This window comes from Danio aesculapii, chromosome 18 (genome assembly GCF_903798145.1).
Source record: "Danio aesculapii chromosome 18, fDanAes4.1, whole genome shotgun sequence".
NCBI lineage: Eukaryota > Metazoa > Chordata > Actinopteri > Cypriniformes > Danionidae > Danio > Danio aesculapii.
In genome coordinates this window covers 46,317,682-46,379,162 of record NC_079452.1, presented here as the reverse complement: position 1 = coordinate 46,379,162, position 61,481 = coordinate 46,317,682, and the positions used below count along the sequence as shown (strand labels likewise).

Sequence of the window (61,481 nt, the reverse complement as noted above, 5' to 3'; positions counted from 1 at the left end):
TCCAGTAACTGCCTGACAGCTGGTTGTCAAAGAAATAAATAAATTAAGATCAATAAAAATAAAATAAAATCAAAACAAATGAAGATCTGAACAAAAAATTGATTGTAACAAAAAAATTAAGATCAAAAAAAATAATTTTTAGGTGAATTATCCATTATAGTTTCTACCAGTGCATCAAAGTGTGGTCAGATTTGCCAAAATACCAATGAGTCAATGAAATCAAGTTTGAGAAACAAAATTAAAATTAATAAAAAACTTAGAAACATACATGACACCTCAGTGAAGTCAGAGTAGAGCAACATATACTGTAAAAAATACTGGGTTTCACAAAATCAATTTGTGTATGTACAACATGAAAGAATTAAGTTAACTTATTAACTTAATTCCTTAAATTTTACAAATTTAAGTGAACTGAACATAAAACAATTGAGTCCCCCTCCCCCTCAAAAAACCCAAACAAACAAACAAACAAAAGAAAAACATTATTTGTGTTGTTTCAGCTCATTCGAAATAAGGAGTTTGAACAAACAGCAAACTTCATTTATTTGTTGTGTACAGTATGATAATAAATGTGTTTACTTAGATTGAAAGCCAAATGGACTTTGGTGATGGATTACGCAGAGCAAGTTGAGTCTGAGCCAGTGTTTAGTTTATAGAAACAAAGGTGCTTTTAAAATAATATATTAGACATACTAACTATACATCAACTAAACCTGATGAGACGTCTGAACTGTCTAAGCTAAACCGAGTGTATTAAAGATGTTAAAGCCTGGATGACTAACAGTTTTCTTCTCTTAAACTCAGACAAAAAAATTATTACTTATTGGGCCTAAATCCTGTACACAGCAGATCTCACAACTTGACCTACAATTAGAGGGATACAAAGTTAGCGTTAGCTCTACTATAAAAGATCTGGGTGTCACATTAGACAGGAACTTAACTTTTGAACATCATATATCCCATGTCACAAAAACTGCTTTCTTTTATCTGAGAAATATCGCTAAGTTACGTAGTATGCTATCCATCTCAGATGCAGAAAAGCCAGTCCATGCTTTTATGACTTCAAGGCTGGATTACTGTAATGCTCTGTTTGCTGGCTGCCCAGCATCCTCTATTAACAAACTTCAATTAGTACAAAATGCAGCTGCCAGAGTTCTTACCAGGTCTAGAAAATTTGATCACATCACCCCAATTTTATCCTCCTTACACTGGCTGTCAGTTAAGTTTCGTATTGAATTTAAAATATTGCTTCTTACCTATAAAGCTTTAAATAATCTAGCTCCTGTTTATCTAACCAATCTTCTGTCTCGCTACAATCCAACTTGCTCTTTAAGGTCTCAAAACTTAGGGCTTCTGGTAGTACCTAGAATAGCAAAGTCGAATAAAGGAGGTCGAGCCTTCTTATTTATGGTTCATAAACTCTGGAATAGCCTTCCTGATAATGTCCGAGGCTCAGACACACTCTCCCAATTCAAAACTAGATTAAAAACCTATCTGTTTAGTAAAGCCTACACTCAGTGCATCGCTTAGCAGTATGATACATGAATGTGCCCCACGCAGGTTTTTGCATCTCGTTTATATACACTATGAACAGCAGCTACGCTAATCATTCTGTTTATTCACTATTTCCACCTGGGGATACTCTTCCCGAAGCCCTCAGACCACGCAGCGCCGCTGATTTGATCCAAGACCAGCGACGAGCTCATTCCAAGGTTTCCATATCCTGGACCGGGCCGTATCCTGAGCAGCTGCGTTGGTGGTCATGGAGGAGTGGAGAGCATAAGACTTATTCCTGTGACAATCCAGGGACATACGAGTCTTCGCTGAGGTCCAGCTTCCAGCCTCCGGCACCTTGACTGCAGCTCTGCACAAGACATTTGGCCAGAGGAGAAATGGTCATACCCAACTCAGCCTGGTTTCTCTCGATGTCTTTAATTCTTCACTTTCGCCAATTGGTGAAGTTTTTTCCTCGCCACTGGCTTGCATGGTTCGGGATCTGTAGAGCTGCGCATCAATGGATTGCTCTTTAGTGTTTGGACTCTCAGTAGTGATTATTAAACCACACTGAACTGAGCTAAATTGAACTGAACTTTAACTCTGAAAATTTAACTGACACTGTTTCAATTTACTATGATCCTCTATCTGCTTTGACAATCTACATTGTAAAAGCGCTAAACAAATAAAGGTGAATTTGATTGAATTGAATTGAACATACAGAGGGACATTCTACCAGAAACGTACATTATCTATCCCTGAAATAAAATCATAAATACAGTGAATAAAAAGTATTTTATCCCCCCAAAAAATCTAAAATGGACTGATGGTTGATTTCTGTGAGTTGTTCTGTAAAGGAATATGTCATTCATTTGGTTCTCAGATTTTTTTTCTTTATTAAAACCACTACAAATGTACAAACCCTGTTATTGTTCTTGTCCTCAGCCCAACTGTCAACTGAACCTACAGCTTTAATAGTTTTGTTATGCTAAAAACTGTTATTTAGAACAATCATTCACATCAATTGATTAAAAACATGAAATTATAAATAAATTCCACAAATAAATACTACAAATATATAATACAAATAAATTTACTATTGTCTTCATGTTTCTGTCAGTCCTGCCACATTTGCATTACATTTAACATGAAATGTGTGCACTACACCTTTAAGGCTTTGACTCGGAAGTGAAATCATTTGATGGAGAAGAGACTGACAGTGATCAATGATGCGTTCTGTCATTGAATTGTATGATTTTATGCTTGTTTTTGTGTGATTTTTTTAAAGGTCAGGCCCTGTCACATTTTTATAAGTGAAAATGTATGTTTCTGGTAGAATGTTCCTAAAATGATATGCATGTCAGCAGTGCACACATTTTTAAGATTCAATGACACCATCTGCACCAAATGAAGAGGCACAAAAATTCTTGTCTATAAACTTAACTGGTCACACTTTATTTTGATGGTCTGTTTGTTGAATTTAAGTTACATTGCATCTACATGCCAACTAATTCTCATTAGATTATAAGTAGACTGTTAGGTTGGGGTTAGAGTTAGTGTTAGTTGACATGTACTTGCGAAGTTTCAACAGATATTAAGCAGACAGTCTACTAAAACTTAAATGGACCATCAAAATGAAGTAGTACCACTTAATTTTGTAAAATAAAAATTTGTAATATAAACTTGTAACTAAACAGTGGTTGGTTTGTTCAAAATGTGTCTTCTAGAATAAACCAGACTTTGTGCTGCAAGCAAAAGATGTCAGTTCAGTTTTCAGTTCATAATATGTGACAAAAACAAATCAATTTAATTTTAGATTAGCAGTAATTATCCTTTATGCAACAAAGGAGTAGACTCAAGAAGGGAGAGCATCCTGAACTCTGCGGCCTATGGAATTCATTGAGGGTTTGGCAAGAACTATGTCATAATCATAAAACGTCCAAACTATCATGCTTAAAAAAAGTAGGCAGATGCAAACTCAGGATACTCAGGACCATGTACAAACACTCAAAATCAATTTTGCAACTTTGGAATTACATTATGTGAGTATGGAATAATGTTGGAAAATCTGGTTGTCAGATTCCTTGTTAGATTGAAATTAAAAGTTTTTGTGGCTGTTAGTCCATGTGTTTTATATAGTACACTCCAAACCCATGACAAAGTTAGCTGTTAGCTTGTCTATTCAACAGTTAGTTTTTGCTGTGGAAAACTAGGTAGGATATTACTTCATATTGTGTTAAACTTTTTTTCTCTAATCACATTAAGAACCCAAGAACATTTTATAATACCAGCAATCCATTAAATTCTTTGGTTCCAAATAGAGATTTTCAAAGTGAAGTCAGTTATTCAAAGAACCTTTCATGTGTGTGTGTGTGTGTGTGTGAGAGAGAAAAAGTGAATGAGTCCTAGTGAAAAACAATGCGAAAAGCTGTGTGGATTGTGTGCGCTCAGACACACATAAAGTAGACCTATCACTTAGTTACAATTACAATCGCTCTCATTTGTTGGTGGTCATGGTTTCGTGCTCAGTGTGCATCAAAAAAAAATAATGGCATAGTTCATTCATTCATTAATTTTCTTGTCGGCTTAGTCCCATTATTAATCTGGGGTCGCCACAGCGGAATGAACCGCCAACTTATCCAGCATTTGTTTTACGCAGCGGATGCCCTTCCAGCCACAACCCATCTCTGGGAAACATCCACATACACTCATTCACACTCATACACTACGGACAATTTAGCCTACCCAATTCACCTGTACCGCATGTCTTTGGACTGTGGGGGAAACCGGAGCACCCGGAGGAAACCCACGCGAACGCAGGGAGAACATGCAAACTCCACACAGAAACACCAACTGACCCAGCCGAGGCTCGAACCAGCGACCTTCTTGCTGTGAGGCGACAGCACTACCTACTGCGATAATGTCATAGTGGCCTACATAAATAATACTAGTATTTTCAAAATGCCAAAGAAGCAGTCAAGCATATATACACACACACAATATATATATATATATATATATATATATATATAATGTGTGTGTGTATATATGCTTGACTGCTTCTTTGGCATTTTGAAAATACTAGTATTAGTAATACTAGTACTAGTAATACTAGAAAATACTAGTTGATCAAAAGAGATCTTAAGAAGATGAAACTTCGGCCCTGGATCAGGATAGTGGTAGACATCTCAGCCAGAAAACATGATGGAAGTGCCATGAAATATAGGAAAGTCCGTTCAGAAATTCGCTACAACCGCTTAGTAGCGTCATGTTCCGGGAAAACTGAAATTGTGTGGAGGACGTCAGTCACGATAACTTTTATTTCCTGGTTTTGTTATGGAAATGATTCATTTAGTTTTGTTTTAGACTTGTTTTTGTCGTACTATGGATGCCAATGGCTGCTTTTCCCAACATTCTTCAGAATATCTAGTAGAAAAAAATAAATCACATAAGTTTAGAACCACTTGAGTGAGGGGAAATGTTTATTTTTTGGGATGTACTATCCCTTTACTAAAAGTGAACTCAAACGCAAACTCATAAGGGGGAAAAAAGAGATTCTTAAGAGTTTTTTGCAATGCACTCGGTCACTAAACAGTCCATTTACGGAACAAACAAAATGGCGTGCTTGCTGGCCCTCACCAGCTCATTGCAGCTTAAGACATCTTTGGCAGCAAGAGCGCTCTGAAACCCTGTTAATCAATACCATCCCTGAGGTAGCGGCACACTCGCAAAGCTGCTTACATGGCTTTTCCGTTTCCCCTCCTCTTTTCTCTTTTGCCCCCATCCGTCCCTCTCTTACTCACTCCAGCCTGGAGCTGCTGAGGAGCAGAGCTCGTTCCCAGGCCTGGTATATTCTCTCTCTCTCTCGCCATTTCTCTGGACCTCACCCAGGCCTGGTCTAATTAGGCCCCCTTTTGTACCCGCTGAGGTGCCTTGTGTAATCTGTGTACTATGTGTCTCAGGCTCTAGCCCTGCCCAGTATAACAGTCTGCCAGTTCCTCCCCGAGTGGTGATCCGGGCCCTCTTCCCATAAAGCAGACACAAAGGAGCAGGATAATGGCCCCCAGTTGCAGCTAGAGGAGCCACTCCTCTGGGCTGTTTGAACTCGGCACGGGGCTGGCGGCAGACAGCGCACGGGGAGAAAGAGCTTTACTCTCTGTGTGAGGTGGCAAAGCTGCTTTTTGCAATACCTCCACTGTTGCACATTTTAGTTTACGCCACTGCGAAACTTACAAGTTCACTGTCACACTGTTTGCCCCCATGGACTAGATATACCCCCAGTCAAGACTCCAATACACAGTTGAAGTCAGAATTATTAGCCCACCTGAATTATTAGTCCCCCTGTATATTTTTCCCCCAATTTCTGTGTAACGGAAAGATTTTTTCAACACATTTCTAAACATGATAGTTTCAATAACTACTTTATAATAACAGATTTTTTTAACTTTGCCAAGATGACAGTACATAATATTGTACTACATATTTTTCAAGATACTAGTATTCAGCATGAAGTGCTATTTAAAGACATGACTAGGTAATGTACGGCAAGTTAGGGTAATTAGTCAATAATGATGGTTTGTTCTGTAGACAATCAAAAAAAAAAAAAGATATAGCTTAAGGATGTTAATAATATTGACCTTAAAATGCTTTTTGAAAAATGTAAAACTGCTTTTATTCTAGCCGAAATAAAAAAATAAAATTTTCTCCCAGAAGAAAAAATATTGTATGAAATACTGTGAAAAATTTCCTGCTCTGTTATTCGCAACCCAGGCTCATTCTGAAAATGTACCTTTATATACATTTCTGGAGACCGTCAAATACGTCCCAGGTGCTGTTTTAAATTTTTTTTTGCAGTTTTTGATTTCGCAAATCCACCAGAGGGCGCTGTGGATGCTTTTTGAAATCTCAAATTTCTCTCGCAAGTGCCATTCGTGCCTGCTGTTCTCGCATAAACCCACCAGAGGCTGCTGTTTACTTACTTTTTGACTGACTGACTGACTGACCAATCGACTGACCCACCCTCCCCCTTCCCTAAACCCAACCAATAGTATTTTCAAAAGCACAGACTGACCCGCCCACCCACTTCCCACTTCCCTAAACCCAACCACAATTTTAAAAAGCAATCCAGAACAAGAAAAGGACTTGCCTGATTTTTACCACATTCTCACCCTGTTATTTACTTGTTCATTTTATTTTTTGGCTTCTGTTTTTGTCTTACCTGCTTTCTGGAACCACGTCTCTGCATCACAAGTCCACCAACGTACATACAGAGGTAAGCGGTCAGCTGGTAAGTGTGAAAAGGAACGATGTCATATATCGCCCCGTAGTGCTCATTTTAAAAATGAAATGCAGCTATACGTACTTCTGGCTACATAATTCTCAATCTCCAGAAATGTATATAGGGCTACGTTTTTAGAATGAGCCTATGCTGGTTAATCATCATTTGGGAGATATTTGAAAAAGACTAGAAAAATCACAGGATGGCTAATAATTTTGTCTTTGGCTGTATTTAGGGTGGGAATCGTTATGAACTGATTACAGGGACTATATACACACACATTTAGGCTGAGTCTTTTTAAACTGTTCTGTGAACTGTTTCCTTTTGTCTTGTCTTGCTGTATTTGGTCCTTGCTTTGTGTTATTGTTTATTCCTGTCTGCTGCCTTCCTTTTGACCTCTGTATGTCCCTGTTTGACCCTGTTGACTGTTGCTTGCCTGACCATTCTTGTTAATAAACCTGGATTTAGATCTGCACCTCCGTTGTCAGCGTCCTATCACATTACATTGTGACCTACAAAATGTGTTCGTCTACCAACAGGATGACAAGATTTCTCAAAAGGTAATACAGGATAAATAGCCCTTCAAGTTAATAATAGACAGGTACATTGTAAGAAGTTTTTTTTTTTCTTAGATTTTTTTGTCTTGTTTCTAATCCAATAATCTAAAAATATCTTCACACAAGAAGCATTTTTTAGACAAGCAAAAATATTGTCTTGTTTATAGAAATAATGTGTCCAAATTAAGTGAGTTTTTGCTTAAAACAAGCTAAATAAACTTACGCCAAAATGAAAAACAAGATTTTTTGCTTATTATTATATTATTATTATTATAGTTAATATTTTAACTGTTTTAAGGAAAAACTCACTTAATTTTGACTTATTATTTCTGTAAACAAGACAATGTATTTAGCTTATCTAGAAAATGCTTCTTAATTAAAAATTTTTTAGATATTTGGACTAGAAACAATACAAAAACCCTAAAGTAACAAAAGCAGGCTCGGACCTTCTTTGACATAAATCAACTTTTATCCCCTCTGTTCAATCCAACACACTGGAAATCTACTTCATGACAGAAATCGAACTGTAATTCTAACCGAAAGCCACACCAACGCAGTTTTTCCAGTGTGAAGCTGTTGATTTAAAGCAATCTAGAGTGCCACATAAATAAACATGGTGTGAATTGGAGTGACAAATTGCAGAGCTCATGCAAACATACCCACATTGCAATGATTAGATGCTTTAAGCGGTCATTTTTTCGTTGTGCGATTATTTGTTTTATCAAGTTGAAACCAGGGGGGTCAGTGGGAGTTTTAATAGCAGCAAACCACTTTTCAGGCGTTTGTACCCCTAAACGATGAACATAAAAGAGCTTGAACATATCGGGGACTTCAGTCCATTGCCCCCTCCTCTTCTCTCCCAGCTACATTGACAACCAACACCCACAATTAGAAAATTAGAAAGGACGCCAGCCCTACCACATCCACCTTGGATGCAGTTTACTGGCCTGCACATAGTTTCTTTTAAAGGTCTTGGTTTTGCCATGTGCATTCATGGAGATATATCAATGCACTTGGACGGGAGCCACCACCTCCTCTCCCTGCAGAAGAAAGAAGCGCAGCTGGGCCCATAAACCACTGACCACGGCCACTGCGGAGGCTAGTCGGAGAGGAGCTACAGGGACGGAGCTGAGAGGAAGTTATGCTTGAGGATACATCATCTTCTCTTCATGAAAAAAAAAAAACCCAAAAAACTTCTCTCTTTAACATCAGCCAGCAAGGCTCTCAAGGACCTCAAGGAACCCTGGCTGTAACTTCCTTCCCAACCAACATGTAGATGTGAGCTTGGCTATGAAAATGGAGAACGATGCCTGAAATAACTTTACACCACCAAAATGGCCTCCCTCGGTTTTAAAATGTTAATACCAGAGGTTTGAACAATTTTTCAGAATGGCAGCCAATGCCCAAAGCCCCGGTTTGAAAATTCATGCATTTCTTTTCACCTCCAGGTTTGTTTCAGCAGCAGGTTGCGCACAACGCCATGTCCAGACCAGATGGAATGGAACAGGTTTACAGCAAGTAGTAAATGAAACCAGCATGACAAAAATCACAGTCAATCAGGACATTTTTGAAGTTAAATTTCATGGCGAATTTCAGATTTCATGCTGTTTGGGGCTTCCTAGAATTATTCATTTGGTTAGGTCATAGTGAAAATTTGCAACTGAAGATGTTATAAAGCATTAAACCTAATATTAGATTAAGGTAATTATATATAATCTAATCCACACACACACACAACTTTAGTATTGGTGGGTTATGAGGACTTTACATAAGCGTAATGTATTCTATACTGTAAAAACTGCTTATTCTACTCCACCCCTACTTCTAACCCCAACTCACAGAAAACCTGTGGCAAATTTGCAATGTCATAACACACTATTAAGTATGTTTTTTAAACATTTTGAATTAGAAGGACACAAGGCATGTCCTCATAAACCACCTTTGTTGTAATACTTTGGACAGTCATACCTACATTGTAAAAAAAATCCGAAAGTTTATGATTTATTTCCGGCAGCTGGGGTGTCGGAAAATAAACACAAAATAATGGCCATTAAATTACAGTAAATTTCTGTCATTTAACAGCCGTTATTTTTCCGCAACCGTAAAATTGCGGATTTTTTTACAGTGTATGTCATTACAAAATTATCTTTGTAAACCACCAAAACCAGTGCACACACATACACACACTGTAAAAAATTACATTAATTTCAATGGGTAAAAATCCATAACCTGTTTAACCAGCCTGATCTCACGAGAAAACGCAACTATTTTACATTTTGTCAGTTTAGTGTCTAATTCGTACGAATATGTGTGACTTCAGTGGTATGAAAATGTTAAATTTTGGCACCCAACCCCGCCCCTAAATCCAGCCGTCGTGGGGGATGAGCAAATCAAACTAAATTATATGAATGATATCGAATAAACTCATATGAATTAGCCACGAAATCAAAATGTTTCGAATTGCTGTGAGATTGTGTTGGTTTAACAGTAAGTTTCCTTAATACATACTTATTAACCATAAATGTACTTTCCCAGAATTCCCTGTGTGATACAAAATTTTTGATGCCGTTTTGTCGACATTCCAATGGTACTTTTTAGTTTTTGTACTTGAGCTATGCACTTTTTTATGTTACATCTTTTATGTTATGCACAGTTTTGTTACATCTCATTTTGATAAATAATGCTTATTGCAATAATTTTATTATGTGTTACCATACTGGTGTTTAGTAGTAGAATGACACTGAGCGTCTTCTATATATTAGTATGTCTCTCTGCTTGTGGGAAATGTTTGTGATGAGATTAGTTCATTATATGACTTTCTCATCACCACCTGCTTACGGTTGTGTTTTTGTCTGTGTAGCAAAGGTATGATGTGTAGCGTTAGTACTTCAAATTCCTGATGTATAACACTATAAATCAATAAAATACTGTAAAATAAAGAAAATTTGTTAATAATGACGTATTTATGGCAACCACAGCTGCCGTATTTTTGCCGTAAATTTTACAGATTTTTTTTACAGTGCGCACACAGTCATCCACATACACAGAATCTTCTTTGAAAAGTCCACTGAAATGGCATGCCTATGAAAACCTTACACAATATTTTTATATATATTACACCCAAAAAGGAAACCCTGTAAAAAAATAAAGTCGCTATTATTTACCGTTATCATCTTTTGTGTTCACTTTTAAGTATTTATACTCCATCATTCATTTTCCTTCGGCTTAAGGCTGATTTGTACTTCTGCATCAAGCGTACACGTATGGTCCGACGCAGCCTCCGTGCAGTCGCATAGCCGTCGCCATGGCTAACGCTGATGCGCACCTACGAACTTGTAACTGCACGTTGCAACATCGCATATTGCAAGCTCTGTGATTGGTCGGCTTGGTAGCTGTGATGAGTATGGGGTAGTGCTGAGAGCCGTGAGCCATATGGAGCATGTGTTCACAAGTGTCGAGTCCTGTGAAGGGGCTCTGGATGGAAACTTTTGTTTTGTGTTTACCTTATGATTAAAATTGCACGTCCTCCGGTTCCTGCCTCTGAATGAGCAAGTTTTAGTTATTTGTACATTAAAGTAGTGTTCATAAAAACACCCACGAAGAAACTCAAAACAGAGGAACACAACAAAACCTACCGCCAGCTAGCGTTTCGAAAGTGTTATTGCAGAGCAACACAAATAGCACGCAATAGTCTAAATGCACGGCGAGGCGCAAGGCATGCAAGACAGTCCTCGCTGTCCAGCTTGATGATGTACTGGACCAGCTCAACTACATAATAGATGATCGCCTACACCTCCCTCTCCCCTAAACTCAACTATCACAGTGAGCAGTACAAGGTCCACTACGTAGTGGACCTTGTCCAGTATGCCATAGTGGTTACAGACTGCAGCGAGGACATCTAGAGGCATGCGCCATAGGTCACGCCGATCACTCAACACAGAAGTATTAACCAGCCTTTAGTCTCTATTTATAGAGGATCACCACAGAGAAATGAACCGCCAACTATTCCAACATATGTTTTACGCAGCAGATGCCCTTCCAGCCGCAACCCAGTATTGGAAAACACCCATACACACATCGAACTGTGCTGCTCACCATTCTCCATCATCTAAAATGTAAAGGAATCATTAGGATCAACCATTATTATAAATGAGTAAAGTAAGCGAGGGACAAAAAGGCAAAGCAGTATTATGCGAATACTTTATTATCAATGTGTGAATGGTGTTAGCTTTTCATCTGGATATTAATAGTATATGAAAACTATACACCAAAACCAGGCTCTTCCTATTTTTGCTGTATAATTTTTCAAATTGGTATTGAAAGATTCTTTATCTTTATAGATATTTATATATATAATATATAAGCCAAAGTGCATTTCCCGTTTTTTTTCCTCTTGTCCATGTACACATTGCACCATACATAAATAATTACATCGTAAAAATGACTCCAGTATTTACAAGTATAATATATATTTCTTATAATATATAAAACTTTATATTAAATCTAAGTAGATGATATTTGGGATAGTTTGTGGAGTCTCTCGGCATGAGCGAGTCCATGTGTGTATCCATGTGTTATCTGTGGTTGTTGAGGAGAATCTCTAGCCAGCAGGGGCACGAAGTGATGAACTGGCGGGAGTAACAAGGGCCCCAGCCCTTCGCGAAACTGATGCGCACACTGTTCGGGTCATAGGGTCCGTCTAGCAGCTCCGACTCGGCTCCTTGCCTGAGCATGGACGAGCGTTCGTAGTCAAACACTTTAATGGAGTATCCAGGCATCACCTTGCGCACCACGAGGCTACGGCTCCCTGGGACGTCCAGGGTCGGCGAGTTGACGAAGATGGGGTGCTGGCTGCGGTTGTAAGCCCAGACTCCATCCGGCTCTTTGCTGAGGAGCAAGCCGTAGCCGATCTTGCCGCGCGTCCGCTGCACGGTGCTGCTGCGCTGGTCCAGGCTCAGCTGGCCGAGGCAGAAGCCCGTACCTTGAGGTAGGTCATAGAAAATGCTGACGGCAGGCTGGTACACCGTATAGAGGCGGCCCACCCGTGTCCGATGCTCCCAGTACGCCACGTTACACCAGTGACTCTGCTTGGGGGCGTCAGGTGACAGACTGGCATCTGAAACAGGAAGAGAGAGAACACAGCTGTCACTCATTTGTCCCATAACACTGAAATAGACAGAGAGATGGTTTGTTATGTGGAGTTGAAGGCTGCACTGTTATGTGCGGCCTCAAGAGGGCACTACTTCAAAACGTAGTTCATTCAATTATTTACTAACACACTGAAATGCTGAGAAATGGATAGAATGAGCGCAAGAAATATTATGACCTTGAAAAAAACTGTTCAAATCAAGTGTATATGCTCCAGAAATGAAGCAAAACAACCAAAAACTAAATCAAAATGATCGTTTTTACTTTCATGTCTCATACATGAGCTTCCAAAGACCCTGACTGTGTCTCAGGCACACACACACACACACACTTAAAGAGACAGCTCACCCAAAAACGACAATGTAGTCACTATTTACTCTCCCTCAAGTGGTTGCAAACCTTTATAGGCTTCTTTATTTTGCTGAAAACAAAAGAAGATATTTTGCAGAAAGTTGAAAACAAATACTATGGATGTCAATGGTTACAGGTTTCCAACATTCTTCAAAACATCTTATTTTGTGTTCAGCAAAATAAAGAAACTTATAAAGGTTTTGAACCACTTGTGGGTGAGTAAATAATGACAGAATATATTTCTTGGGTGAATTATCCCTTTAAATCACTACTTTTTCTAGTGCCACGTATTGCGTTCATGTCTTGATCCGGGGAGAAAGTATTTGTGGAAGGGGGGGATATGTAAAAGCCATGAGCTCATATCCGGCGACAGCTCCCTCCCCCGTCTCCATTCTCCTCCACATTCCTGTGGGTGGGTGATGGTGGCGATGGTTTGGGTGGAGAGGGAGCGTCTCCTCCTGCTGTGGGCCTGGGGACAGCTTTCAGCTCCCTGACAACTTAGTGCAAGCCTTTGACCTCCTGACCCCCCAGGCTTCACGCTATCAGCTCAGATTAACGTGCACGCTGACTGATGCCATTAATTTGCTCCTGAGAGGCTATTGGCAGGGAGATTGCAAGAGCCAGGGTCTATGGCTCCTTCACGTTTGCTTGTGACTCTCAGGGTCGAAGAAAGTCCCGGGTCATTCAGGAAATAGCTAACCACAAAATTAGCCTTCTGTCATCATTTACTCAACGTCATGCCAAACCAAACCTGCATGCCATTAGATTTATGATGGAACACGATAAGATAATTTTAAGAAACTTTATCCATTGCTTCTCTACAGTATATAACAACAGTTTACAATGAGCAAGACAGTGAAGCTCCAAAAACACCACAGAAATGCACCATAACAATCACAGATGTAATGCTTTATATTAGTTAGCACTTAATAATATGAATAATAAAATAAATATATGAATAAGAAGTAATATGACAGTAGCAAGGAATTCTGTCACTGAATTCCAACAGTATCTGAGGTTTTCGCTAAAATTACTACGTACAAGCGTGAAAACGAAGGATCGAAGCAGTGTACTGATGCTGTGACACGTTACCTGATAGATTCAAAAGACCGAAGAGTCGTTAGATAGAGACAAGATTAATTAAATATCACGTTTAACAACTATAGTGAGACGCGATCCAGCGATACATCCTTGATAAACTGTCCGATGTGCACTGCTCTCAGGGGTTTTGGTGCTCAAAGCACCCACTGACTGCTGGAGCTTCAGTAAACGCAGCAGTCCATGACATTGGACGATGGCATCGTTTATCGACCCAACCCTAATAACAGACAAAATATTGTGTAATTTGGTTCCAGGTAACTAATTAAAATGAATATATTTTGTCGTTGTATAAAGAACAGGTGTATAAATTCCTCAAACCTCACATCCAAATAACAATAAACAATTTTGAAACTACAAAAATTTTATAGAAACCTAAAAAAACTAAGACAATCAATGCAACCACACAAAGAAAAGCCAACAAAATACATCGAAATTCAATATATGAAATCTGCTGTCCATTTAAAGAATGCTGTTTGTACATGTGGTGGAATCAGGACCAACTTTAAACACTTCTCCACTGAAATGGTCCCTCACACTGGGCCCCTGCATGTTAACATTACCAAATTCCTTACATCCTCTTTAAGCTTGCAAGGTGTTTTTTTCTGCAAGCAAGTCTAATAAAACCAATGCACTTACATCCAAAAACACCTCCTTTTTTCCATCAAGTATCCACGCTATGTAGTCATTAGCTCCATGTTAAGTCAACAGAAACAATACAGGAGGACTTGCTTCCAGCTATGCAGCCTAATGAGCGCTGAATTTGAACTTCTACCTAAATCAATGAGATGCAGAACAGAAACAATGCAGCAGGAAGGTTCACATTGCTGTATACTTCTACATATGCCGCGGTTTGATTAATGCCCCCCATTTTTAACATGAGCGAGAGGGGAAAGAGACACAGAACAGGGGTGGTTGAGTCTGCGCTGGCTGTTCTGTGGGTTTAAACAGAGGTGCAAAGATTAAAGGTTAATAATCTATTTAATGTTTAGCTTGGGAGCGAACAATGCTCAGCCCAGAGACCGGCCGTTTTCCTGAGGGTGTTGTGCGTGTGTGTTCATGTGTTTTAAGTGTATTAGAGCTGAAGAGAACATCAGCCAATGTTTGTGTTTGAGAGAGGAGTGTGTGTTTTGGCTGTTCTCGTCTCAGCGATGCCGTGTGAGTGTGTGTTAGTGGGAAAGGAGACGGGGAAGGAAGAGAACAGATCGGGCAAACTCATTAAATTCTCAGAACGCAAAACCAATCAGTGCCATCTCTTTGTTTGTTAGATTTACTCTTCCGTTTTAATCCTGGCTAGAAAGCTCTGCTTAAGATAGTTTTGGAACATGGTTGTTTGTAGGGTTGGGCGATTTTCATGCGCATGTTGTCAGTAAAGCCGGTTCTAGTAAACCTCCAGCACATGTGTTTAGATGGACAGAGTTTACTATATAGAGACGTTGTTCCATGATAAGCTACACAAGAATTGGTTTTTAAAATCAAATCTGATTTAATCGGTCGATAATGACATTAAGACAGCTTTTTTTTTAATCATGAAAGCATTCTTTTCAGGTAAAGTGTCTAAACCTGGTAGGTATCTTAAACCAATAAAAATATACTTTTTAAATTTAAATAAACAACAAACAAATAAAATATTTTAAGCTAAAACTAAACTTTTTTTTAAATTTTGAATATTTTATAACTGAACTGGTAGGGTTAGCATGCATCATTTAAAGCAGTGGTCCTCAACCACCGGGCAGCGGACTGGTACCACGTATCAATTATTACTGGGCTGCACAAGAAATCATGAAATATTTCCGTTTTATTTATTATCTGAGTCTGAATGATCTTTTTATTGAAAAATCTTTTATTTTGAAAAATGACTATTCTCTCGGTTACATCTCTGTCACTTAAGGCCCAAAATTTAACCCACAAGCTAGCAAAATGAGTAAGAAACAGACATCTTTGGGAAGTTTCTTTGTGATGGGGAAAAGGCCCAGTGAAGGACCGACGAACTGCCAAGGAATAGATCCGCATCCCATTTGTCAACAAATCAGGTGAATCCACCATGTCTGTGCAAGAAGATCAACTGGAGATTTCAAATGAGGGTGGGCTTTAAGTGGTGTACGCATGTTGTGTCTTGTCTAGAGTTCGCGCAAGTTGATTGTTTCCAATGGAGCTGTGTGGCTTGCGCGCACAAGCAGCGTGACGCGCTCTTGCCTTCCAGACACACCTAGTTGAATGAATTAAGGATGAACAACTATATTTTCATTAACTAACATTAACAAACATGAATAATTACTGTAATAAATGTACTGTGCAATGTTTGCTAATGTTACTAAATATATAATCTAACATTAACTATACAAATTTACAATATATTTTCACATTATATTGTATTTTTACTTAAAACATGCATATATATATATATATATATATATATATATATATATATATATATATATATATATATATATATATATATATATATATATATATATATATATATATATATATTATGCTTTTTTCTTGAAAAATATCCATATCTCTATACACTACATTTCTAAATTTCTACAAATATACAAAGCTTTTCATTGTACAAACATTTTCTTTATACACAAGTATATACAAATGCAGATTTATGTGTCTAAAGTAGTCGTTTAAGTTTTTAAAAACAGGTTTGATAATTAATAATACATTTTCTATCATATTTATCCAATACACTAACAGTAAACAACATAAACTAAAAAGAAATACTGATGCACTGCAGCTTATACAGGCTAAAAAACATCTTTCTAAAAAAATTCTACAGTAAATACTCATAATTTACAACATCTATCATCCTCCTCCCCTTCGACAGGTCATTCACCTGTGTGCTTCATTTTCTGAATCAAATCCAGCATTTTCACATGAAATGAGCACAGCGTTTGCAGCGTGTTTGTGTGTGTGCGTGCTTGTGCTCAGGTAGAAGCTGGAAAATGCACATCAGCAAGCGCCACAACAAGCAGGATACAGAGTTCCTGTCTCCCCTTCCCTGGAGGCCTCAGTCATGAGTCAGTGAAGAGCCTCTGACAAGCCGCCAGAGCTGCAAATACAGCCTTACTAAGACCGAAGACAGACAGACGGACGGCAGCGCGGCTATAATCCCAGCCAATGACGCTACTTTAGCATAATAAACCTCATTTAGGCTATCAACTGCAGTGAGTAGGTGTTAGTTCAAAGGCGGTGGACATCTAAACTCATGTACCTTAATGACTCAGCAACGGTTTAGTTAACAACACTTAAGCGCTTTGGGCCCATCACTTGGAGGAGAGATAATAATGCCAGACTAAGTGCTAACTGTGTTCTCCCTACAGTGTTTTTTTGGTGCGGACGGGGTGGAAGACAAAAGCTGGGAGCAATTACGCCGCTCTGCGTTCATTTAACCCCAGCACCTTTCAACAGCTCCGTTTACCCATTAGATAGGTAGTGTGTGTTATTATTGTTATTATATTCTCAAAACCGTCTCCACCAGTGTCAATCTCTTTGGAGACACACGCTGTCAGCGGCTTCGGGTTGACGTCTGACCAGTTTCTAGACTAAAGATGATACACTGTAAAAAATGCCACACCATTTTTCATGTTTCCCAACACAAATCGATTTAGCTAATTTCATAGTTTTAACACATTTAAGTGGATTGAACATAAAATAATTAAGTTGTCCCTTAAAAAACTTTTAAATCAAGTAATTTATTTTAGAATAATTTAATAATTAGTTTGAACAAACAGCTAAATGTGTATGAGCAAAAAAATTCACAAACAATCTGCATTGATGCCCATGTGTTGGGTAAAAGTTGGTTTGTACTTAAAACAAAACCCGCTAATTATTAGAGGTAATTAGATGGGGGGTGCGAATTTTATAATAGGCAAAATACGATTTTTTTTACATTATTGCGTGTTTTAATCACTTTGCAACAAACAAACAAAACACTTCTTGATCTACCAAAAGTATTCAGTGTGATGAATCCTGATAGAATGCGCTTGATATGATTTAGATCTGAAATACTACACAAGCAAGACAAATGTTTTTAATATCAGCATGCAAACGGATTCACGAATGGAACAGTTCAATGATTCATTCATTAAGACGATCACTTCCTTTTTTTCATAAATAAATACGCTATTTTGAATGAATCATTTAAATGAATTATACAGTGAATCCCTCATTAAGACTGAGACTTGCCACATCCTACTCATCAATGATTCATACACAAAGAAAGTCATTTGCATTGTTTCTATATGAATCAGCCATTTTGCACAAATCATTTAAATTAATTGTTCAGTTAATCACCCTTTAAGACAGGGACTTGCCACCACCTACTAGTCAATGAATCAGTTATTCATTAGCTATGTTTCCATACTCAAATGTGAATTAAATTTATGCGCCAAACTGAAATATCACATAAAAGACATGCAAATAAAGCAGCTTTCCATCAAATGAGTCAAAGAGAACAAAGTCCTCACTTCCTGATAAACTGACACCAAATATCAACAGTAAAAACAGAATTTGCTGCAGTAGGAGAAGCTGCGTCAATCTTTTCTTTATTTAATAAATGACTTACTTCTCAGAAGCCGATGCCAACACGCAATGAGCGCATTGTAGTGTTTGATGGCATGAGACGCAGAGCGCAGACGCTCTTGACAGTAATTACTGAAGACAATTAATAATATAGTAACACTAATACTGAAACGGTTAAGGCGTTTTAGAATGACCAAAACAACATCTCAGATGTTTTACAGTGTGCTCAGCCCACTGGATTGTCCATTCACATAGATTTTTATCATCACACGATCTCTTATAACAAAGTCACATGACTTTTTTTAATGTGCATACTGGAATTTATTCGGTAAAAGTGTTTCCATCGCAGTTTATGCACATCTTTTCTTATCGAATGAAAAATTTATCCTACTCAGTTATGTGCATTTTCAAAATGTATGCGCATATTGGTGTTTCCATTAACCGATTTTTTATGCACATGTCCAAAATGCGCATAAAAATAGCTAGTGCTAGAAACATAGCTAGAGATTCACTCATTAAGAGAGTCACTTGCTTTATTTATAAACAAATCAGCCATTTCATACAAGCTGGTTAAGTGAATAATACAATGATTCATTCATTAAAACAGGGGCTTCAGCCATCAACCAGTGGTTATTTTAAATCCACGATAGGCTTAAACCATCAAAAGTGCCAACTCAGAAACACACTCCGCAAAAATGATTTAATGCTTCAGATAGAAAAAATGTATGTTTACATTTTTGTCAATATTCAGGGTTTATACAGGTTTCATCAAGTCAAATTTAAGACTTTTTAAGACCATTATGAATGAAATTTCAGACTTAAACAGGGCTAAATGCTATAGATTTTTTCTAATGACCTGGTTGGGCCAGCGGAAACATATTTTACTTGCCCTAACAAAAAAGAAGATATTTCTTAGCCACATTTCAAATAACTTGTCAAAACAAGCATTTTTCAACACATATTTTCTTTAAAAGAAGTTTTAAAAATTATAATAAAAGAAATATAAATAAATGTACATGGACATGATACAATTAACACCCATTTAAAATGATTTAAGACCTCTAAGACATTCTTTCAGTGAATTTAAAATGTTTTAAGGCCTAAAATACAGCCTGAATATTGTACACCACTACTATAATAATGCTCCTTAAGTAGATTCAAACTATCAACTTCAAAATACAATGTTTAATCAATTGTATTTACTTGTAAAAATTCAATTCATTGTATTACTCTGTGAAATTTACACAATTTTCCTACACCAAATTTTTGTTCAATTTACAGAAGAGCAATTCATTCTGCATGCTGCTCACAGGTGCAAAAAAAGGTCTGAAAACGCAACAGTTGCTCAAGGAAAAGATTATATTAGAGTAGTAAATTGCTCAAGGGAAAGCAAACATGGGCAGCTGAGATCAAACAACAGCAAGGGCCTTGTTGACTTACAAAGCCAGAGCTTAAGGAGGCCGTGAGACTAAAGGTTACTTTGTCAGAAGGCTAAAGTCTTTTATTTAGTCTCCATTTGCTCTCAGACAAATACCAGCCACTTTTACAAAGCTGGAAATGAACAAAACGCACACGCACGCACAGCTAGACAGCCTCAAAGGTATTTCCTTTGAAACTCAGAGCTTGTACATAATGCTCTGGTGGACGTGCTACTCAATCAGTAAGGTAAACATGCAATTCTCAGGCCATTCCCAAGCCAGACAGCCATATTCACATCAAAGGAGAAAACAGTGCGCTGGACAGGCCGGTATTGCGCTGTATACAATGTGTGGCTATCAGTGGGCAGGACTGTTTTATGTTATTTACACGTGCAATGAGAAAACGTGGAGTAATGTGAAAACGCAGAGTGGGATGTGTTTCAGACAAGTCAAGACGAGAAACAGCTTATTATTAAGGGGTGTTATTAGGCACAAAGTTAGGCGGAGTTTGGATGCTTACGGTTGTCAAGCAACGACACGCCAGTTCAAGTGATGCGCAGTTACAGTGATGTGCATATTAAATATTTTACATTGGGTCGAAATGTATTTTCTTTTTTCAACACATTTCTAAACATAATAGTTTTAATAACTTATTTCTAATAACTGATTCATTTTATCTTTGTTCTGATGACAGTAGATGATATTTGACTAGATATTTTTCAAGACACTTCTATACTGCTTAAAGTGACATTTAAAGGCTTAACTTGGTTAATAAGGTTAACTAGGCAGGTTAGGGTAATTAGGCAAGTTATTGTATAGCAATGGTTTGTTCTGTAGATGGTTTGTTCTATATTTTAAATCAATATGATTTAGATCTAAAATATTACACAAGCAAGAAAATTATTAAACAAGCAGTTTTTTTATTCACGAATGTAACGATTCAATGATTCATTCCTAAAGACGGTTACTTTATTAAAAATAAATCTGCTATGTTGAATGAATTTTGAATGATAATGTTCAGATTAGATTCATTTTTAAAAGATCATGTGACTAGTATTATTTTAAAACTATGCATTTTAAGATTGCAATCAAATTTCAAAATATTATTGCTTTTAAATTTAATATAAAAAAATAATACATATATATCTATATATTAGGGATGGGCAATTTGGCCTAAAATCAAAATCTCAATTAATTGAACATTTTTAACTAAATTACCATTAATGAATGATTATTTCATTTATTTATTTATTTATTTTTGTGTCAAGTTTCTTCACAGGTTTTTTTTCTGAATGGTGCTTTAATGTACAAGAAGCTAAAACTAGCTCATTTAGAGGCGGGAACTGGCGAATGTGCAACAACTTTAATTGTGCAACGACTTTAAAACAACGGGACTCGATGCTGTAAAAACATGCTCTAACGGGCTCGAGGCTCCCAGTACCGCCCCCGCTTGTCATCGCTACCAAACCGACCAATCACAGAGCTTGCGCTAAACGTCGTCGTGACGTGTAGTTACATTTTTTGAGAGGTGCCACGGTATGCTGCCACGCGAAGGCTGCGCAGGACAATACGCGTGTGTTTAATGCAGAAGTGTAAATTAGCCTTTACAGAGCAGGATTATGTGACTCCACATGAAGTAATCGAAAAAATTGACCTGGAAAAATTTGATCGATTATAGGTTCTGAATATTTTGATTACTTTCCGAAAAATTGCCTAGCCCTACTATATATCTATATAAATATCTATATAAATATTAAATATAATCAAGTTTAACACTTAATAATAGTGAAAAACAAAATGTGCTAAATGATAACTTACTAAATGATGAATTACAGCATGCTGCAGTCCTTTTTCTGTTTTTCGCTGTATTTAGACCTTAGGCTTAGGAATGGTGGAATATGAATTATGCATGAACAAATGTGGACCATACATTGATCATATTATATTTCAAACAATCTCTCGGATTACCTTTTCACAGTTGCACATGAACAAACCGAAGAAAAACTAAGAAAGGCCTGAAAAAGAGATTGGGAGAATCAGCACACACACATGCACAAGCACACTCCACCCTCCACACCACACCAAAAAAATTCATTTAGGGTGAGTTGGAGGTAATTAACTCTTAAGTACACAAAAGGGGGGGTTGATTTCAATGGCAATACTATGTGATTATCCACTAATGCTTTTAAAAGCGCCACGCAGGGAGGAGAAAAAGGCAAGAAAAAGAACCGCCTCGGGCTGAACACACGTCCATAGAGCTTCAGAGCAAAGAGGAAAAACAGCAGCTTGTCATCTCTTCCCACCAAAACTACAGGCCCACATCCCTGTCTTTTTCATCCCCTCTAATCCAGGGAATTCTGAAAAGATGAACTCATTCCTCTGCAGAAGCTCCTGCCAGACCCTTTAACCAGAGAGGGAAAGAGACGGGAGAGAGAGAGAGAGAGAGAGAGAGAGAGAGAGAGAGAGAGAGAGAGAGAGAGAGAGAAATAGAGAGAGAGAGACACTGTTGCTTTGGAAATAATGTGATCCTAACATTCATGGCAGCGAAGCTTTCTTGAATTGAACTGAACTGCGAGAGGGAATGAAGGGGGAGTCTGAGTCTCTTATCCTGTGCCAAGGATTAGATTCCCTCCAGCTATTAGACTGTACCATTGCGCTGACAGGCGGAGGGGGTAAAGACAGAGAGTGTTTATGCGAGCAGAAGAAACAGAACAAAGTTTTATGGTGGACAGAATTCATCTTTTGACGCCACTCTTGACAGGCCTGGGCATTTTTCTTTTTCGCCGGGGTCAGAGAAGGGAAGAAGCTGGAATTACGGACCGAGAGAAGGGAGGGGGGGCGATGAAAGTGAAACATAACAAACAACTGCCGCCATGCTTCCCCTCCCTCTTTGGTACGGCTCTGATTTTTTAGACGACTATCACTACAGGGCGACTTACAACACACTAACGGGCCACATTTAGGCTGGCGTCTGCGCTATCTCTGCCATCAAAGACTGCTTTATCAGCCAGACGCACTAACTGGGGCAGCGCTCTCACACAGATGGGTTTCTTTCTCTTTGACCCGTTCTCCTTTTCTTTCCCTTCACTTCATTAATTTTTAGAGTTTTGAGTATTTTCTCAGGCTGCTGCTTTCTATTGCTGGGCTGTGCAGCGGTAAAATGTTTGTGTGTGCATGTTCGCCTTTTAAAGTATATAATCATAGTTTGCATAAACACAGATGCTCAAAACATGGACTTAAGAAAGACTCGGCCTTCACTCAAAAAACAACATTTACTGTTTGTTCAAACTTTTTAAATGAGCTGAAACAACACAATTCTTGAGTTTTTTGAGGACAAAGTAATTGTTTTATGTTCAATCCACTTAAATTTGTAAAATCTAATAAGTTAACTTAATTCCTTCATGTTGTCCCAACACAAATCGATTGTGTGGAACCCAGCATTTATTTTTTACAGAGATGTCAACACAGGCTCATTGTAAATATGTACCCCGTATGCATTTCTGGAGAGCACAAATTATGTAGCCAGAGATAAGTATGGCTGCATGTCGTCTTTCCAACGAACACTGCAAGGTGGCATGACGAGGCTTTTGTTTCTTTTTGCGCTACCAGCTGACCGCTAACTGCCATACGGACAGCTTTTCCGCTGTTCCCAGTTTGCCTAGTGGCTCGCTGTGTACATTAGCAGACTTGAGATTCAGATCGGGGTTGATCGTGACGATAGGGTTTAAGTGACAAAACGAACGGTTCCAGGTATGACAAAAACAAAAGGCAAAAAAATAAAAATAAACAAGTAAATAACAGGTTGAGGACGAGGAAAGATCTGAAAACATGGTAAAAATCAGGGGGCTTTTCTTTTTCTGGGTTGTTTTTGAAAACACTATCGGTTGGGTTTAGGGAAGAAGGTAGTTGGTGGGATCGGTTAGCCAGTCAGTAAGTTGACAGCAGCCTCTAGTGGATTTATGTGAGAAAAGCAAGCACAAATGGCACTCATGAGAGAAATTTGACATATCAAAAAGCATGCACAGTGGCATCTGATGGATTTGCGATATCAAAAACTGCAAAAAACGTACTTCATGGAACATATTTCGCACTCTCCAGAAATGTATACAGGGGTATGTATCCATAATGAGCCTGGCTTGAGTGGTGTTCAGTGTCTGCGCTTAGTCCATGAATTTTAGAAATCTAATTGTTCTCATTTAGTAGAGCTGCAGTTATGTGCTGTTGTTAAATGCACAATATGTAAGATATATATATATATATATATATATATATATATATATATAGGCTGATAATTATAAATATTTCAAAATGTTATATTTTTATACAGCAAACTTCATAAAAGATTGAACTGCTCTCATGAACTGAATTGTCTATACTCAAAGCAAAAAAGCTATCATTTCAAAATTGCAAGGTGATTATATAGACGATGATTTCACATAAATCAACATACCAGAAATAAATTACTTCCTTTTCTTCATAGCAAATTAACATGCAATTTAAATGGTGCATAAAAATAATAGGTTAAATAACAAAAAGGGATTTAATCAACAAGCAAGTTAAATATATTTTAAATAAGATGTAAATGAAAGAGGTTAATTTAATGTACATATGTACAAATATGTAATGTCCGAAAAAGCCTTTTTTAGAGGTGTCTTGACAGTTCAGAGCCACATGTACACATGTAATATTTTTTCCTGAGGTGATTAAAACCAAAATACACAATGACACTCAATCAAACACTTCTACAATGATAAGGAATGTGGTTACTTACTGAGTTAGTAATGCACAGCAATACCACATGAAGAAAGGACGGACTTTGAAGAAATAAACAATGTGAGCAGAGATCCATTATAGTGCACTGGACAAGTCTGAACAAGTTCTGCCCACGCATGTGCGAGGCAGGCAGTTCTGTACAATTACGTAATTTATCGGCTTAAAGATATCGGTCTAATTTAGACATCGGATCGATAAGATAATCTTTAAAAAAAAGCATTTATAGGCCGATAACGATATGGCTAAATTTAATATTTAATATTCTTGTGATATTCAAGGTTTGTGAAGTCATACAGCTCCGGATAACTTAAAACAGCAACCACAAGTCTCTCCTCCATCTTCAAAACTCGCTGTAGTCTCCTTGACAACACAAACACTACTGTCACCTTAACGGAAACTCTGCTTCTGCTTTCATTTGATTGGAGAATAAAAAAGTTTTTTTCAACTGTGAGCGCACAGCGTGCAATGGCAAAAACATGAGGCGCAGCAGGCGTTTAAAACATAATGTGAGCAGGGCGCATTAGCAGCACGCAAAATGCTCGCAGCCGTTAGTAAATCATTCAAAAAAGATGCTTATCATTGCAAAAACCAAGTTCGATGTGATCAGCTCCTTACTTTGCTTACTACTTCCAAGAGATCATAGATAGGTCTTTAATACTTCAGTTCAATCGTGAACATGATTTCTTGAATCCCATCAGATATAATGAAGACGACAACTCCCATGATTCCACATCACAACATCATCAAACTACACCTTTGCTTGTTGTGAATATATACCCTCTAGCTGCAAAATAACTTGTTGTATGAGCATGTAATAAACTATATTTACTTAAACTTTTTTATTTCTCATTTGCATATTCATTGTGTACATCAAAATAGCTTATTAACGTAATACTCCTGTATAAAAACATGTTGCAAATACACAACCATGTAACAACAGAACTACACCTTAATATTTTTCATGACTTGTGCATTTCAGCAACCCTTATTATTAATATAATTAAAAAATATATATATAAATTTTTATATATTCAAGTCAACAACTGACAATGAATCTTCTCAGCCTCTTCTGCATCTATTCAAGTACAGAGAAACAGCATTTTACTGCGCTGCAGATGGCGAGCGGATATTTTAATCCCTTTGCTATGGCTCAATAGTGTTAATGACGACTTGGTTAAATGTGCGTAAGATTCACACCTCAGAGCAATATAAAGCACAGCTTAGTTAGTCAGATTCACTGCCGGCCACTGCCTCTCTGGATTCCTTAACACTCACTAGTGTTGACATTTCAACACATGGGCCATCTGAGCCCAGAGCAACAAATGAAGGAGTATATGCGGTCGACCCAGGTCAGATCTCTGGGTCTCAGCACCGATTTCCACAGCCGGGTCCAGCGGTGTGAAGACCCACAGATCTGTGTACTGATCTCCACGGGTGAGCCCCCGCCAGAAGGACTGGGGGATAAAAATCGAATTCCTTTACTATGAGAACAGACGGGGCAGTGTCCATAACCTTCCATAAATACAGAACATCTACAGCCCGTTCACAACTATATTATTCATTTGCACTATAATATAAACATTTTCACCACGATAAAAATTTGTCTTCAGTAGCACGTCTAATAGTTTAACAAATGTATGAGCCTGTTTACAAAGAGATTTACAGACAAACATTTACTCTATATACACTTCATAACATCAGTGTATGAAATTAATCTTTTAGTGTCCAAATGTGGTTTCATAACACAGAAAGAGTAAGAAATCATACTATTTCTATTCAGTGATAAAGATTTTTCAGTTATTAATATACATTGCTTATATAAAATACCAAGGATGGCTTGAAGGACACTTATATTGCTACAATCATGTGGTTTAACCATTTGTATCTTTATTTTAGATCTTTTAGATTACAGCATAGCTTTTACATTACATGAGTGTTGATACGCTACTTTTGTTAGTTGATACAAATGAATTATTGTCAATTTTATCTTTATTGCAAAAAATAACAGACAATATATTGTGATATTTATTTTTAATTTCAAATTACTACTACTACTACTACTGCTTCCATAGGGCTACAGGTGATTGAGTAATGGTTTGTCTTTCGATGACAATGTTTACCAAATGCCAAATTCGGCAGTAATTCAGATTAAATGTGATTCGGCATGGTATCTAAGAAGCCATGAAAATATCCATTACTTGAACCATAAAGATGCGATTAACTATGAAATCTTTCACTTATTACTTTTATCTGAAGGAAATACGTGCGCATTCTAGTTGGCAGAACTTTTAGCCACTAACCATCCGCCAAACACCATGGATTGCCTAATATTTTCTGTAGATCAAAACAAAAAAATACAATACAATAAAACAATTCTTACGTAGCTGATACAATTTTTTTGTTTAATGTACTGCTATTATTATAGTGTGTAACATCTATATTTTACATATAGTTTCATAGTAAAAATTATTGTGAAATAACTCTTCGTATAGTGTAACGGAGGCCAGCTAGTGAAGTGCTATGCAGGTAAATCTCACTCCTCTGACCTCATTGTGCTTTAGCGACAGACATTAGAGGACATAATCTTTAGCCTTCTAGTTAGAGCAACTGACTACCATGCAAAAAAAAATCACCAGTTCGATCCCAGCTCAGTGCAGAAGGACTGGAGGGTTACACCTCGGGGCTCGTCCGGGATGGAAGTGAGGTTTAGGGGGGAGAGTGTAACGAAGGCCAGCTAGCAATGTGCTATGCAGGTAAACCTCACTCCTCTTACCTCTAGGGGTGCTCTAGTGACAGACACTAGAGGCCATGTTCTTTAGCCTCCTTGTTAGAGCAAGCAACTACCATGCAAAGAATCACTGGTTTGATCTCAGCTCAGAGCGGGTTGGGTACAGTAGGACCGGTGGGCTACACTTGGGGGCTCATCTGGGATGGTTGTGAGGTTTATATGGTGAGTGCAACGAAGGTCAGCTAGCAAAGTGCTATGCAGGTAAACCTCACTCCTCTGACCTCTAAAGGTCCTCTAGTGACAGACGCTAGAGGCCATGGTCTTTAGACTCCTTGTTAGAACAACTGACTCCCATGCAAAGAATCACCGGTTCGATCCCAGCTCAGAGCGGGTTGGGTGCAGAAGGACCAGTGGGTTACACGTGGGGTCTAATTCGGGATGAGAGTGAGGTTTAAGGGGGTGAGTGTAATGGAGGCCAGCTAGCGAAGTGTTATGCAGGTGAACCTCACTCCTCTAACCTCTAAAGGTGCCCTAGTGACAGACCACAGAGGCCATGGTCCCAGCTCAGCGCGAGTTTGGTGCAGTATGACCGGTGGGTTACACATACAATGATTTATGATTTTTAAGCTCAAGATTATCACAAGGCAGTCTGATAATTTCAATGAATAGTTAAAGACAAAAAGCTCTATTTTCAGCACTATTCAATATAAAACACAAACAAAAAATTTTATGAACCTACTGACAACACAGCAGTGCTCAAATAGGCCAAATGACAATCCCATCAACTATCCCAAACCCGATGCCATCCACATTGTTATTCAAGAAATGAAGAAATGAAAATACACGTCATTCATTATTCATGTAATGATGATATATTAAGTGTAACTTATCAGAAAACCAGAGTTTGATCACCGCAAATATATTGCTGTCACGAAAGATATTCGGCCTACATTAAAGTGAGATGTGCTCTGGCAGCTGAATGATACACAGCAGGTACGGTTTCAGCGATTGAGACAGTCCTAGAGCTCAGGTTAATTTAAGGCGAAAGCTGTGTATTTGGATACAGCTCATCTGCAAGGTGATGGACACATACTCAGCTCAGATGATGGCATGCTATTGATCGGCACAATGGATCATAAACACTCAAGTCAATGCATCCTGACAGCCTTGCTGTCTTCGCCTTCTCGTTCAGTCACAATGCTTGAAGCCATGCACGTGTGCGGTAGCTACACAGCTGCTTTCTAAAACAAAGCAAACTGTTTATGTTTCCCCATTAAAAATGCACAAGCAAGCACTTCTAATACTTTGTAAGGTAACAGGCCTGTCAGCATGAATGGAGAGACAGTTTAAGGCTCTAGGGGTTGATGATGTACTGAAGTTCCGCATTACAATTCCAATTAATTTACTAGTGATCTGAAGTGAGCAGATTCACAGAGTTTTGTGAAATATAATTATTAAATACAATAAAAATAAATTTATATTATCTTGAAAATATGGCTGGATCCATCTGCTCCTGCTGATCTTTCTTGGAGGCTCTACCTACTGGATATTATTAGTTTGAAATACACCACAGCCAAAATAAATGGTGCCAGTAAGAAAACTGTATAATTTTGGTTAAATATGAGAGAGACTGTATCAAATATTTTTCAATCCTGATTTGGTACCTATTTTATATTGCAGTATTACTGTTTTGATTTTTATTTTATTTTTCTTTTGGGTGGATCTTTGTTGTATATAGTTCAAAATTTAAAATAAAATAAAATTATAAAAAATAATTATAAAAATAAGTAAATATTTTTGCCATGTGCTAATAAATCTACCCAGTTTAAGAAGGCTTACATTAGGAACTGTTGTCAGGAAGGAAAAAGACTAAGCAAGGTTGACTAAAAGAATGAAACAGACAAGTGCCAATGACATAGCCTTGAGACATACAACACTTAAACAGACACTCCCCCTGACCTTTTTACCTCATAATATCACTAAAATCCACCCAAAATAACCGACAATATGCAGAAGTAAATAGGATTGCTTGTTGTAGATTTTCAAAGTAAAATATATGATTAGAATGTACATTATATATTTGATTCTACTTTAAAACTTCTTCAAAAATGTAACAAATTGAAATATAATCTTCAGACAAAAGAAAAGCAAACATATCCAGAAATCTTAAATTAGGAAAGGCTGTCAGGTAATAAAAAGACAAAGCAAAACAGACAAAGAAATTTACAGATATAGCCAAGCCCCAAAGACATAGCCTAGAGGCAAGCCATACCATACACTTTAACAGAAACTGGCTGTGACATTTTGAACATAATATATCACTAAAATCCATGAAAAACCCCACAAAAAGAATATTATAGTGTTTTTAAAATGAAAAAAAAATCTGTAATTAGTATTTACATTATATATTATCAAAATTATCAAAATTTCATCTCTGGAAGGCCTACATTAAAAAAAACTGTCTGTTAGGAAAAAGCAACACAGGCTTACTCTGAAAATGTAGCCCTATATACATTTATGGAGATCGCGAATTATGTAGTCAGAGGTACGTATGGCTGGATTTCATCTTTAAAATGAATGCCATGGTGGCGATATGACGCTGTACCTTTTCACGCTTACCAGTTGACCGCTTATCTCCATATGGACGGAAGTTCGAGTCAGGCGAAGAAAAGTTCCAGAAAGCAGGTAAGACAAAAACAGAAGCCAAAAAATAAAATAGACATGTAATTAACATGGTGAGAATGTGGGAAAATCTGAAAACATGGTAAAAATCAGGACAGAGGACTTTTCTTTTTCTGGTGTGCTTTTGAAAACACTATCGGTTGGGTTTAGGGAATTAGATGGGCGCTGGTCAATTGGTGCTTTTGAAAACACTATTGGTTGGGTTTAGGCGGGTGGGTCAGTCAGTCAGTCAGTCAGTTGACATTGGCCTCTGGTGGATTTAAGCGAGAAGAGCAGGCGCATATGGCTCTTGTGAGAGAAATTTGAGGTCGTAAAAAGCGTATACAGCGGCCTTGCAAAAACAAGAACTACAAAAAAGGACCTTATTTATATAGGGGTATGTAATTAGAATGAGCCTGGGTTGGGAAAAAGACAAGACAGCGAGACTAAAATTGCCAAGCACCAATGACACAGCCCTGAGACACACCATACCATACACTTTAACATACACTCCCGCGGATGTGTTTACCCAAAATACTTCTAAACTCCACAAAATGCCCCACAATAAGCAGAAGTGAATAGGATTGTTTCCTGTGGGTTTTCAAAGACCTCACTAAGGGCCACTGAGGTATGGCATGAGCTCCCTATTGAGGGCTGTAATTGCATTTAGAAAGAGAGACCAGACTCTGGACACAGAGCAAATATGTCCAGTTAGAGCGGATCAACTTAGTGCTCCTCTAGCTCTCCAGTGCTCACAAATCCCGTTTTGTGTCTCTGAGGGAGTCTTTTGTTCTGTGCTTAGATTGACCAACAGGGCAAGCTAAAACAGGTACAGTGTGCTTTGTCATACCACTAATCACATTAGAGAATGTGCTGCGGCTAAGTGAGTGAAAGAGTGAGTGATTGCAGTTTGATCGCCAGGCCTGACTCTGTCTGTCTCTCTAGCTATATCTCTCCTTGTCTTATCTGTTTTGCAGTCATTAGCGTGAGGATCAAGGACTCTTAAATGTTAAGAAAAGCAGACGGCTTCTTCTTTGGGCACCAGGGTTTTGCAATACTCATTTACTGTTTGAAATGATTTTGTCAAGTGTGTAGTAGTAAAAAAAAATGACTCGTATGACACAACTGCCACTGGAAAATGAATTGGGAAATAGTGATGTAATGGATGTTATCTAATGTGATTCAATAATATATTGTATTATATACACATTAAGGGCCAAATATGAGACGTTCTATTTTGGTGTCTGCATATACAGTTGAAGTCAGAATTATTAGCCCTCCTGAATTATTAGCCCCCTTGTTTATTTTTTCTCCCAATTTCTGTTTAATGAAGAGAAGATTTTTTTCAACACATTTCTAAACATAATAGTTTTAATAACTTATTTCTAATAACTGATTTCTTTTATCTTTGCCATGATGACAGTAAATAATATTTCACTAGATATTATTCAAGACACTTCTATACAGCTTAAAGTTAAATCTTAAGGCTTAACTAGGTTAATTAGGTTAAGTAGGCAGGTTAGGGTAATTAGGCAAGTTATTTTATAACGCTGGTTTGTTCTGTAGACTATCAGAAAAAAATTGCTTAAAGGGGCTAATAATATTGACCGAAAAATTGTGTTTAAAAATTAAAAACTGCTTTTATTCTAGCCGAAATAAAAAAGACTTTCTCAAGAAGAAAAAATATTATCAGACATACTGTAAAATTTCCTTGCTCTGTTACACATAATTTGGGAAATTAATTAATTAAAAATTAATTAAAGGGGGGCTAATAATTATGACTTCACATGTATATATACTTTTTGCAAAATAAAATGTCAATATATGGATAAGATAATCACTATAACTGACATATTCATGTATAATAAAATATAAACAATAAACATATTCTGACCTGCACTTATTAAAATATACATCTTAATAAGCATTACTAAATCTTAAATATTATTATATTATAAATATTATTATATTATATATATATATATATATATATATATATATATATATATAAAACTAGTGGCTTGAAGAGTGGCAAAGTATAAAGATTTAAATTGATTATATTGATGATTATTATAAGAATTGTTAACATTATTATATTGGGGCTAAAGAAAGATCTTAGTGGGTGCTAGGGCTGTGCAATTAATCGAAATCGAATTGCAATCAAGATTTGAAACATGAAAATATATTATTTAACTTCCCCCACCCAGAGCAAATGCGTGACTGCTGTCTGTGTGTGACAGTCTTACTAGCCAATTGAGTGAGCACACTTTCGCTCTGCCCAATCAGAATTGCACAACCAAACTATGAGGAACGCCCACAATAAAAAACAAACAAACAGGTAAGCACGAATGAGTGGGATGATGGCATCTGCCAGTTCAGAAGCATTAATAGACGAATTAATATCAAAGAAAAACAGCATGTCGGTAATATAGGAATATTTTGGTTTCAAAGTCACAGACACCGAACAAAAACAGGTCATTTGTTTTGTGCTGTCACAGAATTCTTGCCAGCATGAGGAAATACAAAAACCGGCACCTAAAAAAGCACCACAGGTGGCTATATGAGGAGTGTGATTGAGCTGAAGCTTAACAAAAAAATTTAGTCGCAAATCAAATCGAAAAAAAAAAAATAATAATAATGAATAAAAAAAAATAAAATAAAATAAATAATAAAAAAATAAATAAAATAAAAATCGCAATTAGATATTTTCCCCAAATTGCACAGCCCTAGTGGGTGCCTTCCATAAATCATTACAAAACATATATTACAACAACAGTTTTTAAAGTTTTTTATTATAAATCTTTAAATAAGTGATATTATTAACTCTTAATTATTTTACTGATAATAAAACAAGAATTAACTGTACATTACATCTGTCAAATGTATATACAGAACTCATTCTAGTATTTGAAAATCTACAAATATGTCAAATTCACTTTCTTGACTACAAAAATGATAATAAAAATCTCCTCTTGCGTTCAAATCCCTACAACGCAGATGCATTTCCAAGCTTGGTTAGTCTGAATAATATTTCCATAATTTTGAGCTTCAAACTCAAGGGGGAAAAACACAACTCTACTCGTGGAGCTCTGGAAAAATCCAAAAATACACCAGTGCCAATATGAGTTAGCTTGACAAGTGTGCACTGCCTTCAACCTTTTTGATTGTAGCACCCGTTTCTAAAACAAGAGAACATCATCACTGCTTGGCCAAACTTATGGAAAGAAAGAAAGGAAGGAAGGAAGAAACAGGAAAACAAAACAGAGAAATTTAACATTAAAAAGTCGAAAAACGCTAAACGAATCCAGTGTGAAAATAACATTACGTCAGAAAATTACACATGTCGTAACTAGACAACACAAAATTGAAAGTAATAGCTTAAAGATGGTGAATAAATGTGAAGGAATTATTCAAAGACCAGTGCCGCATCATGTCCCACACACTGTTTCTCCTGTGTGTTCTCTTAGGCTGAGCAGACCATACACAGTGCGATTTTGAGCAGAATTTGGACCCGTGTAAATTTCAGCTTTGTTGTGCATCTTTTGTCATCATCCCATGTTCATATATACAGGATGAACTCAGATGTGATGAATTTCTCATATGCCTAAAAAGTTGGTCGCCCCTTGTAAGGGTATCTCAGAATTGAATCAGAGTTATATAGGTTGTTTTAAATCATGTGGTTCTGGTGACGCGTGAAATTCAGATGGAAGTAAAAAACTGAATGAGAGACAAAGATTAAAAAGTCTGTATTTTTGTGATTTATACCATATTTCAAAGGAGATATAAATAGAAATTAAGCACATGTGTTGGGCATGGATTTTAGCAAAACAATATGGAGATTAGATTGCAGCGATTACATGGCAGGGTACGTTATTTATATTGTCCTGGATTAAGTATAAGTATGTTGATGTTTATATCTGATTTTTATATACATTTGCATATTTCAACACATAGTTAGGCCTTCATATAATCTTTATTGGTGCTGTCAAACGAATTATCACGGTCAAAAAAAGTTTGTACACATAGATGTATTGAAAAACGGTTCATCACATGCCTTGTTTTCTTCAGTTTTTCAGCCGGTTTCTTGAACTTTCCCCCTTCTATGAGCAAAAACTTTTGGAAGTCTATAAAAGCTGTTCGGCATATCTTATTTTGGCCGATTTAAACAATTATAAACAACACAAAACAGAAAAATGTTGATGTTCTGATAGCGATTCCTATGTAGAAGAACCATTTTCTGCCCTCCATCTGAATTCCACGCATCATTAATGACATCATGTGAAAACAAACAATTGGGATGTTTCTGCACAAAAAAAATGTGCATTATCAGCAAGGTACAGCATTTCTCTTGTAAAAGCGTGCTTCATTTTCTGAAATAGCCAACATTTTTGGGTCCAAAGGGTACTATGTGTTCATTTGAGTTCACCTGAGAAGTCAAGCCACAGCTTGACAAACAAATCGGATAGTGTGCGCACATACTACAACAAATGGGGAACATTGCAGTCATATCTACATCTATATGCAGTCTTCTCATATAATGTGAGTTGGTACTTTCCTGAAATCCCACAGTTTATGTCCTGCCTTAATGAAGGTTAAAGTGAGGATGTGGGACTCCATGGGCCCCTGCAGTTAATCCACACAGTGCATTCTGCAGGCCAGAGGAATGCGTTGGCTCTCCCAGTTTTAAAAATACTGACAGCCATAGGTCCCTGCACAACTGTCAATGTTCGTCTGGGGAGGAAGGGGGAAAACATTCTTCACTTTATTTTAGCTAGGCAATCAAACAGACCACCTAAATCACCACTTGTCCATCCAATGCCAGCATTGGAAATGTATAATTACTAGGGATCAGAAACTGGTTGAAACTAAAAACGGCCTTTGCATCTAGCAATGCCACCTTTTTTCGCCTGCTCCCCTCTGGGCGCAGGCCAGCTGACACCGAAAGCAAAAGCTTTAATGGTGACGGTTGCTCAACGGAGTATTGTTCCCTCTTCTGCAGCCTTGAGAGGAGGCTCACTAAAACACTAAACTAACAGTTGGACATTCCATACATTTTTAATGGCATGGCTGCCTCTTTATTTGTTTCCCTAACCCCGTGGCCTGGGTTGAATGAATGGCTCTATTGGAGGAGGCAGGCAGGCGCAGCGGCATGCAGGGTGGAGGGAGAAGAGAGATGGGCTGCCCCAGCCTTCCCAGAGTGCACCGCACGACTCCATCACTCACTCATTACTGCGCGAGGGTGGGGGAAGTGAGGAAATGATTACCTGTACATATGGTTTGAATGCTTTAACCAAGCTCTTTCTAGGTAGGCCTTTTAAAAATGGATGGATCACACTGTGACGCATGATAAATAAGCATGCCACTGTGAAAGTCCTAAAAACTAAACTAATCTAAAAATAAAATATTATAATAACGGATTATAAATATGAAACCAAAAATAAATATATAAAACAGAAATATAAATAACTGGACTATATTACAGGGTTTCTGCAGGTTTCTATGGCTGAATTTACACTGCAGATCTTAATGGTCAATTCCGATTTTGTGGCTGTATCCAATTTTTTTGATGACCCGCTTACATCATATTGCATCATAAAAGTGACTCGTATCCGATTGTCTGTATTTACATGGAACAAGGCAAAAGGCGCAATGAACTAAAAAAAAAAAAAAAAGAGCGGGCGCTGACTTACAACTGAAAATTTCTCCATTCAAGTATTTAATCTGTTCGCAGGGTTTCATTTTTTTTTTATTCTTTTTGACAAGTTGTTTTACTATTGTTTATGACAGAAAAGTTCTCATTTGGCCATCTTCTTTTAATCTAGGCCTTTTTAAACCAGTAGGCATCTTAACGTCATTTCCATGGCTTGTTTTATGCAAATGATATATGCAACAGTTTTAGTCTAGCCTTTATTGTTTACATGGTGAACATTGCGCTCTCTCTCGTTAACATGCTTGAATACTTGTGCTACATGACAATATAAAAGCTGTTTTGTCCTAGTATATAAGATTTAAGGTTTGGAGCTCTGCTGAAGTCTGTTCCGAAATGAAAGCATTCCAAAATGTTCCGAAATGAAAGCGTCAGAATTGACGTCATTCGAAATGGTTTTTAATGACACACGACTCACATTGACAGGTGAAAATCCGATCTACCTGCTTACACTGCAAACACGAGGACACGGATCTGATTCATATCAGATACATTTCCACATATGAACAAGGCCTGAATCTGATTTGAATAAATCGGAATCCATGTGATTTTTTCCTCCCTACACGTTCATGGGCCATAGCCGATCTGTGCCACATGGAAGAAAAAAATCGGAATTGCGTCACTTAAACCATGCAGTGTAAATGCAGCCATCAAGTCAAATTTAAGACCTTTTAAGACCCTTTAAAGATCATTAAGCATGACATTTTAGACCTATACAAGGTTAAAAACTAAGTAATTGTTTCTTCTAATGACCTAGTATTACCATTATAATACCGGGTCATTATCATGTTATTTTTATTTATTTATTTATTTTTTTCTTACCCTGATTAGGAAATTTAATGGGGTATTTGCTGTAAAAATGTCTATAAGATGTTGTGAATTGTATCTGTTTGCAATAAAAAACTTAAATATAAAGAATAAGGTTTTATTGAGATGTATTGTTGGTGACTGGACAGATGTCGCCCCGAGTGAGTAGCTTTACTTGGACAAAGCTAAATTAAGACCAGTTTAAAATGATTTAAGACCTACAACACAATATTTCAGTGAATTTAAAACTTTGTAAGGCCTAAAATATTGTTTTTGAAAATTAAGACCCAGCAGACACCCTGTATTAATACCTGCAATATTAGGGTAGAAAAAAAACCTTTAAGATAAAATAAAAGTCACACTGTAAAACCCAACAGTCAACTTTATCAAATGAAATGAGTTTTGTAACTCAAAATTGACAGAAAGTTAATTCTACTAATTTGTAAAGAGTTTTGAACTCAGTGTTGAAGGTAATGAGTTAATTAAATACCTTATTACTTTAACTTAAATGGAGTAAGTTCACAGTACTCATATAGATTAGTTTTTTTTAACTCAAATGGTTTGTAGCAGTCGGTTTCCTCAAACAGTTTGAGTTGCCTTATATAGTTAACTTATTGTGTTTGCAGTACTCAGTTGGTATGAGTTCTCTTCATTTATTGGGTTTTACTGTGCTTAAAATACTTCATTTACTCAAATGGATTAAGTTTACAGTACTCATATAGATTAGTTTTTGAACTTAAATGGTTTGTTGCATTCGATTTCCTTAAACGGTTTGAGTTACATTAACTTTTTGGGTTTTACAGTGCAGTGTGCAAGCACAACTTAAAATTAAATTCAATTACATCATGACAAAGACAGTTTAAACTCTTTGATAATTAAAAAGTCTATGATTTTCCAAAAATCCTTCACATCTTTAAATATTTACACCAGTTATACAGCATAGAGAAGGAAAAATCTCCAAGCTCTTTGCGCTTACAAACACAATCCTACTGACAAAGGCAAAAACAAGGTGCAGATCCAGCGAGACATAAACAACAAGATGGTAAACAAATATGCATGTCTGTTTCTGAATCTGTTGTGGGATACAATAGAGGGGGGCGACTAATTCAGCTGATGAGCGTTTGTTTGCCTTGTTTACATGCGTTATGTAAGGGGAAGAGGAAGTCAGTCATTCAGGACAGGAACACACGCTGTATGTTATAGCCATGATGATAACGTACAGCATATGCTATGTAAAAAAACCTTTTGTGAATACCACACACATACACAAACGCACATCCTAACCCATCACCTCCAAGCCGCTGGGCTTCTCTTCAACATTCCTCAGCTTCCCCCTGCCGTCAAAGGGGTAGTGGAGCAGCCCCTGCGCTACAAAACCCAGGCAAGCTTTTTAAAACAGGATGTTTGGCTGAGGCCTCCTTCCCCTCAAATAAACAATCCGCAGAACCTGATTTTCTGGAGGCAGGGTGGAAGTACTCCAGTCACATTATTTCCACATCCCGTATCCTGGAGCACTTGGGGCCCTGGGGGAGTGTGGGCAGGCTCTGGGGCTGCGGTGGAAACCTGAGGCCCCGTGCCAGGCAACGGGAAGAGGGGAGAGGGAGGGAAAAAAGATAAAAGGAGGGAAAGAGCAAGAGGGGGAGAGATATACAGGCTCGCCGAGGTGAAGGGGGAGAGCAAAAAGGGTGGCCCCTGCACTGTCCACCCCACTCTGGTTCATTTTTCACTGACATAGAAACACTCAGTACATTTACATAAATGAACAACAATATTCACACCATTAAGACAATGCTTTGATTAACACACTATATATACTGTATGACTACAGATTAACTATCTATCTATCTATCTATCTATCTATCTATATATATATATATATATATATATATATATATATATATATATATATATATATATATATATATATATATATATATATATATATACACACACATACATACATACAAACATACACACATTACATATACTGTCCACCCACAACACCCTAACTTTTTCTTATTTTGGTTGTAAGGTAGTGACATGCACTTTTTTTAAAGCTGCTTCAGAATGATCATTATTGTTTATTTGCACTATACAAATAAACTTGAATTGAATTTAGTTAAGATTCTATTATTTATACAGATTTTGGATGGCTTATTCATATTCAATAAGTCATATTCATTCATTCATTTTCTTTTTGGCTTAGTCCCTTAATTAATCTGGGGTCGCCACAGCGGAATGAACCGCCAACTTATCCAGCATTTGTTTTATTCAGCGGATGCCCTTCCAGTTGCAACCCATCACTGGGAAACACATACATACTTATTCACACACACATACACTACGGACAATTTAGCCTACCCAATTCACCTGTACCGCATGTCTTTGGACAGTGGGGGAAACCGAACGCAGGGAGAACATGTAAACTCTACACAGAAATGCCAACTGACCCAGGCGAGGCTCGAACCAGCGACCTTCTTGCTGTAAGGCGACAGCACTACCTAGTGCGCCACTGCGCTATTCAATCCTGGACAACAATATATTAATACGATTTTTTTAAAGCAATACAATTAAAACAATACTCTGATTAAGAATGAAAATAGAGATTTTTGTCATACTCACACACAAATTAAAATAGAAAACGCATTCCTATTTTAGTCGCATTTAGCCTGATGAAGTGAAGTGTATGTTCACATGGACAACAATATTCTGATATTACCACAATTAAGATGATACTCGGATTAAGCATCTACCAAATACAAAGAGATTTTTGATGACCATAATCAGTTTTTTTCAAGTCATACACAAAGCAAATACAAAAAATCTAATTAAGATGTGGAGTATTCCCATTTTAGTCACATTATCGAAGTGCAGTATCGATGTTTACATGTATAAAAATATTCCAATATAAACATGATTAAGACAATACTTGGACTAAGAATTTACAATGTACTGTAAACTGAGATTTTTAATTACTTTAATCTGGCTAAAGTCGTAAAAAAGTAGTAACGAGCGCACGCGTATTGTCAGGCAAAACCTACGCACAGTCGTATACCCTTCGCCGTGGCTGACGTCTCAAAAATTGTAACTATACATCACAATGACGCATATCGCAAGCTTCTGTGATTGATTGACTTGGCAGCTGTCACCAGTGTGGGCGGTGCTGAGAGCCGCGAGCTCGATTGAGCAAGTGTTTACAAGTGTCGAGTCCTGTGGAGAAGCGTCAGATGGAAACTTTTGTTTTGTGTTTACCTTGTGATTAAAGTTGTTGCAGGTCCGCTACTAGTACATTAAGGTAGCAGTCCGAAATAACAAATCATCCGCGAAGAAATTCGACACAGAGGAATATAAAAACCTACTGTCAGCTAGCATTTAGGAAGTGTTACTGCAGAGCAACAAAAACAGCACGCAGAAGTATAAATGCATGACAATATATGCGACACGGCTCATGCCGATCACTGAATGCAGAAGTATAAATCTGATATGTGAAGTTCTGGCAAGAACTGGATGACATCATGTGGGGCAGTAATGATGTGCAAGTACTTAATATATGTTTAATGTAAAAAAAATGAACATAAATACAAATATTCTAAAAGCAACTCATGTAAACAGCTTCACCATAATATTTACAGCAGCGTGTTTGGGACTGCTGTCTGTTTCTGTAATATGGACTGACATGGGATTTTAAAAAGAGAGTGGAAAACTGAAATGGTCCCAGTGCAGAGCTGTTTAGACTCTTAAAGTTATATAACTCATCATTTGTAGATCTGCTGTAAATGACGTAATGTAGTTAATTTCACTGCCCCTATTCTAGTTTACCTCAGTGATGGGCAAAATACATCGTAGTTAAAGTCTTCAAATTGCATAGAGGTTTTTAAAGTCTGTGATCTTTCAGTGTTCCATGGTTATTGGAAATGTTTACTAGAAAATGGAATAGTTTGCTCACATTTTTTGTGGCTATCACAGAAAACTGGCTCAATTTTTTTTGTGATGTTTTCTATCATTTTAAAAAAGATCAGAAAAAGCCCATACAGTATATGCAATGTCTGAAATTAATATAGACAGAGGAGACAAAATAAGACAAATGGTCGTCTTTTGTTTTCTATAGAAAAAAGGAGCCTTAAGTAAAGTCAAAACTGACAGAACTTAAATTTTTTTGTGTGACTGTCCCTTTAAAAGCTCAAACGTGTGTAAAACATTTATGCTTTGACAACAAAAAGAATTTAAAATCCAGATCCAGATATTTTCAGGCATTTGTGAAGCAGCTAACAAGCTGAGGGAAGACATCACATGCTTTTTTAAGGCTGTTCAAATCTATGGATGCAATCAAATCAGTGGTAATCGGCACACCGTCACATGCTTCGATGACTTTGTTTAATTATTGCGCTTCCAGATGCCCTTTTCCTGCACTTTAGAAATGAGGTCAAGTCAGATAGACTGGCATCTCCGTAATGCTGCCAGGTTATCAAAATGTATTTTTGTGATTTTTTGGATAAGATGAGCATGTTATTATGTCAGACAATCAGTCAAAACAAAGTACATGTTTTTTAAGATAACATACAGAGGTAGCTGTACTATCAATGCTGTGATCAACCAATGTCTCCTTGTGATAGGAACATTACCCGATTAGCTCAGTTCAGATTCAACACCTTTCATAATTTATGACGCAAGCCACATTTTGGCACCTTAATGAAAGAGCATCTTGCCACATACTTGGATAATAATGGGCTCAGTCTGATTTTTGACACAACAATAGCTACATAACATGGACACCAGTAATCAAAATATTTGCCTTAATGTGAATGAGACAATAATATGATTAAGGTGTTTACATGAATTAACATCATTGCGTCACCACGCCATTCACATTACCTCCGGAGTTTCTTTGTGTGTTTCATTTTTAATTATCGACTATAACTGCAGTTTGGCACTTTCACTTTCATTCAGGAACATTTCATGCATGCCCCCGTGAAAAATTAGATATTGGATGAGAATATGATCTATTGGATCTAGTGTTGCTTTAATGGTATTTGATAGTGCACACTGTATGGAAAAAAAAATCTCTGCATTTCGTGGTCTAAGTGTCTGTGGTCCTTTACTGACTTGGTTGGTGCAGAAAATAGTGTCAAACAGCCGAGTGTGTATAGACTATCCTACACAATGGTAATAGTTTGATTAAGGTGTACATGTCTGTACAGCACTTCAATAATGTGACTAAAATAGGAATACTCCACATGTGTTAATTCGATTTCTGTTTAGTTCAATTATGACCTTAATCGTATTAAACTAATCAAAAATCGCTGTTTAGATGGTAGACTCTTAATCAGAGTATTGTCTTAATTGTATTAAAATACTTAAATTGTATTAAGATCTGATTATTGGTGTCCATGTAAACGTACCCAATGCTGATAAACAAGAATGTTTTTTCCTTGTGTTTTGAACCGCAACAATGCTGTCCAAACAACGGACCATTTCACACAGATTCACGAAAACAACTTTAAAAGGTGATATCAATTGCCAGGCTAGTAGACGGTGATGTCATTTTGTAAAAAAAGCATTGTGCATGTGCATATTTGGCCACTTTTATTTTGGCTGCCAGAGATTCATGCATGCATATAGTCTGAACATGTCATATGTATGTGCGTAACACCACCATTTTATGCATTTACAATGTAGACAGCTGTAGTTTTACAAAACTTAAGTGAAGTAAAAAAACACATGCATATAAAAAAACTAATGATAAAACAATCAATTTAATAAATTCTCACAACACATGCAAATATATAAAGTAAACATGCTACAAATAGAGAATTTGCGTACGTTTGTGTTACTTGTAACTGTCTTTCAATTTGCATATATTTTTTTAAACTAGCAAACTAGCAGCACATTTGACCTCTCTAAGCCACCATACCCCAAAACACTGTTGCCATGTAAATAGGCATGGGACGATAACCGTTTTCAAGGTTTACTGCGGTTTGGAAATGTATGGTTTTAAAGCCACCAAATTTTTCTGCTATACTGTTTCTAAGGTATATGTAAGAATTTTTATTTACGTTTTTTTTGTTTTGTTTTTTGGACTACAGTATCTCCAGCAGAAAAGTTATCAAAAGATGCTGTTTTAAATTGTAAAGAAATCAATGTTTTTGAAACTAATGAAGACAGCAGACGTCAATGATTCATATGAATCATTTAGTGTTTACTGCTCCAACCTATTATAAATGTTTCATTCATTCATTCATGCATCTTCTTATTGGCTTAGTCCCTTTATTAATCTGGGGTCACAGCGGAATGAACCACCAACTTATCCAGCATATGTTTTTACGCAGCGCATGCCCTTCGAGCTGCAACCCATCACTGGGAAACATCCATACACTCTCATTCACACACATGCACTGCAGACAATTTTAGCTTACCCAATTCACCTGTACCACATGTCTTTGGACTTGTGGGGGAAACCGGAGCACCTGGAGGAAACCCACACTAACACGGGGAGAACATGCAAACCCCACACAGAAATGCCAACTGACCCAGCCGAGGCTCGAACCAGCGACCTTCTTGCTTTGAGGCAACAGCACTATCTACTGCGCCACCGCGCCGCCTTATTATAAATGTTTTTCAAAATAGAATATATTGTGTTCAAAGGGGAAAAAGGTTTTTGTTTTTCACCCAGACATTTAAAAAGAATATTTTTTAGAGCAGTAATCACAATACCGTTAATCTGTGATATTTCTATCCAAGGTTATTATACCATCAGAATCTTATACCGGCCCATGCCTACATGTAAATAAACAGCCAAGATGCCTCAGACATAGAAAATCCCACTGAGTAATCATACCCTAATTTACATTTTAGTCGCTCTTGAACTGAAAACAGTACATGGAAATATTTCCCATACCCTGGCTTCTAAGTTCCTGGTTCAAAACCTCAAGGTTTAATGGGCTGACCAGAGGCATATAGGAGACCAACGCCAGTTCCCAACACCCTGTTCATGGAAAAGTGAACTTTCTAGCTTCAATTTAGTCACAAAGTTGATCAGTTGGGTAAAGTCCAGCTCAACTGAATAAGCTGTTACTGCTTTCCATTTTTAAAGACACTGATAGACCTCACATAGGGACGCCAGCCTGGCTGTGGTTGTGGTCTACTCCCCAAAAACAGTAAGGGCAGTGTAAACATCTCAAAGCCCCCACAACTGAACTCAAGAGTAAAATTACAGCCCAGCAAAAACCATTCCTCTTTACCTGACTGATCCTTACCTCCTCCTTAGACCAGAACGCAATTTCGTGCGTAAACCCACTCACACAACCATCCCACCGCCTTTCCTTCATCCTCAAGGAAAAATAAACACAACATACAAAACACAATAGCACCGCAGGGTTCCACAGAGAGATGCGGGGTCTTTTTTACAGCGAGTTCTCACCATGACTGTGACAAATGTTGAAATGTACACTCATAAAGCATATTAAATCTGCTTCTTTTAGCACATCTGGTGACAAATTCCAAATAGCGTTTATCTCTCAGCTGAAGCACATCTATGGCTAGTCTGAGAATGATTTGTAAACAGCCACCAGTCTTTGCGTCCCTGCCGGCCCTTCCACTCCACATCTGTCAGATCCCTCATTACAATGACTAATAATCCCTGGAAAAACAATTCTACCGCTCTGCAGCAGGAATGTGCGTCATTCACAATTCATCTGAGATTTCTGGATTCCAATTCAATTGCTGAATTACTTGCAAAAAGGATGCAGAATTGCACTCAAGTCATATTCAATAATCGTGCAACATTTTGGAATAACTACAGGAACATACACTACCTGACAAAAGTCTTGTCGCCTCTCCAAGTTTTAGGAACAACAAATAATAACTTGACTTCTAGTTGATCATTTGGTATCAGAAGTGGCTTATATGAAAGGCAAAAACCTCTAGATTACGCTTATTTTACCAAAATAAAATATGAGCATGACTTGATGTTTAATTATTTAATTAAGACAGTAAGGTCTGACTTTGCTTAAAAGAAAGTCTTGTCACTTAAGAGAAATAATGTACAGTATAGAATATAAATTTACGGTGCAGTGAAAAAAGAATTAATATTGTGTATGACTCCTATGAGCTTCCATTCATCCATTCATCTCTGCAATAACTCAAAAAACTTATTAATACATCATCTGGAATGGCAAAGAAAGCGTTCTTGCAGGACTTGCAGGAGTTTATCAAGATTTTTGGGATTTATATATATTCCGTGCCGCTTCCTCTTTTTTACCCCAGACATGCTCAATAATGTTCATATCTCGTGACTGGGCTGGCCAATGCTGAAGCACCTTGACCTTCTTTGCTTTCAGGAACTTTGATGTGGAGGCTGAAGTATGAGAAGGAGTGCTTTTCTGCCCTCTCCTGTGGTTTGTAATGTAATGGGCAGCACAAATGTCTTGATATGTCTTGTGTATTCTGTTCAATTTCATATGCATAAGTAAAAAATGGAGGATTTTTGGATATGGATGGATTTTTGGATATGGATGGATTTTTGGATATGGATGGATGGATGGATGGATGGATGGATGGATGGATAGATAGATATAAAATAGAATAGAATAGAATAGAATAGAATATTTAAACAATTTAACCAGATGACTTTTCTGGTTATTTATTTACATTCATTAATTTAGATCTATTGGACTAATTATTGTATTCTGTGAAGTGAACCATTCATAAAAAAATGTCAAAATTAACTAATTAAATCCAAAGATAACAGTGAAATAAACAGTGTTTTTTGGTTTTTAGGGGAAAAACAAATAGCATTCAGGTGGAGAATTTATATAATCAAATGTAAAATAACACTGCAAAAGTCTTTACTGTATAAATAATTCAAATTTTACAAATGGTAAAAATTCTTGTGACTGAACATTTTGAACACTGTCAGGCCTTAAAAGCATGTGCAAATGAAAAACTCACTCTGTTTTGGTTAAACTTTGCATTCACTGCACAATTGTCACATGTTGGTTTCTCCTGGTTATTATAATTATAATTAAACATTCCAGATCCTGCGATGTGACTTTTGCGGATGTGCATATTGCGATGTCAATGCTGAAACAAGATATTGTGTAGCCCTAGTATAAAGATCACTTTTGGAAAAATGTTACTACATGTACAGTGCTCAGCATATTGAATTTTGAAAATGAGCACTAAATTAATTTCTTAGTGAATATAGGCAACGTATTTTGGTGCATTTAGACAAAACAGATTTATTAAACAGATATATTAATTAAAATTTTATTTTAGTCACCAAACATATTTAGAAATCGAAAGATAATACAATTAAATTCAAGAAAATAATGCTAAATAAGGCACAACCTACTAAATTTCTACAAAATTTTTCCTTTTTTGATTCTCTAGATTTTTCCTCTTTTTAAATTTGTTTTTAATATTTTTCTATAACATATAAATTTGAGTGTACTAGTTTTTGGACTGTTATCATGAGCTATTTTGTTAGATAAGCTCCAGATTTGCCTTCAGTACTGACTAATCTATTGTGTATGCACAAATATAATATTGTATAGCTTCCCATTAAAAATATGAATTTAATTGAAAATGAATATCTATGAAATGAATAAACTATAATTTTTTTTAACCAACATATTAGGGAAAGAACTCCAGAATAAAATCATCTGTTTTAGATTTAACTTCTATCCAAACTCCTATTCAGCATTCTAAGAGCAGCCAGTTGAATTTAAATTACAGCTCATAAATCCTGAAAAGAAAATGTAATAGCCCCTCGTAATCATTGACATTATCATTGAGCATCAGAAGCAGAGGATGAGGAGACCACCTCCCGATGCAGGGGCTTATGATGAACCACAAAGATCACAAAAACCCCAATACAGAGAGGAAACACAAACTCACATGCATGCAGTTATACAGGAAGCAATGAGACCTACTTCAAAGAGCATAATTCTGATCTCCACACGGCCACAACAAGGAGTGAGGAAACAGGTGGGCTGCATTACAACCCAGTCACAGCTACAGAATGTGACACACACGCACACATTTTTACAGACACACATGTAGCACATCACAACCACATGTTTCGACAGACACGCTTTGAAAACATAGCGAACACTTAATCAATAGCTGTGCGTTGACACGATGTAGACATGAACTGACAAACACAGTTGCTTTTAAAGGAGAAACTGCGGGTGAAACGGCCGACTACAGACAGCCAGATACAAACAACACAAACAGACAGAGATGTACCCAAACACACAGGAGCGCAGACATCACAGACACCAACACAAACACGCAGAAATGCAAATATTCACATGGATTCCAGGGCTAAAAAACGGAAAAGCTTACGGAAACTCAATAAAGATTTAGAGCTGAAAATTCTGACGCTCTGCGCCGCTTCAAACAAATTCACTGAGGCAACAAGACATCAAAGATCCATTACATAAATAGCCTCAGATCTCAAGCATCCACAGACTGACTGTCTTTCAAACCAAGACGCCAAAATTCTCTAAAATCTCGCCCTTGGGCGGCGGGGGAGTTTTCATCGGGCTCGTTCAGATGTGCTCTGTTGCTATTGTCAGACAGAGTGGATGAGTGTTCAGAGCAGGAGTTACACTCGCCCAGGGGCTCCAATTCTGCTCCCATCCCACCTTCGGGCCCCCTGGCCTCACTTTTAAGAGCTTTACTAGTTCCTGCATGTGGGTGGGGTGGGATAAGGGACTCAAGGGTGGGTGGATGGCCATATGGATGAACGCTTTTAGATTTTTAGATCCCCGTCTTTACAGGCAGCACAAAGGAGATGAAATTCTTCACTGTCAGAAAAAAGGGTACGGTTGGGTCTATTTGTGAACACTTGGGGTACAAATGGTGAAGTAGCACCCTAAGATACTTGTGATACCCTTTAAGATATGTACCATTTAAGGGTAAAAATGTACAAATATGTTTTCTAACTGTCAAAGGGTCCATGTTTGGGCCATTTAAGGCACAAAGAAAGGTACAATCACTTGTGTGAAAAAAGGAGCAAGTCAACGTGTATGAAATGGTCATTCATTTATGTTGTTGTTGGTTATTTGGATGAAATGCACAAAAAACTGTACATTAACAATAAAATTATTTATTTATATAAAACATGGCCTTATAATTAATAGTATAAATTAAGATTTTTGATTTAAGCAAATGTTTACATTAATCCCCATATAGCTGAACCAGTGCATTTAGTTTCAATGTCTAGGTTTATTGATTTGTAGAGGCTTGTGGAATGGAGTTTCAGCAATCTCAGACATAGACATTGTTAAAAAAGAAAGACAAATGATTACTACTGTACTTTACTCTTAAATGTTTTGATGCCTAAAATCACTATTTATTTAGACTACATAGTAGTTTTTAACTTTTTTTTTTAACTGCTCTTGGTCTCTGGTTCACAACAGCCATCTCAGTCCCCAGAGAAACAGTTTTTTTATCAGCAGGGGACATTGTAAACGTGCAAAGACCTTAGCTTATGCCAGAAAATGTAGATATGCTGATATTTCTTTTTTAAAAATATGTAAAGTCCCAGAACAGTTTTAGTTGGTTTATATTAATGAGTCTTCTCAGGTTTGTATTGTTGTTTTTTGGATTTTGTTTTTAAAATAGCAATTTAGTTATGGCAGAAAATATATTATATTTTGCAAAAAATGTGCAGCGTTTAAGCAAAAAAATGAAAGGGCTCTTTACTTAAAATTGGTTTCAAATAATTTTGTTAAATAATCGTGACTGAATCGTGAATCGTGAGATTAGTATCGTGAATCGTATCGAATCGTGAGTCAGGTGAATCGTTACATCCCTAATCAACACAAGAAAATATTGATAGATAATCACTTCAAACACATTAGATTTTTTTACAGTCTACTAAATTAAATTACTAGGTTAAATGAGCATTGGATAAAGGTAAAAGGTAATTCAGTGAATTAAATCATCTAAACAATGTACATTAAGAATCATTTCCTAAAGCCCCAATTTTATAGTGTTACTAAAAATAGTCAAAGGCCATGTGAGAACTAGTTTTATACTGTACCAGTGAGTTTACACAAGATTAGCTTATAATTTATAGCTTAAAATGAATATTAATCTTTCAAAGATTACACTGAACAGTACAGACACACACACATAACAAAAAAATATAAATTTATGAGCTTTAGAAGATGGAAAAATATTGATTTAACTTGTACAAGTGACAGGAATCTCATCTTTATAATGTAATGTACATTATAAAATAGAGGTTTAATTAATTCATTTATTTTTTCCTCTGTCAAGTTTCTTCATGGGTTTTTCTGAATGCTACTTTAATTTACAAGAAGCTAAAACTAGCTCATTTAGAGGCGGGAACCATGCGGATGTGCAACAACTTCAATCATAGGTAAACACAAAACATGGTAAACACAAAACAAAACAAAAGTTTCCATACGAAGCTCCTCCACGGGACTCGACACTGTAAACACATGCTCTAATGGGCTCGCGGCTCTCAGCACCGCCCACGCTAGTCACCACTACCAAACCAATTGTACCGACCAATCACAGAGCTTACACTACATGTCATCCTGACGTGTAGTTAATTCTTTGAGAAGTGCACGGGTATGCGGTCACGCGAAGGCTGCGCAGGACCATATGCGTGCGCTCAAAGCAAAAGTATAAACAAGCCTTAACAAAGGGGGTCACGTGACTCCACACGAAAGGGAAAATAATTGAAATAATTGACCTGGAAAAATTTGATCAATTATAGGTTCTGAATGTTAATTTAGATAAATTTTTGATTAACTGCCCAGGGCTATTATGAAAAAATAAATAATTTCCTAATTATTAATATGTAATATGTACTAAAATATTTAAAAGAGATATTTGTAATCATAAAATATTTATTAAATTATTTTATTCAAAATAATTAATTAGTTTATTTTTATTTATTTATTAATTAATTAATATGGATTGTGAAAAAATGATTATTAATTTCCAAAAGATTGCATAGTATTATGAGAATATGTAAGCACTAGGTAATGGAAAATTTTTAATTTTAAAATATGCTAATTTAGGCATAATCACATTATAATTCACATGATTACTCATTCATATATTTTTCACAAAATTACATTTAATAGCATTAATAAAACAATAACAATCATAAAATGCTATAAAAGTGGAAATAAGAAAGCAAAAATACTAAATATTTGCAATTATTATGGCAACATATGCATACTACTGTATATCCGTTTGGTGCTATCTGACAATATAAACACATCTAGCTCAAAATGTTCCTTCGAGCAGACTAAAAAGCCCCGACTATTTACCTACAAGCAAGGCACAGTTCACACAGCCTCATTCCAGAGTATAAAAAAATCTCAGCAAGCATTTGAAACATCATTTGTTTGCGCAAGGAGTGTCGCCAGCCTGTGAAGTGGTGGTGACAGGGTGCATGAAGCCACAAGCTCAGGTAGCTCCTTCTGGGAAAAGGGGTGGATTGACCCGCTCTCTTTGAATGCTATTTCGAGAGCTGCAAAACAAGGCCTTAGCCTTTCTGTCTCTGCGGCCATGATCCTGCACATGCACGGTGCGGTTCCAGTTTTTATGAGAGAAGCATGTTGATTTCATTACATAAGAAAGGAGTGTTTCATTTCAAACCATGACACAAAACCGTTTCTCCTATTTGCTCTCAGTGTGGCCCTTTCACTGAAACAAGGGGGGGCCCATGATAGAGCCGTAAAAGCTGATATGTGCGTTTGTGTGTGCGTGTTCGTTGTGTGTAGAGCGTATAACGTGACTCAGTGTGTGTGTGTGTCCCTGCGAGCTTGGATCTTATTACAGTTTGATCCCACTCAAATATTTCTGAAAGAAAACAGAGGAGGGGAGGCAGGCTCTATGGCCAGCCAACACGGCCCACTGAACCTCTGCTGGGCTCACAATGAGAGCTTTATCTCCAGTGCGCTCTCTCCACTCCTAATGGCCTTTAATGAGGAGGAGCAAAGCACAACATAAAAACCAAATTACCTGCAAAGTTTGCTCATTTATTCAAACACACTCCATGGGAACCCACAGAACTTAGGACAACGGAAGGTATGCCTTGATGTTTTCTTAGCTTTTTAGACTTTTGCTGAACACTTAACCCCTTCCTGGCCCTTTAAGACAGATGCAAAACTATATCAACAAAATATTTATAGCCAACTTTGAGATTTGTAAGACAATGGAAAACACCAGTAATTCTTCGCTTTTTAGACTTTTACTGAGCATTTAACCCCTTTCTGGCCCTTTAAGACAGATGAAAAATTATATCAACAAAATATTGTTGGCCGAATTTGAGATTAGTAGGATGCTTTAATGGAAAACACCAGTAATTCTTTGCTTTTTAGACGTTTGCTGAGCACTTAACCTTTTCCTAGCCCTTTAAGACTGATGCAAAACTATATCAACAAAATGTTTTAGCCAAGTTTGAGATCTGTAGCATGCTTCAATGGAAAACACCAGTATTTCTTTGCTTTTTAGACTTCTGCTGAGCACTTATCCCCTTCCTGGTCCTTAAAACAGATCAAAGAAATTTTGCTGGTCCACTTTTGAGATTTGTAGGATCCCGCAATACACCCACCTTTCTTCACTTATTAAGACTTTTACTGAGTACTTAAACTCTTCCTGGCCCTCAAAATGGATACAAACTGTGTCAACGAAATAGTGCTGGCCAACTTTAAGGTTTGCAGGACGCTAAAATGGAAAACACCCACTGCTCACTCTTGCAGAAGGGGGGGAAAAGTAAATATCTGGTGCAAGGTCACCATCACAGGCACGTAGCTTTTGTTTGAACAAAGATGTTACCACATGAGCTCTCCAGGACTGGAAAAAACAGCAACAAGTCTGACAATGGTATCACAGGCCGTGCTGACACCAAGATTCCAAACAAAATGAACTAAAACAGCATTGCAGAGATGACGTTTTAGTTTTTTAAATGAGAAAACTCACCTGAGAATTCCCCTTGGGTGGCGTTTGGTGAGCTGGCAGCCTCCGTTTCAGTGTAAGACAGTGTGGAATCCGACAGATCTGAAGAGATGAGGAATGTCACAGTTAGAGTTTGTTAATTAGAAATTTTGAGTCTAGGAATGTTAAAAATATCAGTATGCCATTTTTTATTTAAATTATTACACTGAAGGCTGGCTTAATGGCTACTGAAATTCCAGCTTCGCCATCACAGGGAATTTTTTAAAGATATATTAAAACAGAAACAGTTACATTTAGCAGTCGCCACAATATTCTTTTTTTTTTTTTTTGTATTTGCCAACAAATAAACAGAGCCTTGGTGAGTATAAACAAATTTCAAAATATATTTTCAATAAATAATAGTAAATCTAGGATTGTTATAAGCATCAGTGCCAAGCAACATGCCATTGTCTGAAGTTAAATAGTGAATATTTAATATTACATAAAACAATTACCAATCAAATGTCAGAGGACAGTATGATTTTTAAATAATTGTAATTCATTATTCTTATTAAGCAAGTATTCTGCATTAAATTGATCAAAAATACGCTATAAATCTAGAGCAGTTTTTCCCAAACAAATGCTCTTCCTGTGATGAAGTCAAACAATTAAACAATAAAATAAACCGAACATTTGATTTCAACTGGAATTTTATTATTATTATTATTGATAATATATATTATCTGTATTTCAAATCAGCATATTCAAATAAATTTCCACAGAATCATATGATATGGCTAGATTAATAGCTATTAATTCAAATTTACCAGAAGAACACACAATTATTTTAAAACAAAATTACTGACTCATTTTGTCATCAAATAATGCTGTCTTGGTGGTTTAAAGACATTACCAAATGATACAGAGCACACACATTTATGTAAAGAGGTGCACTTATTACCACATTAGTTCTTAGAGTGTTATCAAAATGGCTAAATTTGAATTGTCACTATTATCAACAGTTCAAATTGAGTCAAACAACTAAATGTGTTATCAACCCTCACTCTGCCTTCTGAAATGCTGATGTCTAAAAAAAGCAATCACAATTAACAAGCCAAGCTGCAAACCACCACAGCATCAATTCCAGATGCTCTCCTCTCTCCAGCCCACCTCCTGTCAACAGTGTGCCCGATGTTGAGCTATGGTACCGGGAGGATTTCCCAGGCCAGTGCCAGGCCCCGGCAACCCACAAAACAGACAAGGCCGAGCCCAGACTGGCTCCAGATTGGCATGCTGAAAATGGGCCTGCCGGATACTGGCTGTAGCCTCCACCGGCTCTCAGTTGGTCACTGTGCCTAATTGCCACCATTAAAATTCTTCACGTTGTTCTACTTTTTGCTTCCCCTTTGGCTCTCCGTAAAGCCAGGGATTCAACCAGTGGGTGACAACTGATGGCACTGACTTATTTTGGCCAGGTTATTTTGTTACACAGATGATTTGATTCGGTTTGTCAGTAAATGATCTCCGGTCATCTGTTGCTTCAGAATGAGTATGTACATGATCATTTACAATGGCTTCTTAAATGAGTAGATATTTAATCAGCAATTAAAGCTTACGTGTGTGTGCGCGAAACTTACCCAGTGGCTTGTGTTCTTCGCTGGGGGAAAGTCTTGAGTATGGAGGAGGGGGTGACTCTAAAATATGACAACAGCATGATTACATTTGGAACTGAAAAGGAAATTAAATCTAAATATATAATTTAATCTGCACATGCTAAATTGGTTTCTGGGTCACAAGAAGAGCAACATATTAAATAACAAAACATAAACTAAGCGATTTGTTTAATCATGTCTACACACAGAAAGCTCCAGATTTCTGCAGAATTAAATGGAGACACTTTATTTTGATGGTCCATCTGAGTATTAGTAAACTGTCTGCTGATACTGCTCCTTCAACAGACATTTAACTGACTATAAAAAACTTAGCAAATACATGTCAGCTTACACTAACCCTAACCTAACAGTCTACTTATAATCTAATGAGAATTAGTTGGCATGTAGATGCAATATAACTTAAATTCAACAAACAGACCATCAAAATAATGTGTGACCAATTAAACATTTCCCTGCTTATGTGTTAGGGTTAGGGTTAATCCATGCTTTATTTTAATGCACTGCGATATCAATGTGATTGTACTACTTTTTGGTATGGTTAAACATATTTTAACACCATCCTATGGTTGAATTACAGAGATTTCTACATACTTTGCTTAAAAAAAAACAGCACAAATGATAGCAGAAGAAACAAATCTAAGTTTGGTTGCAGGTCAGCGCTGCAGATTATACTTCATAATTTTGGAAGAATTGCAAATAAAAATAAAACCCTTAATCGGATGCACAGCAGCTTAGTTTAATTTGTCATTTTATTTGATTTTCTTTAAGTTAACAATATGCAACTTTTTTTTTATTGAATAATACGTACATTTGGGTAGGCTCAGAATAAATATATGGTACATACAGTTGAAGTCAGAATCCTTCACCCCCTGTTTATTTTTTCCACAATTTCTGTTTAACGGAGGGAAGGCTTGTTCAACACATTTCTAATCACAATAGTTTTAATAACTCATTTCTAATAACTGATTTATTTTATCTTTGCCATGATGACAGTAAATAATATTTAATTAGATATGTTTCAAGACACTTCTAAACAGCTTAAAGTGACATTTAAAGGCTTAACTAGATTAATTAGGTTAACTAGGCAGGTTAGGGTATTTAGGCAAGTTGTTGTATAACAATGGTTTGTTCTGTAGACTATCAAAAAAACATAGCTTAAAGGGGCTAATAATTTTGACCTTAAAATGGTTTTTAAAAAATTAAAAACTGCTTTTATTCAAGCCGAAATAAAACAAATAAGACTTTCTCTGGGAGAAAAAAATATTATCAGACATACTGTAGAAATTTTTTCTGCTCTGTTAAACATCATTTGGGAAATTTAAAAAGAAAAAAATCAAAGGATTATTTTAAAGAAATTATTTTAAACATACACCCAACACAACACCCAACCTTGGTTTTATTTGCATTATGACAAGTGTTGTAATAGTGGGCTTTAAAGTTTTAGCATTTCATATTGTACAAATTGTTTTCTAAATAAAACGTCCTGAAATGCATGCAACTTAAAAAAAAACATAATACAAACATGTTCAATTCCAGTCAATTCATCTTTATTTCTATTGAGCTTTTACAATTTAGATTGTGTCAAAGCAGCTTAACGTAGAAGTTGTAGTACATTGAAATTGAAACTGTGTCAGTCCAGTTTTCTGAGTTAATATGTTGTTAATATGAGTCAAATATGTTGAATAAAAATATGTGAATCATTGAGGGAAAAAAAATGTTAGGTAGAACCTTAAAATTCCAAGGTGGCGAATTGTTTAATTTAATGTCTCTCTGGGGCAAATTTCAAGGCTGAGTAAAACACAAGGGTGTTTTAGAGACGATTCCCCATTTAATGGCATGGACACCAGTCTTGACGATTTCTCCATTTAAGATTAATTCAAAAACTACTTGTACAAGTACAATTATGTTTTTCAACCTTGCAAAGTGTAAATCTCTTCTAGTATCACTAAAAGTTCTAATGCACAAAAGGGAAAAAAAAGTCTCTGGACAAGTAATGACCTCGCCTTTTGGTCATGGGGGAAAAAAGAAAAGCACAATGTGGACTGTCTCTTTAAGAGTGGCGGCAGTAATTGCCAGGATCCTAAACTCAGTCACTCAGATACACAGCGAGTCAGTCTGGCGCCAGTTGTATGCAAACTGTATATTACTGCCACTCCTTCACCTAAATAGCATGAGGGGGTCCTCCTTAGGAAAAAAGGGACTTTTAAAGTGCAACTTGAAACTGATATTATTTCCAAAAGGTTTTGTTCAACTGCCATCCTAATAAACAGCTACAACAAAACAAATGTATAAAAGTATACTGATAAACAAACCCTGTGGTAAACGATTCTAGTAAAATGCGTTGCAAAAAAATTGTTTTAGGTGATTAAATGGACTTGTGTGCATAGGGCAACATCTGAACAATGGGATTTCTCTCTTTAAAGTGGCCTGTGAAAATTAATGTTGAAAAAAAGCCGTCAAAACCATTGATGGAGTTTGAAGATTGAGAGGGCTCTGTTGTTCAATCGCATGAAAGAAATACCATCTTCATGGGGCCACGCATGAGCGCCTGTGAGCTATGTGTGTCTCTACAGAGAACAGAGGGGAGAGAGAGGGGCTGCTGTCTCCCTCAAGCGTCTCTGCTCTGAGAAACTCCAATAAAACACTGAGCACAGAGTGTAATTGTCAGTTTGAAGCCTTTGATTAAAAATTATCTCTTAATACGCTAGGATTTATCGTGGAAAAACTGATTTATGGGTTGCCAAGTGCCTCAGGTCGTCAATGGTCTCCTCACGGGATTGTCAATCTATCACATGAATGCTAGGAATTCTAGTCGTTAAATGGTCCCATCAATCTGTGGGATTTTAAAGCATGTATTAAGAAAATTATCTGTTCGTTTTACAATTTTTAGATCGCATTCGTCAGAATAGCTTCTGAAATGTAGAAAGTATTGTTTTTTTAGAGCTCTGTAGTAGTAAATGTATTGCTGATGATTTACATTTGGAAATGGAGACTCGAATCACTTGGTGTTAGATTTAGGATTTTTTAGGCCAGACAGACAGTGTTTACTTTAAACAATATCTCTATTAATATCTATATACAAAACAAATAAAAAATACACTAACCATTAATCAATTAATCTACTATTTGAGGCAATATTTGAGGAATACATAATCCATTGAGTAGCAGATAATTAATAAACTGTCTAATTTAATCTAGGACAAAGTCCCAAATGTTATCTAACCTCAGTTCAGAAACCTGCAATAAATACATCAAAATGTCATGCTTAATATGCAGTTGGAATGTTTGTTTTATTTCTGCCAATTAAGCTAGTTAGTTTCCTGGAGAAACTTGATTGTTGGAAAATAAAGCGGCACTACAGAACTGTGCAGTTGGTAGCCTAGCCCTACTGTAGTTCATTAACTGAAATGTTAAGCTGTCATTTGACCGAGGACAAATATTTTTAACTGAAAAGCAACTCTAAATTCTTTGCCATTGCACTCATTTTATCAATGGCATTCTGTAGTACATGAATCACTGCAACAGCACGGCTTCAACGCAACCGTTCGGGGAACCCTAAGGAAAGCCCTTGGCATAACAGCAGGTGGAAAGCAAAATACTTTTAGACACAATTGCCAACAGGACCTTCGCTTACCTGGCCCACAGAGTCGGCTGTAATGATATGGATTGCAGCACACTACCGGACCGTCCTGAGCTCCGAAGCTCTTGCACTCACAGAGCGCTTTAAGCTGGGCCGTGTGCTGCAGGTCTGACCACCGGTAAAGCTTACAGATAAGCAGCTGTGGAGGAGCCATGTGGCCGCCTAACCGCAGCTCGGTCCGCGATACCATCACACAGTCGCTCGGCATTCCTCCTTTGGACTCCACGGCTTCCAACAAAGTATCCAAGGTTTTCTCCTTTAGCCTTTTTAATAGCGAATAGGTGGCGGTCTTGAGCTCCTGCTCCATGACGGAGCGAGGTTTCGACTCCTGGCTCTCCAGAGGACCGGGGTCCCGTGAAGAACCAATGTTCCTCAGCACAAACTGGCACGAGCCTGGCTCCGGACTTCTAGATCCAGAGTGATGGTCCCGATCTTTAAATAAACAGCAAGTGACTGTTCTACAATCGCTGTCCTGCACAGATCGAGGGCTTCCCACCGTACATACCGTACCCCCATCTTGGTCCAAAAAGCCCCCTGAGGTGCCACCGCCGCTGCTCTCAGCGGGATTCCTCGTACACACTTCCCCATAGTCCACGCTAGGCGACCCGCTCGGGGTCATCGGTCTGAACTCCGTCTTGGGAATTTTCTCTGGGTTGGTGCCAAGCAGATCGTCTCGAGACCCCTCGCCGCTTTTCCCATATCCATCGCCCCCCTCTTTATCTGGAATCAAACGGCTTCTCCAGAGTCGCCGCACAAGACCTGAGCGTTTCGTCCTGAACATACGACAACTTGAAACTCTAGATGAGTTATTTACGTTCAGATCTCAGCGATTTGAAACTATTTCTGAGCTCGTGCAACATTAATGTTGGCCGAATGCCGTGCAGCGCGTGCACAGCCGAGCACCGTATATCGGTGGCAAAACCACAACATTAGTTTGGAAGGCACAATGCTATAGTGCATTTAAAACAGAAATCGTCAAACTACCGCATAGCGAAATGCATTCATTTTACAAGAACGCTGTCAAGTAGCCTACATGTGAACCATGTTTGGAAAGTGGACCAAGAGTCCGATGATGTTTTTTTTTTTCTAGATTTAAAATGCACTTCGGGTTTTAACTACATCAAAGAAATTTGATGTCAAAAACCCCAGGCGAAAATCTACTCTAGTCGCGCGCTCTCAAATGTTTTCGGACTTTGAAACACGTTCAAATCCACTCTTCAACAGCGGGTCTGGAGACATGAATGAAGCTGCTCCTCGGCGAATTAAATCCACAGACAATCCCTTGCAGAATTCACTATTCCGGTTGTTTTTCCACAATTCCAGCGCGCTCTCTTTTTTGCGATCCAAAAATATCCTTGTGCGCGCGCCGGGGCCAGAAAAAGAACAATCCGTGGACTTATAATGTGCTCCTGGTTCCGTGTTCAGACCTGGTCAAACTGCAACCCAGATCTCTCTCTCTTTCTCCGTTTCTCTCCCTTTTTCCTTTTTTTCTCCCCCTGTCACACACATACACACACATACGCACACACACAGGGCCCCCGAGGAGAGCGATGGAGCCATTGGCTGACTACCATCATGTGCTAGTCTAGACACTTTGGCGGCTCTGAGCTGCACTGATTGTTGCGCAAACAAGGTTTCAAGTTTCTTAACTCTTAAAGGCGTAACATCCATCTATTTCTTTTTTCTTCATATATCCTGACTAAGATAATTGTTTATTCCAAGCAAAGCAAAAAACAAACAAACTTCGAGTTAATTAGAACGAATGTAAAAATCTGATAATATTTAACAAACATTTCCTCTCAGTGCAACTTTACTGCGGTCATAACTTTATTTTGAGTGTTCTGCAATTCATTTTTATTCTGTAAAAATAATAAATAATGATAACAAGTTATATGCAGAAGTTAAAACGTAAGTTATACTTTATAGTAAAAACCTCTTTATAGATTCATTCAGAAAGTTAATTGATATTTTGTGGCATCTTATTTAAAGTAGTTTTTAGCTTTATACTGACACCTATAGGTCTGGATGCATGACGATTATATGTATATTTCATGCTTGAGGAAGTTCACAGGAAAAAAAGGAATTTTGAGAAGAAAAACGTTACCAGTATGTTGACCGTTAATATAGAATGTTTGCACTTAATGCTTAATTCTACTGTTTTGCTTAGGATTAGCATCAAAATCACTAGGACAAAATAGTCTCGACACAAAATAGCAACTTGCTGTAGACTAAAACAACTTTTTATTTAATTTTACTTAAGTTTAAAGATGTTTTATATTTCATATAAATGTGTTTCTTCCTGTCTATTCATTGTCTATATGTCATATATTACATATAAAGCTCCCACTGATAAACTATGCATTACTTTTACTTCTTTTTTGCATGCTTGTGAACATGCTTATAAACTGTTTGACTTATTTTCTATACATGCGCATCTCTCTGCAGTCTATTTTAACAGACACCTGACAAAAACATGTGGATCTGATTCTGAAATAGTTTTTGTTATTGCGTGATGCAGAGAATGCGTTACCTGCACATGAGGAATTTTCAGTATATGGCAAGTTAGGAATTCCATAGAATGACCTCATGAGGTGTGAGCTGCTCTCATTGGGGTGTGAATTCCAGCAGTGGGTCACGCTGTGAGATGCAACACCCCCTCAAAAAGACCTTAAATATACTAATATCCTGTTCTGAGTAGCCTGGGATGGAATACATTCATGTAAACACAATGCACCTTTTCTTTGACCTTTATGTTCAGTGCAATTTTAGATTCCATGTAGGCTACTTCATTGTTTTGTAAGAACATGTTTCCTATTAAAATACACAAAAGGATTCTAAAATAGCATTTTTTTAAAAAAATATATACTTTTAATAAATATAGTCAAATAGAATGCATGGCCTATATTATGTAGGCTATACATTTCAGTGTCATTTTGTTCATTCATGCACATAAAGGGTTAAAGACTTTGGCTGTGGAGTAGAGCAGGCGGGGCAATGTCTCTCAGTGTATTAACTTGCTCAAAGTAGCAAAAGTTCAGCAATAAACACTGCCGATTGGTTCCCCAACATTTATGACCTGCCCCCGGAGACAGGGATTGGTTGGAAGAGGAAGAAAAACGCAAATAGACGCGCCTACTGTTGTTACAATTGACAGTGAATGAAATAAATTTCCCGGCAGCTTGCCAGAAAGCAGAGCACAGTATTTGACACGCTTATTCGGCAAGAAGCTATGTAAATACAGTCTTAACAATGGACTTGCGCTGACAGCCTTATTTATCAAGCGATCAAGAGGATGTGAAATGAAACAGAGTGGGAGGATATCCAACGCAAACCACCCAATAAGGAATCCATGCATCCTAAAGAGCAAAACATTAGCCTACATCAAAACTATTTCAAGTGAGTGGTTTAAGCCTAAAGACAAAAAAAAATGTTTTGGTTATATTAAAAATAAAATAGTTTATGAAACAAGCTGTTCTATCCATTTTTTTTCATTTCTGTAAGTTTTCCAAATTTAAAAATAAAAAAGAACAGTAAAATGCAGTTATGATATTAAATGGAGGTGTATAGTAATTTGACTGTATTTGTTTGGTATTTTGGAATTGAATTGTTATTTATTACAGATATGCTCACAGAATACAAACACAACAGATCACTCGGATCATTAGGATCAAGTAAATTAGAAATTCCAAGAGTTTAGTCAAAACTGGGTGAATCAGCCTTCAGCACATTTAGCTGTGCCTTTACTGAATGTGCACTGTGCTACATCTGACAGATCGCACTATTATGTCTTTCTTTTCTTTTTAATTATTAAACAACCTGTTTGAACACAGTTTAATCTGTTTTTATCTATTTTAATCATTTTAATTCTTTCAATCATTTTTATTTTCTTGTTTCTTTTATTCTTGTTAATGTAAAGCACTTTGAATTACCATTGTGTATGAAATAAGCTATATAGATAAGCTTGCCCTGCTTTGCCATATTTACTTACCAGTTTAGACTTGCATAATGCAATAAAATGAACTAAATAAAACGTTCCATGCAATGAGGAAAGATCAAATTAAAAATTAAAAACATTAATGAAACTACAGCTTTTCTAATAAACATCCCACGATACAAAACTTTTAATATTTTTACATTTATGAGAATTTATTTTTAGTAATATTTTTTTAATTAAATGTACTTCTATCATATTAAATGCAATTCAAATGTCTAATGTTTCAAATATTTGTTTTCCATTCCATTCCATTGGGATGCCATGATGGACAGAGGCCAGTGGGCACATATTGGCCAGGATGCCGAGGTTAAAGCCCTACTTTTTTTCGAAGGACATCCTGGATTTTTAATGACCACAGAGAGTTTAACGTCTCATCTGAAAGATGGCACTCACCGACATTATAGCGTCCCTATCAATATACTGGAGCATTAGGACCCATACAGACCACAGCGTCCCCTACTTGTCTAACTACTTCCAGCAGCAACCTAGCTTTCCCATGTGGTCTCCCATCCAGGTATTGACTGCCCTGCTTAGCTTCAGTGTGCGACCATGTGAGAGTTGCAGGCTGCCAGCATTCTGTCATTCAGTGTATATTCATTCAGCTTAATAATGAAAGAATGACTGATTATAGTGCAAATTTCTATCTTTTTTAATTTCTAGAAACTTATTTTTGAAATGAAGTAAATCCAAGTG

The 61,481-nt window shown here is 37.1% G+C and overlaps 1 protein-coding gene across 1 annotated transcript; it reads right to left on the bottom strand.

Moving 5' to 3' along the window:
- Positions 1-11,512: 11,512 nt before the first annotated feature.
- Positions 11,513-58,345, bottom strand: smad6b (SMAD family member 6b). Its single transcript, XM_056478484.1, has 4 exons — positions 56,789-58,345; positions 53,119-53,175; positions 51,527-51,604; positions 11,513-12,445 (listed from the first exon to the last, which is right to left on the bottom strand). The coding sequence occupies exons 1-4, from the start codon at positions 57,573-57,575 to the stop codon at positions 11,904-11,906; spliced, it is 1,464 nt and encodes a 487-aa protein (XP_056334459.1). The 5' UTR covers positions 57,576-58,345; the 3' UTR covers positions 11,513-11,903.
- Between the last annotated feature and the right edge of the window lie 3,136 nt (positions 58,346-61,481).

Excerpts from the sequence above, each read along its gene's own strand:
- smad6b (XM_056478484.1), bottom strand. The coding sequence starts at position 57,575 with ATGTTCAGGACGAAACGCTCAGGTCTTGTGCGGCGACTCTGGAGAAGC. Across the intron at positions 53,176-56,788 it reads CAGCCGACTCTGTGGGCCAG|AGTCACCCCCTCCTCCATAC; the intron begins GTAAGCGAAGGT and ends GTCATATTTTAG. Across the intron at positions 12,446-51,526 it reads CACCCAAGGGGAATTCTCAG|ATGCCAGTCTGTCACCTGAC; the intron begins GTGAGTTTTCTC and ends TTCCTGTTTCAG.